The sequence below is a fragment of the Lagopus muta genome, chromosome 1 (genome assembly GCF_023343835.1).
Source record: "Lagopus muta isolate bLagMut1 chromosome 1, bLagMut1 primary, whole genome shotgun sequence".
Classification (NCBI taxonomy): Eukaryota; Metazoa; Chordata; class Aves; order Galliformes; family Phasianidae; genus Lagopus; species Lagopus muta.
The window spans coordinates 3,070,177-3,142,265 of NC_064433.1; positions in this window are offsets into that span (position 1 = coordinate 3,070,177).

Below are 72,089 nucleotides of genomic sequence, written 5' to 3' on the forward strand. Positions count from 1 at the left end.
CGGGCTTTTCTCATTTAAACAATAAACACCACAGTTTAAGTTTGTTCCAATGTATCTTGGGGTTTTATACCACCCTCATTTTATCTTCATGCTTTATACTTGCATGTCTGTGTTTCTCACTCTGTATTCACATTTTGTACTTTGAGGTATTAAATAGCATCTCACTCTTAGTTAAGCTACTGCTGCAGCTCCAGGGTAGGCTGTTTGGGTTCAGAAACAAGGCTCCAGGCTTTCTGAAAGATTTTAGTTTTTCTTCTCAATGATACATCACTCTCTGACCTGAATTCACCAACAATCTCACTAGGAAAAGGGCTCAGTATAACTGAAAAGGAGGAGGTTTTTGAGATAGGAAGATGAAATATGGAGTTAAAGACGGAATGGGGGGCAGCAGTTGTGTTTATGTCATGGAGACCTGAAGCTGTCCCAGCTTCCAATGGAAGGAGCTCTTCTCTACCCATTCACTGAGATTGAGGCAGAACACATAGCAGCCAGGACAGCCCTTTTATTAGTTTCCCAGACTGGCCCTCTCGTCTTGTTGAGTGAACCATATCTCCAGATCCCGGATCAATCAGACATCCATTTCGGGCTGGACCATGCTCTGAGCATCCTGACCGAGCTGTAGGTGTCCCTGTTCATTGCATTGGTCTACATGACCCTTCCAACTCAAACAGTTCCATAATTCTATGATCAAGAGAGTCTAACATACTTTACTTGTTCAAGCCCAGTCTTGTAGGTATTTAAGCGCTAGTTTTGTCCTTAGCATTTCAAAAGGGACTATGTAGTCAGGGCTGTCCAGTCTGTTACCTAGTTTTATGTGGTCTCCATGAAGATTTAAAAACAAAACAAAACAAACAAACAAACAAACAAAACCAACCAGAACAAGAAAAACAAAAAACAATGCATAATTTTGGCAAAGAAATGGACTTGTTCTGTTTATTGAGGTGCTTAACAATCTTTACTCTTTCTGTGTTGGAGCGTTATCTTTGACCATACCCCATCTTGGCTGGCTTCCTAGTGTTATTATTTGAGATAATGTTTATGATTGAGTTCAGCAAGTCGTACATTTCCTTATCTTTTCACATGTCTATGAACAGCAATATTTGGAGTCAGTCCAACAGAATCCCAGGATAATTTGTCAGAGGCAGGCCAGTAGGATAATATGAAAAGAGAAAAGATTATGGCAATGGGAGCAATATGCAATGTCTTCCATAGTGTTTCCAGTACAGATGAATGGCAGCCCAGACTGATCAGAAGTACTGAAGATCTTTACCATCTGTAAAGTGCTTTGAGATCCTGAGTTAAAGAAATAGGAGATGAGCAAAGCAACTTCCTCAATAAACTCCTTAGCCATGGTAATTCTACACGGTCATCATTCACAGGAAGAATGCTTTATTTAGGAGGGAATAATCACATCTTGCTGCCAAAACATGAAATCCAATTATGCTGTGAACTAAAGGCTGTTTTAAAGGTTTTATCGTTTTCCAGCTTTATCCTCATCAGCTGCAAAAGGAGGTTTCTTTCCTTCTTTCCTTCACTTTTGGAAGGGCTTGGTCCCTTCTTTTCCCCTTTCCATCTTCCCCATGAGCCAATTTTCAGTTTTCTGTAACCCAGTTAACATTTGTTTTAACTTCTCCCTCAACACCTTCAGTATTTCCCCCTAAAATCATGACAACTCTATTAGGTCTACTCTGATTTTATTTTTTTTTTCATAACTATGACATGCAAAACCATGGGAATAACAACAAAAAAGGGTTTTCTTCCTGCTTCCTCCTTGAACAGGCTCCATATATGACTATGGGTCGAGTACTTTTGAAAAACCCTGCTGTAGGGAATCACTTTCTTGGAGCAGTCAGACACGGTGCTTCTTCTTCCCTTTTCCCTTTCCATTTTCCCTTCCATTTTTTCTATTTTCCTTCCCTCTTGAACAATAGATAGCATAGCTTCCTAACTGCAAAAGTAGAAAGAGCATTTGTGGTTCCTCTGTTCCTGTGATATTAAAATGGAAGGATAAAACTCAGCAAGATTCAAGATCTGAAGGTAGAAGTACTGGGATGTCTTCCTGTTGCTGCCAGAGATTTTTCATATGAGCAGAGGTTTTCAGACCATGGAAATATGTTAATCAGGAGAGGCTTCCCAAAAGAGAGAGCTGGGATGAAGGTAGGATTCTGCAAAAGTCTGCTACCCAAAAGAAGCTTGGTCTGTAAGCCTTTCTAAGCAAATCCTACCTCACCCTCCAGTTTGTCCTTGCACTGTAGTGCCTTAAAAAGCCACTGTTGGAGGCTGTGTCATTGCCGCATAAATAAGTGTTGAGTCAATAGTTAATTGGTGAGCACTCTTCCTTCTCTTCATGACTTGATCAACAGTGACATTTTCAATAAGGCTGAGGCTTGGATCAGGAGTGTAAATTAATGATATAATGCCATCCGGTTGTCTGCTAAGTTGTGCTAGACACAGGAAGATGGGAAGGCCAATTTCTGCCTGACCAGTCTGCCCTGTGTCTGGACAAGTGAACCAGAAATATGGACACAACTTTTGACTGATAGCTTAAAAGCCACACAGAAGTAATTGAAGCCCTCCAAATTTATGTTATGTCCCATTCCTTGATCTCCTTCAACTTCCACAAAGTGCTTCTCCCTTATCCCATGTCCCACATGTCAGTTATAGGCATTAATAGGAGATCCTGGTATAGGTGGATTGGGATACACAGACATGCATCATATGAATTCTGTTCCTTGCAGTTTTCATTTATTTTTCCATTGAGTAAAATAAAAAAACTTCTGAAATGTAAACTTACTTTAGAAGCCAGTGTTCAAATATCTTAGGGATGATGTAGATCTCTTTTACCTTGAGAAATAGAGACCCCCTGCTTCCTTTGTTTCTGTGGCTCTCACATTCCTAGTCTGAATCTCCTGACAGTTGGAAACTGCGAGATGAATGAGCTCCAAGCCTTTCCTCCCTGAATCCTAATTCATTAGTTAATGTCTGAAAAGCACTTCAGAGTTCAAGTGTGCTAAGTGCTATTATTATTAGAGACCACTCATATGCATGATGATTGAGAAAGATAATTGTTACCTTTCATTCATTTATTCCCTTCATTACAGAATGGTAACTGGCTTCCCTCAGATGCAGAAATCATGGAATCGTTTGAGTTGGAAAGGACCCTTAAAGGTCATCTACTCCAACTTCCCTGCAATGAACCTGGACACCTACAGCTCAATCAGGTTGTTCAGAGCCCTGTCCAGCCTGACCTTGAATGTCTCCAAAGACGGGGCTTCCACCACATCTCTGAGCAACCTATTCCAGTGCCAGAAAGGAAAAGTTGAGTTTGGTGTTGACAGAGGAAGAGGAGGACGAAGTCCTAGCCTATTACAATAAGAATGGAGTTAAAGCAAGATAAAGGGTTCCATCTGCCAATGATGCAGCAGAAGCAGATGCAACACAGCTTCTACTGTATACACTTCTGGGCCAGTTCTGTTGCTTTTCCAGGAAAAAGAAGAGATTACTCACTCATACCCTAGCACTCTATTCAGCTGCCTTCTCACAGGTATTGGCTGTTGGGTAAATCTTTACAGGCCATGAGAAGAGCTCAGCTCGCATGGGAACATCTAAACAGTGAACATCAAATTCCTTGAATCTGAGTTGAATTTCTCTTCCATAGCACAGGTAACTCCATCAGTGCAAGATACCACAGGTTGATGTTACAACACTAAGTCAGGATTTTCACCCTCAAGGCTGACAGCTAAAATCAGAGTAGATGCCCAAAGTCTTCAGGATCTACATCCATTCAGAACTTGAATGGATGAGACCTTAGGGAACCAGATCTAACTGGCATCACATTGAGTATGCACATGGGACTGGACTAGAGAGGTCTTTTAAATCCTTAATTATTCTGTGATTCCAAGACTGTGAAGACAAATTGGACTTCTGGGTATCCACCTCTTTCCTGTAAAGGAACTGTAAAGGCAGACAAGGGAGTGACAAATTCAGATGGGGGCATCTGCACCACAGACTCTGAAGATCAGTAGGTTCAACACCATGCCACTAGCACTGCATAAATAAAGGAAGGGTCCAAGTCCCATTTAGCACATCAGAGAACAAGTCTATCTGCTCAGAATTTGTTGTACCTGTATTTCATTTGACTCAGCATCATGGACTTCTTCACCCCATACACAATGTTCACGGAAACGAAGCAAAAGAAAGTGACCTAAACAGGAGCCCTAATGTTCTTTGCATTGATTCCCAATCAGTGGGAAGCAAGAACCATAGCAATATACATACCTTCCTGCAAAGTATATGTAGATTTGTCTCGAGACCACAAAAGTAGCTTTGAAACAGTCATCCCTGAGACACACCAGACCACACAGCCACACACAAATACCAGTGTTTAAACACAGAGTGAAAGAGCAGGTCTTTTCCTCTGGAGCCCTGTAATTGCTCTTACCCTTTATGCCCAACAGCAGTTTCTGCTTTCCACCTTTCCAGCTCCACTTCCCCTTTGATAACTTCCCCATGTCATCACTTGCTTGCCTGCCTTTCTCATGGAAACAAGAAGCAAAATCGAAAAGGTTCTTCATCTCCCATTGATCATGCTTGCCCAGGTTCTTTCACTTTGGGTTAATGAAGCCCAGAGATGCTCATTTTGCACAGCTGTCCTCTCAGAATGACTATCAGTTATACAGACCAAAGATATTACTCTCACAAAAAAAAAATTAAAAAAATTGCTTGACTGCTATTGCTCTATTTTCCCATTTTTATTGAGTTGGGGTTGCATTAACATTAATGAGATGTTAAAGGAGAAAAAAAAAGAAAAAAAGGAAAGTGAAATAATAAAAAAAAAAGGTTTTCCTAAGCAAATAATAACTATTCAGTCACTATTCAGAGAAAAATTATGGCTCTGTTACATTTGAATCTTTCCAATATATTTTGCTCTCGCTAAATTATGTGCAAATGATGGAAGTCCATATGTATATATGAATGCACATTGCCAAACTGAAAAGCTTTCTTAACCTGAAAATGATTTCTTCTTTCAGCGAGTCTACGGCTCGGTTCTTTCTCTTGTTCCATTTTTCTCTATGTAATGCCAATGAGGGGAAATTCCTCTTTCTTCCATGGACTGGCCTTAGCTGTCTGGGACAAATAAACTACTTAATGACTCATGGGATTGTCTACACAAACAACATATAATTTTCTGGTCTATATAGTAATAACAACAATAATAAAATCATGTCCCATTCTGTTGGGACTTCTGTTGGAACTGGAAAAGGTAGCACCAGCCAAGACCTAGTTTATCAGCCTCTGCAAAATTACAGTTACACACTTCAAGAATTGAGCAAAAGACAGATCAGGGAAGATGAAAGTAAGGAGGAAAAGGGAAAAAAAAAATAACTGTTAAAAAGTAACCGCATTAACAGGCTCAAGGCTTTCCCAGGGTTTCTCTACCACAAAGGTGTGTGGATCTTCCCAGCAGTTTTCTTCCAGGGACACAACAGAATACTGGTAGCAAACACTCGTAAGATCCAAGCTGGAAACTTCTAAGAACCTCCAGCACCCACATGAGATGCTGCTCCTCACCAGCCTCTGATCCCATGACCTACACTGGCACATTCTTGGCCCCGCTGAAAGAGCAGAAAAGCTTCCAGATATCAGGGCCCAACATCTCTCTGCTGTGTGGAGTGATACTGCACAGCATCCTTAGAAAGCCGGAGGAAATACTGCAAGTAAAGCACAAGGCCAGACCCCCTGTTTGGTCTGGGCTCCTTGGTGACAGCAGTACACAGGGAAACCATTCCATCTTCTAGTTGAACCCCACCAACTTTCATTCTCCTCACAAATGGAGCTCCACAAGACAACATGGCTTTGCCCATGCCTGTTGCTGGCTCTGTTTTAGCAGTCTGTAGGCAGTCACTCTGATCTAGGCAAGCTGTCTTTTATTTTCAGGCCACATGGCTATTTACCTGCTATCTTCTGTTCCTTTAAGTTCACCATACTGAAAAATATACAGTTCACATGAAGTGTCAAAAAGCACAGATGTAAACAGAAAACTCTACGTTGCTTTGACTTTCTTGATAAATGATAAAAGGGGAGTTATTTTTACGTTGTGGATGAACTCAATTTGTGCATCCTGGGGACCTGACAAAGTGTTGTGAGGGTGGGTAGCCAAAATTCTAATGCTCACCCTTCCCACTTCAGAAAAACAGACAGCTCTTGAACTAAAGGAACTCTGCTGAGACAGACAGATACATCTGTGCTTATTACTGTAAAAGCTAAGTTATTCAAAAATAAAAAACTATTTTATAAGGAACAACATGAGAAAGTCCAAGCTGGGATTTTTCATTCTCCCAAGGGGAAAAATAGAAATCTCATTGTAAAGACTGTCTTTGGGAAATCAGTTTGCACTTCTCTTGAGACAAGAGAAGTATTATTCAAGTTGATAACAGACTCAAACTTTATCCGTTCTGTGAAAATGGATGAGTAAACAACATTACCTTTGACTAGGGCTTGCTGTCTTTGTCTCTTTCATCAGTGGTTTCCAAGCGTATCTAAATCCAGATGATATGGCCTTAGCTAAGGAACACGTTGGTTGCTCATAGGAATATCACAGAATCATAGAATCATTAAGGTTGGAAAAGATGTCTAAGATCATCCAGTCCAAACATCATCCATTGCTACCGTGTCCACTAACCATGTCAGTGCCATATTTACATATTTCATGAACACCTCCAGGGACAGTGACTCCACCACCTCCCTGGGCAGCCTGTTCCAATGCCTCACCAATCTTTCTAAGAAGATATTTTTCCTAACATCCAACCTGAACCTCTCATGACACAACTTAAGGCCATTACCGCTCATCCTATATAATGCAGACCAGCTTGGTAGATATGCAGGGAATTTATCCCATGGACTTACAAAGGCCCTCACTGTCCAACCTCTCTCCACAGAGGCAGATATACAGTGTTGTTTCAGAAAAGCTAGGCTTCACAGTAATAGTGCCCTCACTTAGATTTCTTCAATCTCTGTGCCCCATTCTGAAACACAAATAATCATAAATCTGGGACATTGTGTGGAACTTGCAATGCCCTGGACCTGTTTGAAATCCTGCCTGAGAAAGTGATCTTAGTTAATCAAATCTGTGTTGTTATTATGAAATTCAGCCCCTAGTGCCAGCCTGGATCACAATCACAGATTTGTTTTGGACTGAGACTCAGTACTCCTCAGGAGACCTGGAATTTCCCTCCTTCCCTGCTGCAAATGAGGTCTAATGAAAACACTGTCCTATTCTAGCCAGGTTTATACAAATAAGCTTTTCTTTCTTTCTTTTCTCCAAAGCCTCCATTTGAAGTCCTTTGCCAGACCTGCTCCAGACCAGGCTATGGGTTAATTCTCAACTTCTTCATCTTTTAATAGACTTCTCAGTAAGTTCCACCTCTGCTTCAAAGCTTGCTTCAACATCCCTGAACCCTGGAGCTTTGCACAACTTTGAGTTTCCAAATAAAAGCCTAATGCTGATTCATTGTTTTACAACCCATTCAGAGTCTGACCTAAGCCCCAAAGCCTAAGATGCAAGGCAGTGTCAGGATTACTTCTGCATTTGGCAGGAAAAATACATCTGAAAAGAACAATTAACACTTTGTTAATGTGCCAAGAAACAGACTGGTCTGCGTGTTAGCCGAAGGCAACTGGTAACTGCTGTGTACCTTGATGTACGTGTGCTAGCGCAGGTCATTTCTGATAGAGCACACATATTCTTAGCCTTAAAGCACAATGGCAGATGAGAGGTCCTCCTCCATTAACAGGCAAGCAGAGGAAGCAGAAAGCTGTGGTTCAACAACAACCTGGCAGATAAAAATGCAAAGTGCAGCAACAAAAGTAGTAAAAATTAGTAACAGGAAAAGGGATAACAGACTTGATCTCAGCTCCAGAGGATAGCATCAAATGCCACCCCCCAGGGAGACTCAGGTCCCATTCAAGGGTCTGCTGCTTTTACCAGTCATTAACGTGAGTCCATCTGGGGCTGCAGACTGCCAGCAGTGCTTGGTGACGTTGCTGTCATGGACATGACATAATACCACATCCAAAAATGAAAGAATTTTTGCAGGCCTCTCCAATGTTCTGCATCCAGCCAGACATGTTTAAGGATGTCCAATACTTGGAGCAGATTCCCATCTACTGTCTGCAGATGCCTCTGTGCTCTGCTTCCCAAAGCCATGTATCCTCCACACACTGCTACATATTTAAATGTTAGCAGATATCCAACTCCTTGTTCCCCTTCTGCCTTCCTCTTGCCACAGGGAAAGTCACTGCTCCCCTCCTGTTCCATGACCATTCTCCCTGAGGGATGCACCAGCTACGTTCCTGGTTAGTTATGTGATGTTGATGGTTGAACTAGATGATCTTAGTGGTCTCTTTCAACCTTAATGATTCTGTGATACTAGATACAAACAGGGGACAATGTCACGATGACCATGATTGAGGTCCACAATAGGAAGTGCTGGTCTTTTTCATCTATCTTTTCACTTAAATTCAGGCCTTTCTGCAAAACTTTGGAGTTTAAGGAAGGCAGTGAAATTTTAGCAGCAAACATGCAGTTCCGCAAAATCCATTTGAGATGAAGCAGAAGTCTCTGCAGTAATAAAGATGGTCATGTGGATAGACAGACAGACAAATATGTAGATGGGCAGGTAGATGATAGGCAGTATATTACACATTAAAGCTGTAGACAATCTATCATTCATTCTATCTGCCATTTTTTCCTCCCTCTTTTTAAATTGCATGTATTGCTCCAGTGCAATTTATCACAATGTAAGAAATAATGATTTTTAAAAGATATTTTTTACTTTTTAAACATAGGTGTGAGGGCTCCTTGGTAACAAATGGATGAAGAAGTGAAAGCTTATTGGATTGTCACATGGGATACTTTATCCCAGGGCTCTGAATGAAGAATTAGACCGTGGAGATCTTATCTGACATTAGGTGTTTCAATTTTTCCAAGAACATTAAGGCATGTTGGATTCAGCACTGAATTCAACAATAAACAACAGCTCTGACCCTCCTTTCTTCCCCTTATGCCCCTTAGCATTTTAAGTCAGAGACATGTTATTAAGATTTATTTTACATTTTTATTATTACACTCACAAGAAAAGAGAGATCGTATTTGCATAATTCATTTTTATACAAACCTTTATGTATTACTTACAGCTGGTGATTCTCCCCCCTTTAATATATGTGTTTGTATGGCAGTAAAACAATGACATTTGAACAATACACAGAAAATGATTTACTTCAACCCTGAAGGTATTGCTGTATATTCATTAACCCCTGGGAATCATTTTGATTGAAATCCCTTTCGATAGGGCTCATCAAGATACTGAGGTTGTTGTACTTGCTGGCAAATACAGGGCAGTGGTTTAGCATCAGAATCTCTTGGGGTGATCACTGAATGAACATTTGGCCGTAGTGATATTTGGGGCATTTTTTACTGCTAAATGCAGTTGTCTGGACTGTAGTGCTGGGTGAAGGATGAAGACTCAGACATGCTGCCTGCAAGCATGAAAACACAGCCTGCCCTGTATGGGGCATAGCTAGGAGCATTGTGTGGGAAGATGCATCTCCTTGTCTCTTGCTAAAGCTAACGCAACCACCCGCATTTGGCTCACACAACTCCTCACTGCCCTGCTCAAACCATGGGCACATGCCCAGTGACACCAGTCATAGAATCACAGAACATTCCAAGTTGGAAAGGACCCATATGGATCATTGAGTCCAATTCCCGGCTTCACATAGGAGCATCCAACAAGACCATCTTCTTCACCTCACACTACTCCCCAGAGCCATTTAGAGCTGGCTGCGGAAGGCCACTTGGTTCTGTGGTAGCTCTCTTGGTCCTTTTCCAGGTAGATCCTCCCAACCCAGACATATACAGTCATTTACCCCAATCTATTCCTTTTCTCCATGTTTTCATACATCGTAATCAGTGATGGTGGTGGTGGTGAAGGTGGTTGTCATGGTAACTCCTTTTTCCCCTTCTCTTAATTCTGCAGGATTTCCTTCTATTAAATCAATTTTTGAATGTGTTTCCTCTTCTTGCTCTCCCTTTATAATAGCAGCTACCAGTAATATTTCAGGAATGTAAAATTTGCCAGATAAGAGCTTCTTTAGGTCACTCATGCTGAAATTATGCCTATTGCCAACAGTTACACCCTCTGTATGCCTTCAGAGTCAACATGAGAACTGTCACAGAAGAAGAATTTCCCAACCAAAAAAATTCCTCCTTCTTTCCTGGTTGAAGTTGTGATGTTTCTGCCTCACATGTTTGTACGCCACCCTAAAGAAACTTTAGCTGGCTTTTTTCACAAGTAATGAATACAGTTCACATCAATTTTCAGGAAAATGAACAGACACATATATATAGACCTTCCTCATAAGAAAGACCCTTAAAAGAGGGAAGATTTAGGTTGGATATCAGAGGGACATTCTTCACAGAGAGAGTGGTGAGGTGCTGGAACAGGCTGCCCAGAGAGGTTGTGGATGCCCCATCCATAGAGGTGTTCAAGGCCAGGTTGGCTGGGGCCCTGGGCATCTTGGTCTAGTATTAAATGTAGAAGTTGACAGCCCTGCCTGCGCTGGAGGGACTGGAGCTTGATGATCCTTGGGGTCTCTTCCAACCCAAGCCATTCTGTGATTCAATGACATGACTCTATGACCCTACCCAAAGAAGCATGCAAATGGTGTTACTAAATGATTCTAATAGGCAAATGTCAAGAGGATCTGGATTTAATTTTTCACTCCAATAAATTTTGTCTCCAATCTTTCTCCAGCTTGTTTGTCCTTATTAGAAACATGGGTAGTCATTTTCATGGTGTCACCTGAAGCTCCTAAAATGGGCAGAGATGTCTTCTGTGATATAAAATGTTAAGAGAACAGTGAAGCGTATGGACTACCTGCAGCCCAACATGTTGGATTTAACAGTGCTTCCATCAGGAAAGGTCCCCCAGCTGTTTTTCACAACTCTCCTGAAGTTAAAGCAAAGATCCATTCACTCAGATAGGGATCTATCTCACCTAACCTCTCCTACCAGAGTGCAAACATCACCCTCTGAGTCAGCAATAAACAATAAAGCTTTGTGAATTATGAAGTAAAAACTGCTGTATAGAAACATTCCCACCTCCTCTGGCATGCTTCTTGCCCTGCTAGCATCCCTTTTCATTCTAGGGCTGACAGCTCCAGAGAGATGTCCTCAGGGTGTGTATCTAATGTTATTCCCAGTGACATTAACCACAAGGCACCAACTTCTTGGTGTTTACTCTCTTGACCCCACAGATTGCTGCTATTCCTTTTACTCCATGCTGTACCCTACTTTAGAGGCTAAAAGGTGTCCCAGCCCTTCCTTCTGTTTTATTGTAGTTTCTTTCCCACTGAATCATGAGAGAATTTAGACTGCAGGTGACCCAATGTGCTTTTTGATAGGAACCAACATCACATATCAGGCCAAACAGAAAGTTCTCAAGCTGAATTGAGATTGAGGTATCTCAGGAGGAGAAAGTTTTTTCTTCAAAGTCTAATATTGATACTAATGTCAAAATAAGAGAATATCAACCCAATTTTTAAAGTTTTTTCTTAGCCCTGTAAGCTTGGCATACCTCTTACAGAGATGCTGAGAGCATTTTTTCTCTTGACATAAAAGAGAGAGTAGAATCCAGTGTTAGCTTCACTGATCTGTCATGAGAGCTCCTGGGAACCCTCATATTCCCCCAGCACACAGGACTGCATTTCAGACATGCTATTTTAGAAAATGAATCACACTGGAGTTTGATCCTACCTTGTTTCAGACCATGTTGAACTGTACCTTCATCTTTGATAGGAAAAAGAAAAGGCACTTAATCAATAGCCATGTGAGTGATAAGCACATAAAACAAGTGAGATTGGCCAGCTTGCATAATCATTAGCAAAACCATATGGGTATTGTATTATTCAGGAGGAAAGATGACCATGGTGGGGATGGATTTTATGAGGGTCAAGACTGCTTAAGGAGTATCCCCTTATCATTAATTATTTCATGTTGTCTCTTACCTGGAACCTTCAAAATAAATTATTAGGGTGATGGGAAAATCACAGGGAACTGCCTATGTTCTGAAGATGAAAAAGCAGGCTAATTTGGCTTCCAAAATCTCCTCTTTAGAGCACACAAACATGCAAAGTGAAGAGAGATTATGCAGTAAGACCTTCTTTTCTTTCTTCTCTTTCCCTCTTATTTTTTTCCTTTCTTCTTTTTCTTCTTCTTTTCTTTGTACCTTTTTTTTTCCCCCCTTCTCTCTTTCTTCTTCTTTTTCTTTCTTTTCTTTCAGCACTCAGGATTCATTTATGGCTCCAGCAGTGCTTTTTGTAGCAGTTACCACTCCCAAATGCACCTGCAACTGCTTATCACCTTTCTCTTGTTCCCTCTTCCTGTTGATCAGCTGAACTGCTCATGAAACTGCTCTGAACTCTGGACTGGACTAGCAAAAATGTATATTAGAAGTAATCTGACTCACTTGGGCTGTAGAACATTAGGGAGAAAGCTCTCAAGTAGCACATGCAACTAGCTTATGTAATGATGAACTCCATCTGAGACCTCGTTAAAAACAGCACTCTCATTAGACTTCTCAGAGATACACTTGTTTTATACAAAGAGGATTAAATAGTGCATATCTATTTAATCATGCCCCTTCTGTAGCAAACCTATGCTCTCCTTTCTAACTATTGGTGTTCAAAAACTTAAAGAACAAAATCATTCCAGAAATCATAGGGTGAGATGGGAATAATGAGACCCCTCCTGGTATTCTTTGATTCTGATGACTCTGCTCTTACAGGACACCACTGTTTTACCAGCACATACAGCCATACATCACAAAAAAGATGATGTTACAGAATTTAATGTGCACCAGGAAGTGTCAGACTACAGTTTTTACATCCTGGAGTGAGCAAAGGTTGTATGATAATGACAACACAGTAACCTCTCAAGCCTTGGCAGTTGAGCTAGATGCCATCCGAGGCCTTCAAAAAGCCAAGCAGGAGTTGCTTGTTGAATTGCTATTCTCGTGGTTACTCTCTCTGCATTTGGAAGTTTGTGGTGACAGAATTAATGTGGTTCTGAAGGTAATTTGAAAGCATCAAGAGAGGCAAATTATTGCATGAAAATGCAAATTGCACTTTATCGGGGCTGTTCCACAGCTGCTATGATTCATCATCATTTCTTCATCTGCTTTTTTTCTCCTCCAGGTGAGATCTCAATAAAAAAAAAAGGGGGGGTGAGAGTGGCAGAGCAGAGATTTATGGCTTCTTTTATTCAAATATAAGAGGCCCTTCAACAGGAAGGGAATATTAAACATTTAAAATTACCATCTATCATTCAGCCCTTATCTGATAGTGACCACAAATTCCTCTTGCATATAGCACAGGTTTCTATGCCTTGCTATTGTTCCCTGCTTCAGGGGAGGACAACCATCCTCTAACCATCACTCTGCAGCCATTTCCCCACACCAGATACACCATGACACTTTCTTCCAAAGTGACAACTCTCAGTACTGTCACACTTCCGTCTAAGCTGGAGCTACACAAAACTCAACTCAGCAGAAGACCTACAGAGTTGTTCTCTACATTTCTCCTGTGTAAACTCTCTCATTAATGGAAGTCATGCTGTTATGGGTTTACTCCATTCCAGCACCCACACTGTCCTGTGTGGTGGGGTATGCAATCTACAGGCATGCTCTTCTTTACATTCAGTGCATGGTTACTGATGATGGGGAAGGGAAGCAGGGACTGATTACTCAGTCTTCCAAAAGAAGGGGCAGGAGAGCATCAAGTGAATGCAGCAGATGGCAGATTCAGAATAATTGTATGGAGGTACATCTTCACACAGTGAAGTTCAGCTGTGAAACTCCCTGTCTTCAGATGATTACCGAAAATCTACATGGTTCAAAAGTGAGTTTAAGAAACCCATACAAGAAAAATCAGCCAGTTGCTATTAAATAGGGAAATACAATTTCTGACTAAGTAGTCCTCAAGACTTATACTGCCGGAAGCTAAGAAGTAGCCACTTCCATTGGCATTTTTGTGGCCTTACTCTTATTACTTATTCTATTATCTACTAGTCAGTTTTGGAGAAAGGCAACAATTCCATGTATTTCTTCTCTGATTGAGATGCTCTTGAATGCTTTGTGCTGCCCTCCCAATCCTTCATGTCAGTGAATGGGGAACAACTTTATTTCCAAATTATATTCTAGGAGAATAATGGAAAAAACATAGAAGTAAACATACACAAAGCAAGAACTTTAGAGAGATCCAGAGAACCTAACATTCACAGAATAGTATGCTGAAATGTATCTCTGTACCTGATAGAGAGCATTATGGACTGAAGACAAGAACCAGGAAGAAATAGACTCCAGCAGTTAAGATGATGCTTCTCTTATCTGCACAAAATTGGTTTTAATTACATTTTAATCAAGCCAGGAGCCCTCTAATGGAAGTGCAAGGAAGAGTCTAGAGTTATTCACTAGTGAATAGGATGAGAGAAAGGATGGTCTCTTGCATACTTTGAGCAGAACTGGCCAAAAATTACTCCTTATTCAGTTTCAACCATTCAGACCAGATACCTTCCAGACAGAAAACGAACTTTATGGGTGCTATTATTTTAGATCATTTTTCCACATATATATATATATATATATCCTGAGATAAAAGCATTCCAGACAGTACCAGCACCATCTTTCCAATTGACTCAGCAGTGACTCAGGAGATAACTGTGACACAGCTTCCCAGGTGCCACGTCTCAAGAAATCATGGTAGTGTGAATGTTTCCCACAGCAGATCTAGCCCTTCATTTCATCTCAAACGCAACGCATTGGGTTCATGCCTTGTCTCCACAACTGTCAGTGAGTGTTGTGTAAGTACAGAATAGAATTAATTGTTAAGTGCCACATTTATCCTGCTCAATAGGCCGTGCACTAAGCCTGTGAGAACATCATTTGTTTTGGAGCATGATGTATAAGTGTGGGCAAGAGTCCCTCCACTGTCTTGAACAAGACAATGTTTGCAGTATGTTAACTGCTGAAAATTATGCCAAACTTTTGCCTTTCTTATCTTTACAGTCAAACCAAGGAAACTGGGTGAAAGAAAAAAGCAAGCCTTTCACAAACTTCTGATGAGATGTCACTTAATATCACCTACATCACACATTAGGAACAGAAAGTACCATGCAACAGAAATGCTTTCAGGTTTGTTGGAGGAGGAAGGGAGCAACAGTGTAACAAAATCCTTCTGGAGTAATTATATTGGTGATAATAATGCTTAATTAGGTACAGTCCTCGAAAGCAAAGTCTGCTCTTAAGAAATGAAAACAGCATTTCCATGCAGATTATACAAGGAATGGCAATTCTATATAAAGATATACCATAGCACTATTAGAATTGTTCAGAGTGTTTCTGTAGGCAGGTGTTTGTGTTACTTTAATGGTTATTTTATAGTAACTACTGATATTAAGTACAAATAAACTGCATCATATCATACAGGTGTAGAGTATCAGCAAATAAATAACTTACATGCAGCTGATCTGTACTTCTTTTGGCAGTTGACACTGTAGATTACCTATGATATGCAGAAAGAAAACGACAGTTGGGTGTCAGTATCTTCAGAATGCAGTGCTGATGCTCTCCTGCACTGGGTACCATTCCAGCAGATAGAGCATGCCCAGATAGAAAAGCTTTGCCATTATCTCTGTCCTGCACTGTGTTTATCCATATCCAGCACCACTTAGGAACCACTCCAACAAGTGATCATCTTAACAGGGTCAGCACCTTCCCTCCCCTGGACCCTGTAACAAACTTAGCATCAGTTCCTAACTAATTGAATTGGAGCATGATCAACAGTCTAATTGAAGACTATCTCACATCCATTTCAAGATCATATTATTTCCCAGTGTGCTTTCTGAGCTTCTGTTCACAGATTTAGGAAAAGGCAACAACAACAAAAAAAAAAAAAAAAAAAGGGAAAAAAATGGGAAAAAGTAGCTTTACTTAACAGCTGCTATTTTGGTATCAAAAGGAGTCTGCATTGTTGATTAGAGCGAGAGATCATTATCCCTCTTAGGAGCCCGCTGAAGGTCGCTGTGTTAACCTTCAAATCACTCTGTAACTGGAGGCTGCTTTTTTTCTCCTGCTGAGCCACACTGGGAGAATAACAATAAATAAAACCAACACAAAGGAAGAAAGTCCAGGTCGGCTTCTGCTGAGTGGAGAAGCAGAAGGGTGGCAAGGTGGAATTAACTTCAGATGCTGTCGTGTATTGTTAATGTGTGGTCAAAGGAGAGAGCCAGGATGTAGGGAAATGGGAGAAAACTGATTAAAATGTTTTAATCACTGAATGCCCTGTCATAACCGATGGCACCAGGCAGGCACCCAGAGTTACTCTGTAGACAGATCAGAAACAGCACATCAGATTGCAGTAACTCATTAAGAACTAATATAGAGGGGTGGCATTGAACATTCCTCCAACAGGAAGGCGGTTACCGTGTGCTCAACAAACCACCCACAGCATGATAACTTGGGCCAAGAATTAAGGAGATTCTTCTCTAACACAGACTGGATGGTAATAGTGCTCTGTGTTTTTTTGCTGTTCTTTGTATAGAAGGTCTCAGGTTCCAGTGTAGAAAATTTTATAGAGATTTCTACTGTGTTATCAAGATCCAGGCTCACAGGTAGCTGGTGAAAATTTCGGCAAAGCTTTGTCTCTAGATACATGGTGCACAATGTTCTTTCCACTGATGTGCTTCTTTAGCCCACAGACTATGACCAAGAAGACCACAGGGTCCCAAGAAGAGACGTTACAAACCAGAAGGGCCTCTTGGTTGTTGTAGAAACCAGATGTTATATCTCTACCTTGGACACTTGGTCAACAGAGGTGACACCCACCAGGGAGGAAGTATTCTGGCTTCCATACTGCTCAGCCTGGCCTAGAAAAGCTCTCTAAGCTTTCTAAGAGAGAAGCAAGGAAGACTGAAATCTGTGAGAAAAGAGACAAAGATACCTATGTCCAAGTGCAATGTGAAAGGCCTCTCCATCTGTAGCTTCCTTCCAACCCATAACTATTCTGGCTGCTTTGGCTTCTTGGTTAATATTATGTGGAGAGAGATTCAAACTTTACATTTTCCTTTGCCTCTTCTATCCACTCCTTCTCATTTATTTCCCATGTGGCTTCTCACGTGCAATCCCCCTGTGCATGCATGTGATCAGTCCCGGCCCCATTCTAACACTGACCCACTCCATTGCCTCCTAGAAATGGCTCATTTCTGTGCAGGTCTGAAGGTCCTTTGCACAATCTACCTGTTGGAGTTCATTTTTCTTCCCTGCAGTGCCCATGCCCTTGCTTTGCTAATCTGCCTCGGACAACTTTTATTCTTAGTCAGTCAACACATCAATTTAGCATTCACCTTTTGTTGCATCTTAAATCCTTATAATCTCTGTCCTTGCCTCTAAGTGTTAAATAAATAGAGCTCACATTTTCTCTTTTGTTTCTCTGCCTGGTAAGGAGCAGGCTCTGAGATGACACCTCCCAGGCAAGAGATACAGATGTAAATGAATGGGACAAGTAATGTTCACAGGGACATCACCCCTGTCTGAAAATGAGGTGGAAAAAACATCCCTACAAATTAGGATAAGAAGCCATTCCTGTCTGTATCCTCACCCCAGCAAAGATCTGAAGGACTGCACTAAGAGAATGTCTTTGAGACAATACGTTTGCTGCAGAAACAAAAGCATTTGCTGTTGTTTCAGGTAAAGACACTTGGAAAGATCTGAAACAGGCAGAGCAAACTCAGTTACATTCTGCCAGATTTTAAAAAAGGAGGTCCATTTCCAAATGTACATGAATGCCATTTTCCTCTGTGGAAAATTCCTCTATCTGTAGGCTCCTGAAATTCACATGTGGGCCTGTGGGGATGTTACACAAAGAAAAATCCATTTGGGTTTTTTTAAAACAAGACACACTTCAACAAGATGTTTTCCTCAGAAAGAAGATCAGCCAAATATATTGACATCAGCAGCAGGTGTCATAGTGAAATTACACTTGCACAACCCTAATATGAGCAAGAAGTGTACCCAGGTAGAAGACAAACTCATTTGTTTACTATACCAATTTTTGTTTTGGTGATGGCAGCTAAAAATTAAATAGGGCTCAATAGGATGCTTTTTTTTTTTTTGCCACCGTAACAACACGTTACGTTTTCCCTTTCTGATCTTGCTGGAACTGAATGTGAAAAGGGAGGGCAGGGACTTGTTCTACACCTCTAGCAGTGTGTGTTGGAAGTACCCACTTGGCTTTACTAAAAAGTCAAGCCAAAAGGGAATAGTCTTAATTTGCTCCATGGGAGGTTCAGGTTGGATATTATGAACAATTTATTCTCAGAAAAGTGTTGGACATTGGCCAGGCTGCCCAGGGAAGTGGTGGAGTCACCATTCCTGGAGTTGTTCTATGAAAGGATAGATGTGCCACTGAAGGACGTGGCTAGTGGGCATGGTGAGGATGGGTTGGTGGTTGGACTGAATGATCTTAGCAGACTTTTCCAATCTCAGTGATTCTATGATTCTATGATCCTATGATCAAAGAGAAGATAGGTCTCTGGAGAAGATGACGTCCCAGCACATTGGGATGATGCCTTGGCCCAGCTCACTTCACTGTTGATTTTTTCTTCTTAATTCTGGGTTTCCACTGTGTGTAGGAGCTTGCAGCTCCTTTATTGACATCTGACTCCCATGAAATATCCCATTGGGAAACTGTTTCCTTCAACTGCCCATAATTGTGTCTACTGTGGACGATACCACCAGAGTTTTAGTCCTCAACTCTATGTCCCTGCTGCACAGAAAACCCTACAGGACTGGTAGCCAAGCCTTTCAGTCAACTGTTTCTCCAATCAACTTTCATTTATGAAACAAAAGGCAGTTTTGTGTCCTCACTATAGTCAGGCATAGGCAAACCTGGGGAAAGTCCATTAAACAAGACATGACTGCTTTAGCTGAAGACTTCTTTGTCTGATCTGTTTGGTCTTTACAGCCCTGTAGATTCTTTGAGGACAACTTCTCCAGCTTTCAATTCTCCTACACTGCAATAGTCAGATTTTTTGAAGAGCACTGAAATGAGAAGGGTGAGATATGAAAAACAGTATTAAGAGATTGAAAGGAAGCAAATTTATGTGCTCCTTCACCACTGATGCCTGAGGTCAATTTTTGCCATGTGGGGAATGCAGCACTTATCTCCACTGGCTGTTTTCTCTTGGAAGCACAAGTGTATGGCTCTGTTTGAAGCCAGGGATTGGTGAATATACCTCCTGGTTGTTCATCAGAGGTTTATAGTAGAATAAACCCAGTAGAAAAGCATTATATATATGCATATAATGCTTACATATGTATATATATGCATACATACAGATATTCACAATAAAGATTAATATTATTAATAAAAATAAATGACTAAAGATGTTACAGGTAACTGAACACAAGGACAAAAAAGAATCAAATCCTCCATCAGATAATGGATGTGGATGATGATCTCCCTAGGCCAAGGATTCAGAATACTATTCCCACCCAAAATGTGCTGGATTTCACCAGCAGAACTGCTACTCCACTTTCTCAGTTTCCCATGGAACTTCATGAATTGGGGGCATCACTGCTATTTTAGCCAGCATTGAAAATGACATAAACATCAAGCTAGCACTAAGATGCAGAAGAGAAGGATTTACTTTCTTTGTGGGGAACAGTTTTCCAAGGTCTGCAGAAAGTGAACAGAAGAACTTCACCCTCCCTCTGTATAGGAGAATTCTAGATGCTGAAATCTAAAACTCTGATTTTGGGTTTGGCTGCCACCCTCCTTCTGACAATACCCAATATCCATCCCTCACTCCAGACACTTTGAGTAGCCATGTTTCTCACACTGACTTGGAAACACGGGCTTTTACAATTAACCTGTCAGGAAGAGCAATGTATTATTCTCCAGCACTTGAGTCGTTTAAAAATCAGCAGATCTCAGTGATCTGCCTGGCATGTTAAGCTCTCAGTGTCAAGGAAGGACACGATGCTGGCTTCACTGCAGGCTGCAGAGCTGCTGCAGTAGCAGAGACCCAAGGTGGGAAGCAGAGGCCACATCTGTGAAAAAGAACTTAGAGTCAGGATGGGAGCTTTGCTATATTGTTATAAATCCACACAAATCTGTTGTGGGTAGAGATATAGCTTGGACAGCCATGTCCTAATAGATGTGGTCAAGGACATGCCAAATACTTTTAACTGGACCAGTTGATTCAGTGAGCCTTATGGGTCCCTTGCGACTCAGGACAGTCTTACTGTGGTGGTGGGGACAATACTCCTTTCTGACTCATAGAAATCCGTGTTGTGACCAATGTTACCGAAACAAAGGGATATTCTCCTCACCAATCCTGCTAGTTTTTGACCGTGTATTGTCAAAGCATACAGTCAAAGTCCTAGCATAATGAATTCAGGAGCTGGTCTGGAATTTTTAGATGTATCTATGGTATTCATCAACCAACACCACTGCCAGTCTGATGCCATGGTTGTGTTGATGGAGAAAAGCCCCTCACTTCATCCATGATTATTTTTCTTCTGCCATCTTTCCCTTTACAACCCAAGCCCCAGTATCAGTCATTCTCTGGCCAGAATACTGGATTACAGCTCAGTATTTCTTGGAAGAAAGCACACAACTGAGATCTGTGCTTTAAAGCACATGTGATTGCCTGGGGACTGGAGAAGGGTAAATGGGTTTTCTTGTGGGCTCCTCCTGTGCTCCTGGGGAGTTGATGTGTTTTTTTTTTTTTGCCTGTCTTCAATCACAGAACAAGAGCTAAGTGTTATTGATCTGAGATGTAGAGGGAATATTTCTGAGCAATTCACCCTGGCATTATTCCATCACTTAACTGGTATTTATTATTCAAGGCTGGCAAAGGGTTCCTGGCAGCATGCCCTGGCCAGACAGCAAAGTGGTGACGAAGGAGCTGAGTGAGTCAAGGGCAAATGAAGAGAAGAAAGAAACTGCAAAGTAGATTTTCCCTTCTCAAATTAACTTAGGTGGTTCCCAAAGCCTCTGTCTGCAAAGATGTCCTTCTGTGCATTAAAAACCCAAAGGAAGATGCACACAGAGAGCATGGCAGATGGTCAGCTTTAAACGAATATTTTTCCTGAAAGTTAAGGTTAAAAATGCAGAAAAACAGGACAAGAACAAGGCTTCACCCATGGAAAAAGCATGAAGGGTGCATGTGGTGGAGCAAAATGGCAGCTGTTTCACTTGCAGAGCAAAAAGGGGCTGTCCCTCAAAGCTGAAGGATTTAAAAGTGGTCATGACAGCATCCAGTCATTGGGTTTCTTTCCATCATTCCAACAGGTCTGTCTTGCCTTATGATTAATCGAAAGCTGTAAAGCCTTGTTGATAGACCTATCCGGGCCCTTCTGAAGGTTCCCATCAAAACCATCCTTTATTTCTTGGTAGCAAGAGGCAAGCTAATTTGATATGATCCGATGCAACAAATCCTCTTGAAAGCTCATTGGAGAAACAGCACAGCAGATGCAAAGCTTCTGCAAAAAAGGCCAGGATGTAACTGAGACTGAAGGAGGACAGGAAATCTTAGTGATCACTGATGTTCATGTCAAGAAAAAAAGTACAAGGAAAACTCAGCTCAAATGGCTCCATTTTGAGACCACAGCCTACTCCTATCTAATAGCCTTCCAAGAGCACAGCAGTGATTCAGGGCACTGTCAGGGCTCATTGCCTGGTAGCTTGGGGATACAGGCTGTAATCTTGCAAGGATCAATCCGATAATAAAAAAAAAGTAGCATCTACAGTAGTGTTCACTCACAATTTACTGTCCTCAAGCCAGTTTTGCAGTGATGCTTTTATCACCCATCTGCTAATAAATTGTACTAGTTTTGTAGCTTGATCATGGAAAGCAAGGAGAAAGTTGCAGTAGGATGGGGAAAGGGGAAGGGGATGATAAAAAGGCCATGGAAGAAAGCTGAATGGTGAGAGGCAGAGGAGAAGCAGGGAGGGTCACACAGATGGTTGGAGGGTGAAGATTAATGGAAGAAGGAAAGCCAAGAGGCTGCAAACCCCAGCTCCCTGATACCATGCCATTGGGTAAATCACTCTGTCATCCAGTTGCATCCTACCTGTTGTTTGCTTTAGGGACTCCTCTAGACAAGAACATTCCTCCCTGTGCATATGGAGGACACTTCACACAACTCCAAGATTTGGAGAAGACAGCAGTGAATTATGCAATACCGAGCAGCCTGAATGGGGAGTGCTAAGGGGCTTGTAAGAAAGGTCAGAGTCATTCCTGAGGTACAGGAGTTAAATCTCAGCTTTTAGAATCATAGAATGGCTTGGATTGGAAGGGACCTCAAGGATCATCAAACTCCAACCTCCTGCCACAGGCAGGGCTCCAACCTCCATATCTAATATTAGACCAGGCTACCCAGGGCCCCATCCAACCTGGCCTTGAACACCTCTTACCCCTGACACTGCAGAAGGGTTGTTTTCAAAGCAGACAGCTCAAGTTCTCAGTGGAGTTGTGGGAATGTCCATAAAAATCAGATTCTGAAGAGACAGCAGGCTGGGCAGAACCTTTGAGAACTGAGCACATGGCACCTATTTTTCCTGGACTAGGCTGCAGACTTGTCTGGGGCTTTCCAAGCAATAATTCTGCTTGTATAAAAGCTCTTGTCATATTTGCACTAGAATCGTACTGGTAGAAAGGAAAACAAAAACAAAACATCTGAGTTAGATTAACAGCACTGTGTGCTCATCTGCAATTAATTCTCCTGTTATTGATGTCTAGATTCATAGTTGGGACAGTGGGCTGAAGGACTGGTATACACGTAAGGTTTTCCTCTAGCTAGAAATTAAACCTATTCCAAGTGGGATATTAATACAAATGTTAGTAAACAAATAATATGCTGTTCCAGCTCTCTTTCAGATAAACAGCCACAAGGTTAGTCCAGGTCTCACAGATTTTACAAGAGCTCCCACATACTGAAGGTTCACATCTGAGCCCTTTTGTTCTCTCTTTCAATATGCTTCAGTCCTTCCCTTAATAACAGTAGGAAAACCTGGAAAAAAAATCTCCCTGCTTGGCTACTGCCTCATAAATGGCCTTTGATTTCCTCTGCTCACTGGACTAACATCATAGAATCATCTGTCATAGAATAGATTAGGTTGGAGGGGACCTTACAGGTCAAGGGCAAGGGGAAATGGTTTGAAGTCGAAGGAGGGAAGATTTAGGTTGGATGTCAGGAGGAAATTCTTTACGGAGAGAGTGGAGAGGTGCTGGAACAGGCTGCCCAGAGAGGTTGTGGATGCCCCGTCCATCCCTGGAGGTGTTCAAGGCCAGACTGGATGGGGCCCTGGGCAGCCTGGTCTGGTATTAAACGTGGGGGTTGGTGGCCCTGTGTGAGGCAGGGCGGTTGGAGATTCCTGATCCTTGAGGTCCCTCCCAACCCTGGCCATTCTGTGATTCTGTCATCCAGTTTTAACCTCCTCATTGTGGGCAGGTTTGCCAACCTCAAGATCAGGCAGCTCAGGATCACATCCGACCTGGCCTTGAAAGCCTCCAGAGATGGAGCACCCAGAACCTCTCTGGGCAACTTGTGACAGTGCCTCACCACCCTCTAGGGATTGCCTCAACCCATGTGTGACACCCCACGCCTGGTGTTATTGAACTTCATTAGGTTCTCATTTTGAGCATCTCTGGATGGTGTCTCTCCCTTCTATTGTACCAACTGCACCATACAGCTTGGTGTTATCAGCAAACTTGCTGAGGGTACACTGAATACCACAGCATATGTTGTTGATAAAGATGTTGAAGAGCACTGGTCTCAAGATGGATTCCTGGGGGATACCACTCATGATTGGTCTCCACCTGGACACAGAACCATTGACAACAACCCTCTGCCTATGACCATCCAACCAATTCTTTATCTAGCTAATAGTCCAGCCCTCAAATCCATATCTCTCCAATTTAATACCTCAGGTTTTAGAATGAATTCATTGCAAATGTTGATTTCAAAGTGCCCCATAAGAAACTGTCCAATAGTTTCTAAATATTGTATATGTATATGTGCATAGATACTCATATACACCCTCTTACGTATTATAAAATTTAAAATAAATTTTAAAATAAAATAACACAAAGCTCTATTCAGGATGCTGAACTCTTAGTCTGTTACATGGAGGTTACACCAGCAGAAGATCTGCTCTTCTACAGTCAAGGTCTTCCTAATACTTCATGCATTTGTTCTTTGGATACAAAGTGTAGAGAATAAGGCTGGGAAAGACAAAGAGAAAACAAAGATAGTGATGCATGCCCATCCCCAGGAGCTGCAAAAGCATCTTTTCCAATGGATTACACTGCATTGCTATGTTCCACACCAGCACAGCTGCCTTTCAGGAAGCAATGACTGTGGAAATGAAGTGATCAGTGTGACTTGATAATTAAGATGGCAGCTAATATGAGCACGGTATGTTTGGGCTGAAAGCAGATATGTTTTAATTATTAGTGTCCAATTAAATATTGAGTAAGTTCCATTATTGTAGGGGGATTTTGTGTCTCCCAGGGACCACCATAAGAGTTAATTAGCAAGCTTGCAATTGTAGACAAGATGAGCCTACACCCTCTTCTGTGCTGCTACAGATCCCTATGCAAGAATGTGGGTATTTTCCACCCTGTGAGCCTGAAATGGGATTTGTATGTGTTCTTTGAACTATCAAACATCAATCTACAAGGGCTGCTCCAAAAGTAATGTCTCCTATTGTATTATGTTGGCCCATGACATCAGAGGCAGATGTTGGCAGTATGGCAATAGAAGGTGAACCTTCCTGCCAACATTCCATTGCATTTAGTTGCTGTGTGATGGTTGCAGAGGGGCAGCCTGACTAAATGATGTCTGACATGGAAATGCATATGAAGCAAAGGGATAAAATCAAATTCCTTTATGTAAAAAATAAATAAATAAATAAATAAAATTGCACCCATTGACATTCACTGACTCTTGCTGAATGTTTATGGAGACTATATACTGCATGTGAGCACAGTGAGGTGGTGGGTGTGAGTCTCAGTCTCAGCTAAGGTAACAGTGACAAGGTGCCACCTCTGGTGGTGCACATTTTTATAAGCATGGCATGTAGGCTCTTGTTCATCACTGGAGAAATTGTATAGATAAGGGTGTTGACTATGCTGAAAAATAGTTTTCTGCAGCTGAGATCTTTTTCTATCAAACAGTATTGTTTTGCTCTTTGTATCTGTTGTAGTTACCATGGAAATAAATAGGAGGCATTACTTAACCCTGTCAATGCAAGCTGTGCCATAATAGTAGCCAGGGTGCAGGTGGGCAGTTCTTGGATATTGTATCTGTGAATGAGACCTATCAGCATAGGTCAGTATTTGGCAGCGTGATGCAGAGCTGCAAGAATAGCCAAATAGAGTTGCTGACCATTTAGGACCTAGTGCACCAGCCCAGACTTTTGGTCTGAGCATTTAGGGATAGACTAAATGTCCACTGTCAGAGGGAAGGCGAACAACACAGCAATCCCCTCTCATTTGACAGGGGAGAGGATGGCGTGACCTCAGCTAGCAATCAATATACATGTGACATCCATCAGGTTGATGCGAAAGTGAGCTACAAATGGAGTGCTTGTCATTAAGAGAAGATACATGGAAGAGACAGGGATGGGAAAATAGTCCATGGGGGACTATTCTTGAGGCAGCCTCATCTAGCAAATAGGATTATTGGTAATGATGAGATAATTCACTAAGAAGTCATGTCGGATTTAAGTGACCCTCCTAGACAACAAGGGAAGGCTAGGGAAGAGAGGGGTGAAAGGTCTCAGATGGGTCGTGGTCTTCATTTGCTGGCCAGCACAATCTGTGCAATGAGAAACTTGGGTGTGAAAAATGGTGATTACATGCTTTTGGAGTTATCTCCTTCCTCTTAAAAGAGTCTGTAAGTTTTACAAACATTTCAGACTGAAGCAAAATTTACCTCCATCAGATCGTTTGTGTGTATCTGTAAGCCTCCTGCTATGCCACAGCCCATCTGTAATGCATTCATCCTCTAAGAAGAATCCATCTCAAGGGAACCAACACGAAACACAGCCAAACCCCATAGGCAATGTTGGTAGGAAACAGATATAAAACCAAATAAAACCACGGTCACTGCAACCAGACAGCCTCTCCAATGCACTGCCTTCAGGAACTCACATGAAGGAAACACACCAGTAAGACCCACCATGCTCAAATCCCCATTGGAAAAGTTTTGTTCACAACTGTCCTGACTTAATCCTAAAATCAGTCCAGGCAGTATTGGGTATATTACTTTCTAATTTTTTACAGGCAAACAAAAAATGTCCTTTGACCTTGAAAACTGAAAAAGGAAATGAATCTCTGTTTTAGTTAAAAACAAAGCTGAAAACAGTCTGAACTGTGGGGTTGTCACTGAAGTCACTAAAGTGCCCAACATTTAGGGCTGTGAGATGGATACAAAACTGGGAATGACAAAGCAGTCAGATCTCGATTCGCATCAGCAGAAACCTTTGATGATAGCTTTTTCAAGTGTTTTTGGAGCCCTCTGAAAGAAAGATGATAACAATTAGATTAATAACACTAATTATTAATGATGGCTATTACTGTGAGGTTTCTCTCACATCAGAAAGATGAAGTGATGCATGAGCCTGCTGCAACGCAGCTGCCTGGTTGCCAGAGTCTGATTCTGCTCTCAGTTGTGTAAGTTCGTGTTAGGGGAATTTATTGCAGCTAAAAATTGGGTGGTGAGAAGCAAATGATGTGAGACAGATTACCATCACCTTGGAAAGATGTGTCATGATTAAGCAATATCTGTTGCTGTTTTCTCTATATTTTGCAGATATAGCCATTTCTTGGCTCCCTAGTTTTCTCAGTGTTGCCTAACACACACACACCAAAAAGATCCTCTATATCCCATAATAACATTAAAACCAGTGAATCATAGAATATCCCGAATTGGAAGGGACGCATAAGGAACATTGAGTCCAACTCCTGGCACCACACAGGACCAACCAAAATCCAAACCCCATGGCTGAGAGCTCCAGCAGCTCGGGGCCATGCCCATTGCCCTGGGCAGGCTGTTCCATGCCCACTGCCCTACAGTGCAGAACCTTCTCCTGATATTTAACCTGATCCTCCTCTGGAGTAAAACCAGGCAACTCATCCTAAATTCCTGCGCCCACCTCTTCCCTGGTAATTTATTCATAGGGAGATTTCTCATGCTGATTTTATTCTTCTTCTCCATCACATCAGTTGTTCTAGGAACAGAGATTGTCTTTCAGAGGAAGATAACAAATTGGTCCCATTTAAAAATTCTTCTCCATCCATGACCAGCACAATTTGAAGTGCTATTAATTTGAATGGTGGCTTGCCCAGTGAAAAAGATGCAAACCAAAGATTTGGCTTTTTTTGTTTGTGTGTGTTGGCCTTCTTTACTGATGCTATTTGTGTTTTCATTTGTTTTGAATAATATACAGACATTCAGAATAACTGCATCTATCAGGTGAGGGCAGCTCACCAGCTGCCACTGCTTATTGATTTGTTTATCTTCATTTACTTTCTCAGAAAAAAAAAAAAGAGGGAACACAGTTTGTATCCTTCCTGTGACCAGAGTCAAGCAGCAGGGATTCTAGACATGTACATCTTGATTGAGAAAAAGACCTTGAAGAACCTGAAAGGGTCAGCTTTTGAACACCAGGTGACCATATTGTTTCAGCTGCAAAACTACAGCCAGAATTGAAATGCTGGGGATGTGTCACAGTGCTGCAGCCAACAGAGAAGTGGAACAAGTCAACTGGTTTTCATTACAAAATGTGATGGGTCTGACCTTCACCCTGCGATGCCTGTGATGGGACAGAGTGGATAAGGGGCTTGATGCTTTTTAAGATCATATGAAAAAAACCACTGTTATTATCCTCCAGTGTAAAACCTAAGAGTAATGACTATAATGAGGAGAAGTAAGTTTATTAAAGTTCAGGAACAACAATGGGACTCTGACTCACAAATCATAGAATCATAGAATCATTAAGGTGGGAAAGCCCGCTAAGAACATCAAGTCCAACCATCAGCTTATGCCTGTGATCACTTCAGAGAACTGGAACTCTAACATTCATATTATTCAATTTATCTCTGTTGGCTATGCCTGGAGGCACAATACAAACATAATAAACAAACTATCAGACTGAGCCAAAGTGACCATTCTTGTGTTATTCTGGAAAGTCCATATTACTTGATAACACCTACCCTGAAATGAGTGTGGCTATTCCCATTTTTGGAGAAACAGCCCTTACTTCCTTGATCAAGGCACCTGAATTTAGGTGTCCACTTACAAATGTCTCTATGGCAGTCAAATGCATTTGTCATTTGAGATGACCAGAAAAACCTCACTTGCATTCAGATTCTGTTTCTGAAATGCTCACATCACCAATGGATCCTGTGTCATATCTTCTGGTCCCAGGGGGAGGAACTGGGAATGTAGGGAGCCTCAAATTTCATAAAGTTCATATGCATAGGAAAATTCTGTATAGTCAGTGGAGTAGGTAAGGGTTTCCCTTGATAACGAAGGTAACACTTCAGTATGTATTGGTATCAGGAACCCAAAAGATATTTCTGGCCTTGGGCATGAGTGAAATTGTTCAGCAAGAACTTCTGTAGGGTTGGAATCACCTGTCCTACTTTAGGGTGGAATTTGTCCCTAGTTTTGCGTTTGATTGTATGCGCAGAGGAATCTACAAATCTCTATAGTTTTCCCTTCTCTGGAAATTTTCCTTCCCCACTCTTTCATTGGGATCCAGAAATTTCCTCTTTTTTTGTCACTGGCATTTTAACACGTACCTACATGCTTCCATTCTCTGGGCCTGTGGTTACCAGAGTAGCACAGCTCACATTCATCCAACTAAATGCCATTACTGCATGGAGTGTTTGGTCTCATATCTATGGAGAATCCTTGACCCATTCCAACCCCACAAGGCTTGGGAATAGTCCTAGAGAGTCAAACCCCAAAATGATGCCAAGCCTTGCTTCACCCTAAGTCAAGTCTGGTTTGCTCCCTAAATGAGATCACCCCTTGCTCCTTATCTGTATTTCTATCTCCAGAAGTAAATCTAAAGTAAGCGCGGCAGTATTATGAAAATGAGATCTAATGGTGGAGAGGATCCTCCTGAGCAACTGCAATTTGCTGTAGATGTCCATGATTAGACTCTCAGAAGAACTGTTTAAGGGAAGTTGAGGCACGTTGGAATGAGAAAAAAATAAACTGCATATTTTTAACATGACTTACTAAATCATTTCTATGCGTACATATGTATCTATTTGTATTTACTTGCCTAACATTAAAAAATTTCTTCTTTGACTCTGAGCAGTCCTGCAGAGTAAATGTTGTAAGGAAGAGTTGAGACAAGTTTGGAGACGATTGGCAAACAAATGAAGGACACAAGAAAAATCTCAGAAGGAGAGTCTGTGAAATGAGTTTATACTGACAGGGGAATGAGTATTTCCCATTCGTTCCACCATAAGAAAAGATTTGGCTGGAGTTTTCATCCGAGGTTCCAGCATGGCTCAACCTAAGGGTGCCCAAAGAGCCCAATCCTAAGCAAACATTTCTGCAAAAAATTTCAACTGCTGGTTTCTGCTGAAACTACAGAAGGAGTCCCTGCTGGAGGGAGAAATTCTCCCAGAAGTCACGAGGAGACCAGGCAGCATTAGGAAACCAAGCCAGTTCCCATCAATCATGATGATTGATACTGTCATTGAAGAGGGGAGGGAGCAATCAGTAATGGCTCAAAGAGCAGGAACAAATCAACCCGTCGGTGGGACAGCGGCTGTTTGTGCACATTAACACTGGCTGGAGCAAAGCAAGGAGCCATTAATTGACTTTTAGCTTTAACTGTAGCACTGGTGTCCTTTAGATATCAATTAACCACCAGTAATAAGTAACTAATTGTGTAAGATGGCTTTTCAAGTGAGATGTGAGACAGAGACTCAACCATTCTGAGGGCATTAAGGGAACTTCTGCATTTTTCACAAGAGTAGGGAATGAGGAGAGGAGTGTTCTCTGGCCCTTTTCCAGCATCCCACTTTACACTGCATCCCATGTCCACGCTGGATTATTTTTACAGTAGATGTAACTTTCTTACAGCTTTCCTCTTGTGCTTTTGTCTGCCTGAGGGTATACAGAGTTGTTTTATTGTAATTATATTTAAAGGGCATGGCAGAAGTACCTCAGAAGGACACATTATAGGACTGAATGCAAGCACTGTTTTTTCAAAATAGGATTTGAGAAATGAAGATTGCACCTTCTTCCACGAGCTGCAGCCGTGAGAGAAATTTCTACATAGAACAGTTCCTCCTCCAAGGATGTCCCAAGATCTAACCAAGCCCAGGTAACTAACTTGGGCATGAGCTTTCTCTGAAGGAAGGGCATGGTTACGTCTATGCTGTCAATCTCAACTGTCAAACATTAATTACATAGAAGCATCCACTGTTTCAGGATCATAGAGATCCCTGTATATGTAATCTGATGTTTAATATTTACTAGGGACATAATACTGCCTTTCCATTGGAAAGAAACTGAAAGGTGCATCCATTGCCTTTTTTTCTCTTTCATACATTCAAATCTATAGGAATATTATATCTTTGAGACACATGCATCCTGTTGAACATATTTGACAGAAATGGGGACAGAAACAGCCAGAAATATGAATCCCTGCACTACATTGGTTTTGCTTAAATAATCAGGCTAAAAATACACTATGCAAAAAGCTAAGAGTTTCAGAAAAATCACACTGCTTCAGGAACTCCGAAGTCTTGCTCTGTCCCTAGCAGAGCCATGAACATCTATCACCTTTCCAGAACTAATTTTAAACCCCTGGTTAATTTTGTTTACTCTTCCCTACTTCCCATTCACTTCTCTCTTGAGACAAACATCTTACTTCTTCCATTCTCTATTCCTGCCACAATTGTTTCCAATTTTTGACTTGGTTGGCTTGACCCACACAGATGCTGAGTGGATGTTTGAATGGGATTCTGTCTCAAATGTCTCTAATCCCAAAAGCACGAAGATCTGGCACTGGATATGTTTCAGCTCCAGCCTTAATATTGCACTTTCCTGTTCTTTCCAGTCTCTTCTGTCATTGTGGTCCAACTGTCCATGGATCCCACATTCTGATAAATATATATATATTTATGGGACCTAATTTATTCACTTTTTCCCTCAAAAGAGTAAGGTTTCAAAAGATCATAAACAGCAGTGAGGATGCAAGGGAAGGAAAATCATCACCACCCACAGTTTCTGAGGGTGGACATGTGTGGTCACCAAGGCAGAGGTTCGTCAGGAGCTATTGCACCCTCTGAAAGATATCTCATAAATGACAACAGTGATCCAGAATCTGTTTCTCTGCAAATTCTTCTCACTTTCTCCTCCCCATTCTTCTGGATGAACTAACCGCCTTTGTACAGTCATTAATCTAAATATCATCTGAAATATGTAGCATATGAAATGGGACAGTATTTGACAGCAATCCCATGGGCAGCTTCTTCCCCTTCCCTCTGTCTTTTTTTCCCTCCATCTCAAGAGAAAAATGCAGATCTTTTCTCTGGCTTACTGCATTATCAGTGAAAAGTTCAAACCATTCACATGATGAAGTGATGTTTAGGAGCAGCAGAAGATTCCACACTGGTCCAATCTAAATCATCAGTTGTAGGATGGGGAAGACAGGCTTGCAGAGAGCTAAGATCTTATATTTTGATTTCTTGCCATGTGACCATTGCATTGTTGCATGGTTGACATCATTCATTGCCAATATTTTCTGAAGGTTTTCCCTCTGCTACCTTAACTTATTGGACAAAGAGTCATACACATTTTCCTCTTCTCATCATGAAGGAGTTGCACTGCCAAGGAGAAGAGCCAGTGGGATACTGGGGTCAGAGGTTTGTGTTCTTACAAATCCTCAGACAGGCAGAGAGAAGGCAGACACAAGATAAAACTGTCCTGGCCGAGATGGAGAGAGAACAAAAGAAATCATGCAGTGCTGACCCAGTAAATTGAGGAGAGTTGTCAAGAGGAACTAATGGCTAGAGAAGGATTTCAAGGTCTGAGAATGTTTTTTCCATGTGCCCGGAAAGTACAAGCTGAATGGTGATCCTGGTAGAACTGACAGACACTTGTGGAATTCTGCTCACAAACCCAGTGGTGAAATTGGTTCTGAGTTTGAAATCAGAGTATCCTGAAGATAGAAACCTTACACACTTCCCAATAGCTGCCTCCACACCCTGCCTATGACATATTCAACTCACGACTCACAATATCTTCCATCCACATCAAGAACACAGATGTATGCACAAAGCCTCCAGATATTGCACCTTCACAGTGGATGAATTAAAAACCAATCACTGTAATATTTGATGTATTTTCCCATTGCAAAAAGATAGCCATAAAATGAGACTATAGTCATGATCAAGACTTTTGATTGTATGTCACTCTACTCAGCTCACCTAAAAATTACTGCAATCCAGTCTTGCCTCTTCTGCTTCAGTGCCTTCTTAATGCTTTGATAGCAGATTGGAAGCAGAGAGCAACACAGATCAGGACAAATGACACCAACACTCAACTGCTCAACTGATAAGAAAATTACTCAGGATGTCACCAGAGGAAAAATGACTTGTGTGTTTGAGGACTCTTCCAACACAGGGGAAAGGAGAAAGGGAAAACTACTTGCATAGAAATTATTGTCTTCACAGTTTTCAGCCTTCATAGTTACCCAAAACTTCACACCTGTAGTATGCAAGAACAAACTGATCCTAACAACTATGAACATGTGGGAATTTCTACTAAATTCTGCTTTGACATGATGCAGGAGGCTTGTTTTGCTGTCTTCAAATGCAGAGGATGAAGCACCAGGAACCCATGGAACTGTATGTCATGCAGTCTTTGGCAGGACCTTGCTATGATGCCTTAGGAAAAGCACAAGATCTGGCTGTCTCAGTTTCCTTTGTGCAAAACAGAAATAAGATAGGCGTCAATATCGTGGCATGTTGATAAAAAAAAAATAAATAAATAAAAAACAAACAACATGGATAGGTTTCTTTTTTTTTAGTGACTTTCAGCTCAACAATCTAAATACACAATGCACAGCGCCAGACATCGCAGGTAAGCAATACCTTCTATCAGCAGGAGCACATCTCCCTCTAAAGACTGTCTAACCTCCAACAGTTAGGACTTGCACTCTCCAAATGCTTCGACAGCTTAAAGAGCAGGAATTGGACTTTGCGTGCAGCAGTCTCAAGATGATGTCACTGAAGATACACTGCGAACATCCTAACACTGCTCTTCCCTGTGCTGCAGCAGTGAAAGACACCATGGAGACATTTTGCAAGTACATAAATGGCATATCCCACTGATGGGCAGAACACTAGCAATCTGGAGCTCTCCAGAGTAAGCAGTAGCAGTCATTGCCAGTAGAACAAGTGGATGCTGAATTTCATGGCTAGTTCATCCAAACACATTTACTAAACTGGTTTTGCTGTGGAATGGAGAAATACATATTGTACTTAAAAGGACAATGAATCTGGGGTTAGATGTAGCTCACAGAATTAGATTTTCCTCTTATCCAATGACTCTCTGAATGTTTGGTTGGAAGATATCTATAACTGTGGGAAGCTTGTAGCCTGAGCACCTAAGGTAGACAAAGAAATCTGGAAGTGCACTGGTTTGTCAAATAGAAAATGAGGCACCAGAGGGAAAAAGACCAAGTCAGCAGACTTTTACAGATAAAATTCAACTTGATACCCCTGAGATACACACATAGTTCTGAGCTACAATACTGGACCTACTGTAAATCCACACACCTATGGTGAGGCATATGGGGATGCTCTAGAACAACTCAAATAAATGTCTGGCTTGGGCCAATTGCATCGTGCCCTTTCCTTACACTGACTTACAGGAGAGGTTGAGAGGTTGTTTGAATTGTCCTTCACATTTTGTATGGTATCTGATTATTACATCCATACCCAGAACAAAACACAGCTCACTAACCTTTTGAGCTGTGTCCAGTCTCAAAGGGCTACCTCTGTATTCGGGAATTGGAGGAGTTATCCTCACTCCATTTGCTAGTTTAGGTAATTCATCTTTCAAATTGTTCTTGCTAGTCAGAGCAATCCCAAAGGATCTGAGGCTGATTTCAAGGAATCAATCTGCACAGAGCTCACGAAAGCTCAATCAAAGCTAAAGGTGATGTACTATGAGTAGCTATCAATGCATCTTCCCACAATGTGGCTTTGTAATAGCAAACTGCAGTTCACAGCAGTTAAAGTTTCTTAAGTTGAGCACTTTTTATGAACATGATATTAAAATGGCTTCTCAGACTCTGGCTAGGACAAAGAAACACAACAGATCAGCTTAATTTATAGATTAAGATATTCATTTGCTGAAGTCCACAGATGCTAGAGGATGACTCGGTTGCCTAATATTGTGTGAGGTGCCACCTGAGATGCTCCGGGACATCTGAGATGGAACTAACAAATATATAAATGTCTCAGAGATGCCTTGTCAAGGCCTTGTCTAGGCCTCTCCTTTACAAGTAGAGATCTGTCTCCTTGAAGACCAGCATTGGGAGACTAGCTGATGGCCTTTGAACATCTGCAGTGGTTCTGAACATCTATGTTTAGCCATCTGAGTTGAGACCACAATGTCTGAATGTAGAGTTGAATGCATCTATGGTGTCAGGACAGCTGTCAGGACTTCAAGATCCCATTTAGCTCCATACTACATCCTTGTCTCTAAATTGGAGAGATACAGATTTGAGGGCTGGACTATTAATGGGATAAAGATGAGTCCAGGGGAAGGCCACGAAGATAATCAGAGGGCTGGTGCACCTCTTTATGAAAATAGGTTGAGAAAGTTGGGCTTGTTAACTTGGAGAAGAAAAGGCTCTGGGGAGACTTCACTGCAGCTTTTCAGTACTTGAAAGGAGCTTGCAGGCAGGAGGGGGATCAACTTTTTACACAATCTGATAGTGATAGGACAAGAAGGAGTGGCTTTAAACTAAACTAAGATAGATTTAGGTTAGAAGCCTGGAAGAAAGTTTTTACAGCGTGGTGAGGCACTGGCACAGGCTGCCCAGAGAAGTTCTGGGTGCCCCATTCCTGGAGGCATTCAAGGCCAAGTTGAATGTGATTCTGGGCAGCCTGATCAAGTGGACAGCAAACCTGCCCACAGCAGAGAGGTTGGAACTGGATGATCCTTAAGGTCCCCTCCAAACTAAGCCTTTCTATGATTAATACCACTATGCTTGTGAGAGATCTGTGCTCAAATCTGGGATCTGGTGATGAATTGTCTCCTGCTCCAGAGATGCTGATCTGGCCCTTTTCCTTACTCGTTTCCTCAGTGCAAAACTTCTCCTAACCAAGAGGACAACTGGAGGCAGGGGGTTGCTCTGTTGCTGTGAGACATCCACGTTAAGGGCCCTCCTGGGCCAGGACAGCAGCTTACATCTGCAGTTATCTCACATCTTAGTGAGTTCTTTGATGTCTAGTGTAGAAAACATTTCCTTTTTCTCACAACCCTCTCTGGGAAGCATTTTATAGACTCCACTTTTATCCTTATAAAGAATAAAACTCTATTTTATGTTGAATTGTTTTCTTGCACAGATGAATTCTTAATTTCTTCTTGATGTTCAAGATCGTCGCTAGAATCTGTGTTAGGATGGGCCATGAGAACTAATGGAGGACAATAAGCTGTATCAGAGCAATTGGAAACTGAGAAGAAAATTGGAAGACATTTTTACTTTCAGAAGAGGTAAATGAGATCCCAGACCTGGAGACATGTATCAAGATGAAGATCTTCTGGGGTCCTCCACACTGCACTTGGTCCCTGATTTAGTCAAAAGTCATCCCCTATGTCTCTGACCACAGCACAAACAGTAGTCTTCATCTCCCAGTGTCGTGGCCAATGCACCTCTGCAAATGAGCACAAGCACAGTAAATCAGAAATTGTATCTACTGCATTTGCTCCCCTGAAGTTACAGCTATGAGATCTCTGCCAGTGACTGAATGAAAAAGGCCAGTTATTTACCCATCCCAGACCTTGTCTGAAGAGCCTGCAAGGCAATCCTTGTTTCCTTGTTACTAAGAGCTGGTTATGCTGCTATACGCTTTAAGGTATAAGAAACTTCCAGCATTCAAAGTCACATTTCCAGCATGATCCAGACAGAGAAGGAAACAGTGAGGACAGTGCAGGTCAGAAAGCATACAGCCTTGAACCCTAGAGGCCTCTAGAGCATTGCTGAAGAACAGGACAGGCAAAAACAGAGAGGAAGGTTTCACAGTTCTGAAGTTTCTCCCTAAACAAGGACTAAAATAACAACGAAAAAAGTAACATAGAAGGAGAGTGTTAAGGGGATAAGCAGCAGCAAGAAGGATCACAAAAATAATACACTATAAAGAAGCAGCGAGCAGAGTTGCCCAGGTACAGCTGTCTGAGCTGGGGTTAGTGCTTTAGGGTGCTTGGAATATCTACCTCACACACCGGCATGCACATATATAAACACATCCCTATAAGCAGTGATAGTGTTTTGTAATTAAAGGTGCCCCACAGCAAGTCTGTGTTCAACTGAATAATACTATAATCTTTACAAATCCCTTTGCTTCCTTGAAAAGATGCAGCTAAGTCAAAGGCAGAGGCACAGGAAAAAAATCAGAGCACCAAAGGCACTCAGGATGCAATAAAACAGAGGATTAGATCTACATTACTTTCATTACATTATATTGTATTTTTATTATTAGGTCCACAGTTATCATTTAATCTTATAGCTGCTGTGTCTGATAGAGTGGAACAAAAACAAATGGAATTCATCCTCCCCTACACACACCAGGGAATTGGAGATTAAGGAAAGATTAACATCATGTGTAAATGAATGAAAAATGCAAATTGCTAAAAAAAAAAAAAAAAAAGGAAAGAAAAGGAGGTGTGTTGGGACTGGGGAACACTGGAAAAGCCACCCTGGTGTGAGGCTAGCTCTCCTTTATCTCTGCCTGCTTTCATTTTGTAGGAAAGGAGAACTACACCCGGGACCTAGTCCTCACCTTCCCCTGAGTATTTAGGACTGAGCTGAAGGCACAAATTTCATTTGCATTGCAGCTGCAAGGCACCACCATAGAGAAAATTTATCCATCTCCTTTCTTCCAAGTCCAAGTTACAGTAGGATAGGTCAACCTCCTTTCTTAGCCTGAAAGGCTTAAATCTCCCTTTTCCCACTCTGTCACAACCTTGGTGCAGGGGAAGGCACAGAGCTCAGTGATGACTTTGGAAGAGCAATCACCATGCAGCAGCTCAGCTGCTCCATCATCCTACTCCCAGAGCTCAACACCTACAGTCTTGCCGATATTCATACCTTTGCAGGATAAATTTATGGAGAAATGGCTGACACAATCCAGGTATTTCTTGGCTGCAATCCTATTTACCGAGAGCGTTCACAAAGAATTTACAAGGCTAAAGAGGGATTTATAGGGAATTTACTCTAAAACGGTGATCCTGAAAATCCCCACTCATCCTGAACTACACAGGCACCATTTTTCCCCTTAAAACTCTACCTACAGTCACGTACATAAAATCCTCAGTCATGGCACAACTCCTGCCCAGAAATCCCCATGCTCTGTAGGTTACCTACCCTGAGTTTCTCCTTATTCATCAGCAGTCTTGAAATGGTTTAACGTGCCATTTTAGGATGCAACAAAGGAAGGCATAAATGATTTTAGGTAAAAGTAGAATAGGAAAATGATCTGAGCACTAAAGGAAAGAAGGAGAAGTCCTGCAGTCCAGGAAATATGATTGTGACTATAACTAGCAGAACATCACAAGCAGGGTCTTAGGACAGCACTGGGTTGTCATATCCAAAGCTGTCCTTGCAATCACAGAAGTTCAATGGACAAGGGCATGATACCTGAGCTCAGCATGGCTGTGACTTGTAACCCTCTTCCTGATTCAGCTTTGAGAGCCCTGGAGCCCAGAAGGACATTGTCAGAAAGAGAATCATAATATAGAGAGCGGGACGCTTCCCCAGTATTGTGTTATTAATTGCATTTTTTTTACAAATTAGATAATTTGGATGATTAGAGTGCTATAGTGTTAATTAGGCTAGCAATAAACTCTGTGTCTTTGTCACTGCATATATGTAATTTCTTCCCTTTAGGTACCAAATAGAACAATGTTTTCTGTTCCTCTATGCACCCACAGCTCAGGATCCCACCTGCTTTATCTGCCCTCTTCTAGGTCTCTATCCCACCTTCAGCTGTCCCAGAGTTAATCTAAATTAACCTCCTCAGACAAAATCACTGGAGAAAGATTCTTCCAAGTTCATTAAGGGAGAGAAGTGAACTACATTGCATGTCTGCTGTGACTGCAGAAGGAGTTGAGGAATTTAATTCCTAGATATCAAAATTGAAGTAACAGAGTGTGTTGTTTGCCTGGATTTAAGTCCACACAGCTCCTCCCTGTTGACTAAGCTGCTGCTTTGAGCAGTGCACGGTGTTGCTCTCAGTTATTGCACTATAAAAGGGCTTAATTGCTCTTTTCACCTCATTTGAAATTAGGATGATGGCCATTCCTTCTGTGTCCCTACAAATGTTCCTCTCACTGTCTTGCTTGGTATTGGACACTGACTCTTTTTGGAGCAGCAGTGGTATAGCTGGCTCCAGCTGTTCATGCATGGAAGCACAACCAAATTGAGTTTTTAATTTTATTGAGATTTCTCTATGCAGTGTTTCTCCAAGGCCAAGAGATCGCTCTCACTTTTGGACTGGATCACCTTTAAGGGTCCCTTCCAACTCAAACAACTGTATGACTCTGTGATTCTTTGATTCTCACCCTGAATTGTCCCTTAGGCTTGTCTGAGCAGCACACTCCTGGTTTCTCTGTTTTTCTATGCTTCTGAATAACATCTGGAGTTGCTGTAACAGCGAAGTCCAGATCTATTTTAAATGGCACCTTTTCTTTTCTCCTTCCATAAGCTGTGCAATGACAGTGCTATATATTACACACACACAGCAGCTTTCCTGTACGTATTACTGCAGTCAGAAATGATGAAGCAAGGAACACGAATCTGTAAAGCAGGGAGGTAAGCAGCTGTTCCTGAGCTGAATTAATCCATGCCAGTGGGTCACTGAATTATCACAGGGTAAGGGTTAGGGTGTCTGAAGAGCCCAGAAGTTACTTTGCCTGAATGTTCCTACTAGGTGCAGATCTGTTCCTTACCCTGTGATCTATCATTTTTCTATTAAACAGAAAAATCCCAACCCTTAAGCCTTCCAAAGGCCCAGGAGGAAACCAAAAACAATTTCAGCAATTTGTATGACTGGCCATATCTCATGAATAACAGAAAGCCTTAAGTGACCCTACAGAAGTCAGCCTGCAGCTGGAAAATCAGTCATGTCTCTCACTTTGTGCTGCGAGTATTTATTATCTGCCTTTCAGCAGTGCCCCAGGTTGCATGCAGGATCTGAAATCCACCAGGCTTGTTGAAGCACACCCAGATACTGAGATGGGCTCACTAATATGGCAAACATTGCCATCTAACTTATAAAACAGCTAGCAGAGAATTAAAAGCATGAAAGAAGGACAAAATTCAGCCAGGCAAGGTGAAATAGTATCTTCAGTTCTCTAGTAAGCAGAAAAGTAGAAAACTTTGGAGCAATCAGTCACTACTCGGGATAAAGAAGAACGTGTGAAGTTTTAGCTCACTTAAAGTCATTTAAAAGTTCACTAAGGGTCTGGTCAAAACCCCACTGAAATCAGCAAGAGCCTTTCGAGTGGTTTCTTTCCCCAGATGAGTTGTGTTCCAAAATAAGAGACTGCAAGTTTCAACTACAGAGACTTGCAAATCAGTGGGCATCAAAGTTTGAAAGCCCTCAGAACGCGCCTCCCTCCAGCAATTACTTGTCTGCCAGCTTTTGTAGTAGAGGGAAATATAAGTCACCTGGTCTTTTGTTTGCAAACACATTTCTGTGTGTGACATTGTGAAGATGTGTGAATACAAAAAGCAGCAGCCCAGAGCTGTACTAATGGGCATTGCTTCCTGGGGAGTGCAAAATCCTGCAGAGCTGGAGGATGCTCACAGAGCTCCCCTGGGGTTAGGAGGAGCTGGGAGCTCAGTGCACAAGCTGACACCCACCAGATCACCATGACTGAGCTGGGCAGCATCCACACCACCCCTCCTCCCCATCTCCCCATCCTTCCAGCCTTTGCATTACTGCTCGCACCTTTCGTCTGACCCTTGCTTTTGCCTGAGATGATTCTGGTCACTGAACCAAACCAAAGAGCCATGTATGTAGATGTATCTCTGTATGTCTCAGGGAGATTTTTGCCCTTGCAATGAATGAAAACAGCATAGGAGCGTAGAATCATAGGGTGGCTTAGATTGGAAGAGACCTTTAAGATCAAGCTCCAGTCCTCCTGCCGTGCATAGTTGCCACCCACCTGAACAAGCTGTTCAGGGCCCCATCCAACCTGATCTTAAACACCTCCAGAGAGGGGACAGCCACATGGCAACAGGCAGATGAAGTCAAGATTCAACTGCAGTTGAATAGGGGAAAGTGGGACCCATGCTTTCTGGTGCATGAAGGAGGCATCCAAATGCCAGGATCTAGAGTTTATGAAAAGATGGTAGAGAAGAAGTGCAGTAGGATGTGTCCTAGAGATAACTGAAACATTCAGGCATTCCATATAGTGGAAAGAAGGCTGCAAGTTTAATGCAAAAATAAAGGAAAAGCCCAAACACACAGAGAGAAAAACAAAATGATTGAATATAGAAAACAAGACAGAATGAAGAAAAATTAGTAGACAAACAAAAGCAAGAGAAAGGAAACATACAGCTTGTATTACACAGAAGGTCAAAAGTGGACTGTGTTTTCAGAAATTTTTGGTTGGAAATGTCTTTCTTCTTGTTTCACATATATATGTATATTGTATTTACAGGTTAACTGTGATCAAATAGATGAAATAATGAATTATGAAAACTATGTAGAAGAAAGTGCCAGAAGACAGAAGATCATCTCCAAGAGGACAGAGGCAAGAGGAAGAATCTGACCCACCAGGACCTCACAGAATTATCTTGAATGCTTAAGGAAGTGTCTCTGAGTAGCTAAGCCATTTCATTTAATAATTCAGGAATGTCAGTTGAGTTCCCAGAGGACAGGAAAGCAATGAGCATTACATAGAAAGAAGTAGAAAAACAGAAGACTGATCAGCCTAATCTCAATGCCCAGGAAGATTTTGGAACTAATTACTAAACCACTAGGTGTTTAAGAGATGAAAACAGGTGATTTTTGAGATGCAGTTCTTCCCATCTCACTGAGACAATGACGATCTGCAGAAAGAGTGCAGGCTGCCCAGCAACTCCATATATGCATGCAGCAAGATAAAATAAGGACCCTCCAAGGGACAGAATGCTCTCTTGTAATTCCACAGTGAGAGCAAATGGGATTGATGGCACCTATCAAGCCAAACATGGAGTGTTCTGGGTAACCTCAGTGCTGGAGAGCCACTGACGATCCAAGTAGGGCATACATGGTTGACTGCAGCATGTAAATGATATCAGCAAAGAGAAAAAATGTTTTGTTAGCCAACCTTGAGCAACTCACACACAGCCATAACAATCCAGCCAGTGAGGATAGGTGTAATTCCTCTTGGCTTGAGATGTGTTAAATCGTGCCAGGGGAGCTTCTAATTGGATATTAGGAAATATAGGATATCAGGTTCAGATTGGATATTAGGAACAAATTCTTCTCAGAAAAAGGGGTGAGGGATTGGAGCAGGTTGCCCAGGGAGGTGGTGGAGTTACTATCACAGCAGGTTTTCAAAAAACATGGAGATGTGGCACTGAGGAATATGGCTTAGTGGGCATGATGTGATGGGTTGATAGTTGGACTAGATGATCTTAGTGGTCTTTTCCAAACTTAACAATCCTATGATTCTATATATCACAGTTAACCACCTTGGTTTAATTACCAGAAAGACAATCCTTGCCCAAAAGAACTAGGATTTATAGTAGTCTCCATTGTCAATGAAAGGATAACAGGGCAACCAGCTTGGCTATTTCTGCCCACACTTCATCATCTAAATCCCATCAGGAGTGTGGCTCTGCTTCCCTCACAGTTTAAAAGGTCCATGTAATCTCTGAGAGTGCTAGCAATAGTTGTTAGCAACTGCTGATAACCCAGACATGTATAATTTTCTCCAAACAACACTAAGGTTGGTTTGTTTTCCCTCGTATAGGACTCTTTAATCTTTTCTTTTTGACCTTAAAAGACCTGCTAGTGCTAGCCCATGAAATCAGCTTAACAACTTTTCCATTCTTTCACTTCTGGTTTATGAAAATAATTTCCCCATTGGTTCCACTTTTCTCCTTCATCTCTGCAATTTCGCATTTGTTGTTGTTCTTATTGGTTATTTCTCTCTCTCACTCCAGTCCCTAGCAGTTCCAGTTCCCTGCAGAGAAATTACAGATTGCGGTAATAATTAGTTTGTAGTGTTATCTGCTTCTGTCCCTCTAATAGCTATCAGAAAAAAAGCTGTCACTCAGCACTGACCGTCTCATATAATGAAAATAGTATGAAAATAACCTTCCCCAGTGCTGGCAGTATTTTTCTTGTTTTGTTTCCTTAATTGTGTTTGTTAATCGGAAAACACAATTAACTCTCCTGTTTTCATGTCTGCTGTTTCATTCTTTCCCCTGTAGTAAGAGTTTAAGATCATGCACGCTGTTCCTATTTACTTGGCTATTTTCTATCACTTTAACTGCTGAAGAAATCTATCAATCTGCAAGGAAGGGGAACCCCAAATTTTTGTTCATGTGCATTGTTTGTTTATTTTAATAGGTTACCTTGGTTTCATTCAGACTGTGATTTTACCCTATTTTGAAAACTGCACGGGATTGCACTGTTTTTGAAGTCAGCCCATGTGCTGACATGCACAAGAAGACCCCATGTCCTTGGAGTTTGGTCTCATTTCATTCCTCACTTCCCCAGGTGTCACCCAGCAAATGATGCTCAGTGCCTCAAACTCCTCAGCTGCATCACTGACACTGACGGGTTGCATGCTGCCTTCTCCTGCATTATTCAAAACAAGCTCCCACTATGATGATTTCTGAGTCTTGATCAGGATTTATAACTACACATTGAATTAAGTGGGAAGCAAAATGAAGACATTCAGAGTTTTCTGAGCTCAAAATATGTTCCTGTGAGCCTAAAATGTTCTTCTTGTGGATGCTGTTCAGTACAAGTTTTACCAAGCATCAGTCCAGTCAGGTGAGGTTACCATAGAATCATAGAATGGCCTGGGTTGAAAAGGATCTCAAAGATCATCTAGTTTCTAACCCCCTACTGTGGGCAGGTTAATGGAGAGCTGCCACAAAATGGTTCAAGTGCATGTGGTTTTCTGATGAAAATGGTGTCAGAAAAGGTGCTGTCTTCCCATGGAGTTGTTTCCTTGGCATCTAATTCCCTGGAATTACTCCAGGCAGGATTAAAGACCTCATCTGACTTCCAAAGGAGACAACTGGAGTTGCATATGGACAATGGCATTTAGTTTTACGATTACATCAGGAACATTTTGTTCTCTTTGCACACATAACAGAAATTAACCTACTGAGTAATTGACTGAGGAGGTTTCCCCTGCCATAGAATCAGAGGCACCAGTTGATCCTCTAAGTCTATGTTCTGGAAAAGCTTCAGCAAACAATATAATCATTGACAGGGGAGGGAAAAGTGGTGCACAAGCCAGGATTCCTTCTGTGTAATGACAGATGTCCAAATTAAGGGCATAGTTTCCTTTAGCTCATAGTCAGTGGAAGGTGATGTATATATGCAGAGAAGAATTCACAGCCAAAGTGGTGGGAGAGCACTTTGAGGCTGCTCACAAAGTCCTTGCTTGAACTTCACACAAACAGAGATTGATGCTTGGAAAACACTGGGGACATTCAGGAATGGGCCCATGGGAATTTCTTATTGCAAAGTAGCTAGGCTGCACAGCTTGGCTGTCAAATGGGAGACTTATTTCAGGAAACTACTTAGGATCACCAACTGAAACATCAAGAAAGATTGCTTTAAATTCAAAGTGATTGCAATCAGCTAACAGGTGAATTATTATTCTATGCCACAATTATCCTCTTGGTTGCTGCTACAACCCCAGCCGACTTTAAAAGTCAACATCAGCTTGTCCTGGTGCAAAACCTCACGTCAAAGAGAAAAGTAGAAGAGCAGGAAAACTGAGGTGAAGAAGAAAGTAAGAACAAATTTAATAGGAACAGGACAGATATAAGTATGAAACTGCTTAGACAGGGCTATTAGAGTAATAGGTTTTGTGCATGAAGTATAGGACACAGTGCTTCAGAAAGATGTTTGAGTAATGTCATCGTTTATAATATGAATGTCTGCAAGACATGCATGCATCAGCTATAGATACAGTCCTCCCAAAAAGAATGTGTAGTTGGAGAGTTCAACAGAAGGACACAGAAGTGTGCAGAGGCCTAGAATGTAGAATCATAGAATCATAGAGACAGAATCATAGAAAGGCCTAGATTGGAAGAGACCTTAAAGATCATCCAATTCCAGCTCCCCTGCCACAGTCAGGTTTGCCACCCACCAGATCTGGCCACCCACAGCCCCATTCAACTTGACCTCGAAGGCCTCTAAGAGATCCTTCTGTGAAAGTCAGTGCTGCTTAACATAAAGGATATGATACTGAGAGGCGATTTGGTAAGTCTTCAGATAGGCAAAAAGATATTTGGGATACACACACCAAGATCTCACATGTTGCCTGCATATTGAAAATACAGTTGAGAGCAACTGCACAAATCCAAAGCCAGCAACACACTAAGAAGAAATATTTTTTTCATTTTATCAAAGGTGAAAGTAAGGAAAGAAGCACAAGTACAAAGAAGCAGTCTAAAATATGTTGGCAGAAAAATAAAGTAGCTGGGAAATCGGGAATGCAGACCTTACACTCTGATACCCACTTTTGCATAACATGTCTTCCAATATGCTTTTCCTTTTGGTCTGCTGCATATTGCCACTCTGTGACAATATTCTCAGTTTCTGTTGAAAGCCTTCCTAACTCACCTTCTCTGCTCATTCTTTTCTACCATCATAGTCTCAGGTCAAAGATAACATCCCGGAAATAAGCTTCAGGTTGTAATTACAATATATATTGCTTTATAAATTCGATTGTTTAGCAAGGCAGTCCACAGCCAACATTCATGGGAAGAGGAGGAAAGGAATCAGATTAGAAATCAGGTGGAACAAAGGAGGCCTGGAATGAAAACACAATGGAAAAACTTATGATCGAGAAAGTAATAGAAAAATACAACACATGGTCATTTAAATACTAAGGTCAAATTCAATCTGGAATGTTCTTATCCGATTGTGGAAATTGAAGAGTTGAATTTGGTTTGATACCGAAACAAAAACACAAAGTTCAGAGGATTTAGATACACAATTATCCGGCAGAAAATAAGTGGCAAGTCTTTTTCTCCATCAACTTTAACCTGGAGATCACAGTAGCCTGGGGTATCAGCCAGAGGAGGTGGTCTTTGGTTTGGGTTGTTGTTGCTGTTTCTTTTGCTGTTGTTGTTGTTATTTGTGCATGTGTTTGATCTGGGTTTTGGGAGCTGTGATGAGATCATCGATGCTGAATGGACTGCTGTATTCACTCAGTAGTTCAGCAGGATGGGTCAAGCTGAGACAGACCTTACAGTTACTTGACCAGTTTTCATCTCTTAATGAGGAAGCACAAATTTATATTAAAGATAACATGAACACCCTTGCAGTCAGTGTGGGTCTGTGATAGCTGAATGTTGGCAATCAGCTTGGTAAATTTTTTCAAAAAGGTTGTGAACAGAACTGTGTCCACTGGCAGATGCCCAGTCCTTTCCAACCCAAGACATTCTATGATTCTGTGATTCTACGATTCTGTGATTCTATGATTCTGTGATTCTGTGGTTCTACGATTCTATGCTGTCTAAACCTGAAGGCATTGGAAAACAGTGAAAACTTGCCAAAACTTCCATTCAGTGTCTGGTTGAAAGGAGATGCAGTTTGTGGTAGTTCTACCCTTCGTGACAACATTAATTTTGACACAGGTAGAAAATGACATCTACAAGTTTATCACTTCCATCTTCTTCCTGTATTGCAGCTTTCACCATTTCTTTTGAGCACGGCATAACAGCGTCTTAGATTTGGGGCACTGGTGATCATCTTACATCAATATACCTAGCAAAGATTAAATGATTCTCAGCTCCTACTTAAGGACCTACAGAAGAGACTTTGGTCCTGCTCATATTTTGATTTTCTTTGCCCCAGGGGCACACTGCTGGCTTGTTTTCAGCTTGGGATCCAGTAACTCCCTCGATATTTTTCTTCAAACTGCTATCCAGGCAGTCATCCTCAGTTTGTGCTGATTTATGAAGTCTTTTTCCCTAAAATAATAATAATAATAATAATACACCTCTTCATTTGCTTTTACTTCTAATGACATATGCTGTTGAGCTATTCACCAAGATATTACAAGAGAAGCTGTGTTGGGACTGACTGGAGAGTGGGATTATTACTCTCCATCTCTGTAGCTGCCCACAGCAGAAACGTGATGGAGTTGCCACGGACAGCATGGCCTACACAGTAAAGCAGATCCTGTTCTTATAAGAACAGTAGATTGCACAGTACCTGCAGTCCTTCTGAAACCTGTATGTTCTCAGAGAAAAGAGATTGTAAAACTTTCGACAGTGAGTTGCAGAAACTTTATTTAATCTCAGAAGGATCAGATCGGCAGCCTAAGAATAGACCAAGATTACAGCTCACACACTGAAACAAAACATTTATTTCCAGATAGGTTGTTGCAGAAATCAAACTTTTTTTTTTTGCCTAGGGATGCTACAAAGAACTAGCAAATAGGCTGTAAAGACAGATTGCTTCAAGCACTTTTGGAGACATTGCAGCTTCTTCTCTGAAGTACCGCATTTAAGCCTCCCCCAGGAATGACCTATGGTAAGGGAGAGTCTAAAGGAGATGACATGGAACTGATTTTAAATTTTCTCTTCGGGGTTTACAACTCAAACATAGCAGCATTAGGAGGAGAATTTTCATCTTCCAGATGCAGAAAAAGTCTCTCACTTAACACTAATCATGTGTGGATTTGCATGCAAGCCTTTTTGTGAACTTGTGTATCACAATCACACAGTGGTGACCTAGCCAGCAGGTGTGGATAACTCTGCTCTGTGGCAGATGGCATTGAAACCTTCCAGTCCCATAGCAGAAGCCAGAATCTTGGAGTCAACAGCAGATCTTTCCTGGGGAACTGCAGAGTTGTACTTCTTTCTACAAATCTCTCAGATCAAAAATCAGAGCGAAGTGATTCTCACTTCTAATCTGCTCCAGCACATATCAGCAACCCTTTGCATTGTACACAAGTGACCCAGATACAAACAAGGTGCTTGCAAAGGCTGAGAGAATATACTCACCTAGTTCATCCACAGCACAAAGGAAGGGAGAAATCATCTGTTACATCAGCTCATGCATTTGGAAGAAATGGGTGAGCTTCAGGTCACGCAAGCACTACATCTGATTTTCCCAAGCTTTTAAAAAGATCAGACATGGACTAGGTCTCCTGTGTTAAGAGCAAAGCCTTCTCCATTTCAGCATTGGGAGATTCTGCTCCTTTTGCTTCCATCAGCTGAGGGAGGAGAACAAAGCAACAGAGCAAACAAGGAGAAGAAGAAAAGCTCTTTTGTCTTGGATATCAACATGCCTTCAGAAGCAGAAAAGGCAGCAGGATGTTTGGACTGAAGCTAAGGGCTGTTGAGCATTGATGGTATTAAATACTTTTTTCTCCAATCTGTTCCTGAAATCCTGTTGACCATCTCATGACATCATAGTGGCAGCTGGCAGTAACAGATCTTCTTCCATTAGAAGAGAACAAGACCTAAGATGAAGATAGCTCAGATTTATAGCTTAACACTGCCACTTCAAGGCAAAAACTTTGAGCTTTGGTTACAGTCTGCTAACAGTACAGAGAGAAACTGTGTATAATCACACTACTCTGAGGGTCTAGTACAATCTGTGAGTTCTGTGTCTCAGTTTTTCCCATTATTTAATGTCATTTCCCATATTTTAATGTCATGGTGTCATTTTCTCCAAACCAGTGCCTTCAAGGCTTCACTGTTGCGGAGATGCTCAGCCCTAGGTCAGCTGTGAAGTAAATAGCTGAGCAGGATTCGTAGTCTTGCCTGAATCAGGTGGAAACATTTCCTCCTCTTAATCCTCTCTGACTTTTCTCTCTCCTTATCAAAAATATTATGTCCTGTATTGTGTTGATGCATGTCAAATAAGTCACCCATATGCAGCACACAAGCTCCAGAGCTCCCCAGGGCTTGTAGGCAGCATCTACCTATAACACAGCACTGCCCTTCAGACAGCATGTTCTCCTCCGGGCTCTTCCCCAGCTCTCACATCACACTCTTCCATGGTCTGTTGTTACAGATGTATACAGCCAGATTAGAGTAATGGAATATGTCTATTGCTTATGCTCAAACATGCTAGTTTTTTTTAACAGCACCCAGATGCCACCTGATGTACACATTTTTTCTTGAACACCTGCCTATAAATCTCCTCCCCAAAAAACAAACACTGTATGACTGCCAATTGAAAGTAAATTCAGTTTCAGAAAGAAGGAAGACATCTGCATATGATGTTGCTCTATTATTACAATTAGGCAAATGAGGTTTTCAAGCAAACTTGAAATAAATTTGGGGAAAATTGTGCCAGCATTAGAATAAACATAATAAAAAGCCACTAGCAGGTTTACTGCAGCAAAGCAAGTTCATTTAGTGCTTTAATGGGATAGGAATGGTTAATCAAGGCACTGCTGTCCATAGGCATTTGCAAGGCAAAAAGCCCCTTTATAAAGCTGGATTGGGTTGGGGAACATGACAAACTTTTTGATGTCTTCACGATTCTTCAAGAAAGTCAGCCCAGATGGCATCCAGGCTGAATTCCTTGTTTGATGGAGAAAAGGTGATGGTGAGCTCAGCTCTTCAGGTAGCTTGAGGAAAGTGCTGCAGGAGGAACTGTTGGAGCCAGCACATAAAGAGCACTAGGACATGTTGGGAAATGAATCAAGCTGAAGCAGGGCTTCAGGTATTTACAGGAACCGGTGTGGAATTGTCCCTGAAGGGCTGGAATCTTGAAAACATTGGTAAGATTATAAAGAAACAGCATCCCCCAGCCAAAAATTATGCCTGCACACGCATAGGCACGCAGTGAGAAATTCTAAATTAAACCCAGAGACAAACTCCATATGTTTAACAGATCTCTGCATAAATGACTATAAAACCCCAGAAATGCTATTAGGAAACCCTTTCAAATTTTGTTAGAAATAGGCTCCCTGCAGTAACATTTGTGATTTCCCCTTTCTGGAGGCTGTCTTGCAGTACAGACAGTCAAAATAACCTGCATCTCCAGGGTGGCAGCGAAGACACCAGGGAGTTTCTGCAGAGTTGCCCAGCATGGCTTCAGTTTGGGTTTTAAACTAAAGGAAGGGAGATTTAGGTTAGATGTTAGGAAAAGACTCTTTACGCAGTTGGTGGTGAGGTACCAGAGCAAGCTGCCCAGAGAAGCCGTGGATGCCCCATCCCTCTAAGTGCTCAAGGCCAGGTTGGATGGGGATCTGAAATCCTGATCTGACGGGCGGCAACCCAACCCAAGGGACTGAAACTAGATGATCTTTAAGGTCCCTTCCAACCCAAACCATTCTATGATCCTTGTGGGACTCTTACAACAGGGATACTCTACGATTCTTTGAAGTAATTGAAATAACTCACTCCTCTGACAGCAGCAACTGCATGGCTCTGCTGACAGTGAGCACAGCCTCTTTATGTATGTCCATATTCAGACCATGCTAAGTGGTGTAGCTGTAGCTGGCAGTGGAGTGATTCAAATCAAAGCTACCTCAGCATGTCTTCTTCCACAGCACTTGAAGAGTGGTGAGCAGAACTACTGCCTTTGTGTGCCCAAAAAAGACCTGTCCTTTGCTGCATTTTCTATCCACATCCCATAAAATGTTTCTAAGTGGAGCTATTGTTTTGGATATAAGAAACTGTCTGGCCTGGGATCAATCAAATTTTGGTTTTGTTTTGTATAACTCAAAGCAGTATGGTACTGAGGCTTTTCTTCTGTGTAGTTATCATAACACTACATGTGTAAATCCTAAAATACCATTTTCCTCTTTCCTGCATTGGCATATCCACCAGCCCTGCTCACCATCACATGCACAGTGAGCAGCTGCCACACAGCTCCCATCTGTCCTGTGCTGTGGACAGGGAATGCATCACTCAGTGGCATTCAAGGCATGCAAGGCCAGGCTGGATGGGGCTTTGAGCAACCTCAACGTCTGGTGGCAGGTGCTCCTGCCTATAGCAGAGGGGTTGGAACGAGATGATATTAAAAGTCCCTTCCAACCCAAACCATTCCATGATTCCAAGGTGCCAAGGTTCTAAGGTGCCAAGGGCCCACATGCTCACCTCCCTTATTAATAGGTGAACCTCATGAGGTTTAACAAGATCAAGTGTAGAGACCAGCACCTGGCTCAGAATAACCGTATGCATCAGTAAAGTGGCCGATACAGTAATGCTGGGAGATCCCACACACATTTGTTGGCTTCATTCTTCTCTGCCTGTTTCAGTGCCTCACCACCTGCTGAATAAAGACATTTTGTTCTTACATCTAATCTCCTTCTCCTCTCTTTTAGTTTAAAACTGTTCTCTCTTGTCCTATCAGTATCAGGCCATGTAAAATGTTACTTTCCATCCTGTTTATAAACTCCCTTTCAGTACTGGAAGGCTGCAGTGAGGTCTCCATGGAGCCTTCTCCAAGCTGATCAAGCCCATCTCTCTCAGCCTTTTCTCCTAGGAAAGGTTTTACAGTCCTCTGAGCATCTCTTCTTGACCTCTTCTGGACCCACTCCAACAGCTCCACATCTTTTTGTGCTGGGCACCCCAGATCTGGATGCAGCACTCCAAACACTCAGACACAGCATTGGAGCCACCTTAGGCCAAAGGCATTCCCAAAAGTTGGCACAGACCCAGTGGCTATGACTGGAGGACAAGATGGCTCAGTCACATTACTGTTGTGATGGCTGGCTTCAGGATCAGAGGATTGGCCTTGGCTTGCTGTTTTTTTTTCTGGCTCACTCTCACAGTGCATTTGACAGACCCATAGCTACTCATTAGTTGCCACACTTGGAAAAAGGCTCACAAGAAGCTGCAGTTTTTCCATTTACTCTGCAGCCTGGTATTTACAGAGGTTTTCTGAGAGGTAGATGTAATGTCTCTGAAGGCTTCCCAGGAGAGCTCCTAGCTAGCTGATCTATGGCAAGGCCACAACACAGACCTTTTGCTACCTCTAGCTACCCATGCTGAATCCTTAAGCAGACAAAAAAATCATAGCACATTGAATTCTTTAGCCTAAGGATATAGGAGTTCTATTTTCCTGCAGTTTGCTCATGTGAGAGTGAAACTGTGACCTGAGGAATAGCAGCAGCTTCCCAGCTAACAGGATTTTGTCACAACCTTAAAAAGGGAAGAAGAAAAAAATTGGATTGCTCATCATTTGGAGAAAGGGAGAAAGAAAACTCCCATCATTTTGACAAAGTCATGTGACAAAGGCCCCTGAAAAATATTTGCAAAGTTGCAGCTAGCAAACCTTCTGAGTGAGGAAGCCATAGCAACCCATGCCGGAGACCAAAGGGCATGATCAATGTTTGCAATTAAAATCTCTTTTGTTTTGTGCCATTCACATACAGCAACCCTTGCATTTTGGTCAACAGAGCGTACTCCATGCAATATTCAGCTCAGGCTTTGTTCTGTGCCCTGTTCACTCTCTTAAGGCAGGAAACAAGAGACAGCCGAGCCAGCAAACTGAATTCTGCTTGCTATTATGTGCTGCCACAAGAGCAAACACAAAGTTCCCCCACCTTTATTTTTTAATTCCCCACAATGCAGCCCTCGACATGAAATTAGCAGTATATACCTCAATTGTATTTTCAGAGTCATAACAATGTGAGCACACAGAGAGAACAATGCACCGTCCTTTATTAAAGAAAAAAAGTAATTAAAATCTCAACAGAAATGATACTTGGGTTGAAAAAAAGAAAAGAGGAAAAAAAAAAAAAGAAAAGACATGAAGAGCTTCTGCTTATTTTTATTTCCCATATAGCCTGCTGTAACATCTTTCCTTAATAACAGGTTGGTGTGATATAAAAGCAAGCAGACGTTATATTTTCTATCAGCGTATCTGTAAAAGTCACAGCAAAACTGTACCAAGCACAGCTTCTCAGCTTGTTGCAAGCTTCCCCTGGTTAATTTTACAATGTAGGAACCATAATCACAATCATGTGCCCTTCCTTTCCCACATCCCACGGGGAAGGAAGGACCTTCAGCACTGCAGAACAGCCCTCTGTCATTTGAACCATGGTAGAAATGCAAAGCTATTACCACCTAGCAAATACATCATCTTCCTTAAAAAGAGTAAAAAGGAAGGAGAGTCTGGGGAATTAGGGACAAATCAGCTTGACTTCAGTGCTCAGAAAATTCTTGGAACAAATAGCCAAGCAATCTGTCTCTTTGCACCTTGAATATAACAAGGGGATAAGTAGCATCAGGCCTCAATTTCCCAGGAGCAAATCACATCCAACCAACTTAATTTCCTCCTATGACAGTGTAATGATCCTTATGGGTCAGGGGAGCAGCAGCAGATGTAAGGCAGCTTAACCCCAGCAAGGCTCCTGACATGTTCACACCACATCCTCTCCACCAGTAAATACCTTAGCTACTTGATCACGCTAAGCTGGCAATTGATCTGACTGAAAGCCAACCAAATTACTTGAGTTTAGCTAGTGAAGGTCCATTTGGGGATCAGTCTCCACCAAATTTCTTCTCACTGTGTCAAATATTGCAAAAAAAATAAGCTGCCAAGGCAGAGCAGAAAGGGAAAGATGGCGAATTAGAGACAGTGAAGTTAGAGGCCTGACTGGGCTCTGAAGCAGGGCTAGAATTGGCACCATTTCAAACCAGTGGTCAGAAGCACTGCCCATACATAGTTCATCCCCCAGAGTGCTGGTGCTGAGCTGCAGATGCTCAGGGGAGACTTAAAACATAAAAAAGAAGTCCCCCAAACCATCTTAATATCTGTTCCTGTGCCAGCGGGCCTTCTTGTTGAAGCTATTGGATGGATCTGCAGGCACCAGGTAGGTCAAACATAACAGAGAAGTGCTCAGGAGCTTGCAGATGCATCCTGCTGGTTATAGTTCCATGGTGCAAAGCAAGGGTACTGATCTGGGTTTGCTGCTAAGTGGAAAAAGCAGGAAGACTCAAATCACTGACTAAAAACGCGTTACAGACTTCTGCAAGCTTCTCCAACCCTGTGCATCGGCCATGGCACTGATGGAGAAAAATCCCCACTCAACTGAAAAAGTAAGAATAAAAATCACATCTGGCTTTGAGACACATTTAAAAATAAAATTTGAACACCTGGACAATGAGATTGAAGTAAAATAACAACTCCTTTCCCTCCTTCACTCATACTGGGAGCTACTGATGGCTTGAATACCTTGTCTTAATTTTCTCCATGACTAATCTATTTGGTTTTTACTTAAGGAACCCTCAATGGTTTAATGAGACAGCTGTTGCCTTCTATTTCTCCCCCAATCCCCCCAGCTGAGAAATTAAATTTAAAAGCACTGCTTTAAATAGGTCTGACACTGTCTCATCTCCACTTCAGTTGCTCTGGGAGTATCTCACCCATAAGTGCAGGTGTCAGGTCAATCAGAATTCAACCAGCTTTTTGGGTCTCTCTGAGTTAGAAGGTGGTGAGAAAATAGGGATGTGAAACTTCTGTATTCTCCCTCTGTATGATATGGTTTGAGTTGTTTAGTTTAGGGGCTTTGTGTTGGTTTTGGGTTGTTTTGTTGTTGTTGATATGTTGGTCAATTTTTTTTTTTCGCTTGGTTTGTGGGTTTTTTTATGTGTGTATGTTTGTTTTTAGTGGGTAGATAAATTTCTGCTGATATTTTGAAATAGGTTATGGAATAGTGGAGTGTGAGCTTGCCATAGGTTTCATGGAGAACACGTCATTTGTTGAATGGGATTTCAAGTACAAATATCACAAACCAAACTTCATCTTGGTGAGACTAGAGGACAGACCCTACCATAGTGCAATGGTTTTAGAGATCTCTTCTGCATCAATCTCCGTATTACCCCAGAAGCCTGGTGCTAAAACCCACATTGCCTGTGGGTTGTTTCTAAGCCAACAGGAAGCATTCACATTTCTTATAAGGTCAAATTCCCTGCGATGCGCCTTCCTTATATGTAAAGCCAGTATGTAAGTACTGGCATCTCTGCTGGGATGATGCCAGTGAAAAAGCTCATGGATTTTTGAGTACTACCCAATAAATTCTGGAGAAGGAAGCACATATAAAAGAAAGGCTTTGCTTTGGGAAAGACTCCATTCCTGATCCTGTCACCCATATGGCCTTTGGTAGGCTATTTCCCAGCTCCTGGCCTCTCTCTCCTTCGCTGGACTAGGAGACAGTGGCAACAGAGCCACTGTAATTCTTACTAGAGAATGAAACTCATCTGTGAATCCAGGGGTGAAGGAATGAGACTTGAGAGTCTGATAAAAGTGCAAGGCATTGATTAGGAGTCATGAAATTGCCTCTTCTTAATTACCCCATGCTATTGTGGGCTGAAGGTCTGTGCTTTGCTGTTGTTTCAGAAGGCCTCCACAATGGAATCTGCTGGATGCGAGTGGAGATGTGTGTTCTCATGGCCATTGTAAAGAGCATGCAAAAGATATCCTTGCCCTGTAGTTTTTGAGAGTTGGTCTCAGGAAAGTAATCCAGTCAAATGTGTCTTGGCAATCTCTCCCCTAATGACTCTGAAATTAGTAGCTTCAGTCAGAAAATGATTGGCATTTTAATGCAACTTGGGGGAAAAATATTCCTCTGCTTATTGCTTCTATGCTCTGATTAGGAGAAAATCACACAAAGAGTAACAGTTTCTACAGTCTTTACCTTTTACATGAGTGATGTTTTACACTCTCACCCTGACTCCCCATTTCATTCTGCTCACCTCTCTTCCCCATGCGTTTCTCTCCTTTTTCTCACTTATTTTTAACTCCCTTTGATCTCTCTGCACAGTATCTTCTGGCCTCTTTAGCTCACTTTCGGCTTAAGCCAAATCAGCTCCATTGAAAGAAATCTTACTTGAAGAATACAGAGCATAGGGGAATTACACTGTCAGAGTCTGTCCCTCAGCTTTTTGAGGGGCTGAGTGGAGAGTTTTTGGATGAGAATGCCAGGCAGAAGAGCACCCATGACTAATTGCTATCACTGGGTTTGCTGAGGGTGTGAAATCAAGTGTCAAGCTTGTCTCATGATAGTGAAGAATCTGCCTTAAAATGAGGAACGCAGGAGGTGGAGGAGGTTCTCTTTAGGACTGAGACAATTGTAGCATTCTCAAGCTGGTCTTACTCATTTGTTTTCTATATAAACTTTACATCCATTCACATCCCACACTCGTATCCTTACACCAAGAAGTTCAGAACTTCCTCTGTAGAACACAGCGTACATTGAAGAGGTAAAAAAAGGCATTGTTGCCACTTTCCTACAATGTGGGCTGAAGGTCCACAATGAGCTTATTCCCATTTGCTCTCACTCTTGCAGGATCCTTCAGATAAAGCATGTTCTCTCCTTTATTTCTTTGTGATGTATGTCTGGTACAAGGTCACAGCTTATGTGCACCCCAGGCCCTCCCAGTAACTCCAGCAACACCAGAGGCAGCTTCACAACATCCTAGGGAGATGAACAGCCAACTGTCCCAAAATAATAGGACAAAGCAAAACAAAAAAATGACTTCTCAGTGACTGTACTGACCTCATAGCAAACTATGTTGTGTCAAGGAGGGATTTGGAGGGTTACTTCTGTAGAGACCCCAGCTCTACTCAGTATCCCACACTGCAGTCATCCAGATCACTGCAGACATGATTTACTTGAAAGGTCATCATGTCCTCAGGAGGACACAGGAGAGCTTTCAGGGAAGAGTAACAAGAAGGATTAACTTCCTGATAAATCTCTTCTGTAAATAAAGGCTATGAAATTATACTTTGGTAAATTAGAAAAAGGGAGGAAAAAAGACACAAACAAGAGGATGTACGTAAAATGAGGAAGGTCAGCTAAGAACTTCTCTGACTCATTCCACAAGAATGAGACAGATATTTCAGGCAAAGGAAACCTACTGTTATCCAGCGTTTAGTTAGACCGAGGGACTCATTTTCAAGATGTCAATGAGATCAGGACTTCAGCCAGACCAAAAGACGGCTTGAACATTTGTAAGGATAACCAGAACATCTGAAGTTAACAACTAACTTTAAAAAAACACTCTCAAGAGGGTTCTAACACGCTACATCTCAGACTTTAAATTAATCTCTTAGGTATTGTGAGGATACCTCATTATGGTGGCACAAATTAATTTCCCTCTTGGTCTTGTAGCACGAGGACACTTTTCTTTGAAACTTCTGCCAATGACCACAGCCAGGAGTAGTGTCCTGAATTAAACAGTCCAAGTTACTCAGTACTGAGAGAATTCCTGTGTGAGTTGGAGAAGATACCCTTATACTATGTACATCTGATGGTCTAGCTAAAATGCAAATGAAGAAAAAGAAGGAAAATGTCTTATGGCTCTTATGCTTTTTTTTGCTAGCACAGATGGTGTTCGTGCCTAGGTTACCAGTGTAACAAACACTTGAATCTTGGGTAGGCGTGCAAAGAAGAATCTGTGCACCTTGACCTGCAAGTAACCTACCATTTCACCTTGGTGACTCTGTAGTCCAAAGGTGTTCGGTGCTTGGGAGCCCTGACTAAGACCTTCTATCTATAAAGCATTGCCAACCGTCTTTGCCTGTATTCTCTATCTTTGTTACCAGTCCCAGTGCTCTCCTTTCACTTTCTGAGTTTTATGGCTTTAGATGGAGCATTACCTGGTGTGGGCTCTGTGGATAAATCAGATCTGATAAATCAGTCAGTATGTCATTACATTAAACAGAGGGATTTTACAGTTCAGGAATTTGAAGGCCGATGGCTCTCATTGTGAAAATCTGAACTGTTGTAAAGAATACAGCTGCATTGTTTTGCTCTGTTAATCAATTAACTTCTCCAGATCTGGAGTGTATCTTTTACCTTGTGACCAGGGTGACAACTCATATCCCCAAAACAATGGGGAGTATTTATCTATGACATCTCTTCCTCGGAATAGCAGGTTGGGAATGGGCCATGGGCTGAAATTTGCTAGTGTTCCTCAGGTGATTCGGAATGGCAAACAATGCCCTATGATGAGAATGGCCAGTGGTGAGACTGATCTATGCTCAAAGACCTCTTACTCCAGCAAGCCCTGGGACTTCATCTCCCATGTTTCCTCTGCACTCTGTTGTCCAAATATCATCATGATGTGTAGTCTCTGAGAGCTGTGCTGCACCAAGAATTTGTAACAGAGAAGTCCTGAAGCCCAGAGTTTTGGTTAGCTGATGGGAATATTTAGCTATATTCCCGTTATGGGAAAATGAAAATGTCCTTTGTATCAGGGTAACTAATCCTTCTTAGGCTGTAAAGCAGTCGATTCTACTTTCTTGTCAAATTCCAATCTGACATGCTGATAACAAAGAAATACAGGAAGAATCATGGGGAGGAAATCAGGAAGAAAGCAGTGCCTTTTCAATGGAGGGGGAGAAGGGGAAGGGGGGAAGAGAGAAAGAGAGTGGACAGGCTTTAAAATGAAATTGAATATTAGCAGGCAGAAAATAAAACGGAGAAAGGCTGTGCTGAAAGAGATACAGGCTGGAGATGGAGAGAGACAAAGAATGACAGAGAATCAGTTTAAGCATGAAAGAATAGAAAGAAAAAGAATAATAATGCTGGCTTGTAAGGCTGAGATCAGATTATAGTTTCCTCCAGTGAATTAATTCTCTTGTAATGTAGTGTGGTGGGCTTTACAGAGCTGGTGTGATTTCCCCATTGGGTGGCACTGGGACATTAAGCTGAGGCAGTGTGTGTATGTTTCATTATAACTCTGCTTACGTGTACGCTAAATCTCTCGGAAAGCATCTAGGCATAAGACATGTGCTTTATCTTCTTGCGTGGAGCAAGGCATTAAATATATCTGGGGTTTGGAGGGAGCTGCATAATGAAATGGGTGCGTGCATGTGTTTGTTAGGGTGTGACATTAAATCTCACTGTGTGTTTATGTCAGCCAGTAAATCGCGGCATGCAGAGTCCCCTGAAAACCCCAGAGGTTCTCCCCAGGGAGGGGCTGGTGTGAAATCATTTGCAACTGCAGGTCTGAAGGACTCATGAGGCTGTTGGAACATTCCCTACCAGGTTGGATGTCCCATTGCCAGGATGAAGGAGTGGACCGGAGATCAGAGGGATGGAATGGGAGATCACCTTTTTTTTTTCCTTCACCCAGTGGACTGAACAGGGGTAGAGATGTGAGAGTACTGGGGAATCTGATTTACATCCTCTCCCTCAAAGCTGTAGGAAGCCTGGATGGAATCAAGATCCTTCTCTTCTTGATCATACAGAGCCAACAAAGTCCAGCTTTTTTGGTTCTGGTTTCTAAAGCTCTCAGTCAGAGCAGACTGAGAGGCCGTTGAAGCCCAACTCTTCTTTTCCTTCCTCTCTCGTGCCAAATCTCACTTTCTACCTCATGGTCAGAGATGTAGTTAAGCAAGGCTGTTGACACCCACCTTGAGATGATCAGTACTTGTCTTTGTTAATAGATTCCCTCTTATGTGGGTTCCCACACCATCTCCAAATGGAATTTGTGTACATCCAAAAGCAAGAAGTGAAGGACAGCCACGAAACTAAATGTCACATGAAAGTGAGGATGCTCAAAAATCCTCTTCAGGGAGAACAAGAGTATAATTTAGGATGCAACAGAGATGGCTGGGAAGACAGATAATGGAAGCTATGAAATCTTGAGGAAGGAAAAGATGAGTGGAGAATGGTTGCTCACGGACTTTTCCAGTAGTAGCAGAGATGGTGTAATCAGTCTGTGGAATTTTTTGCTTCAGGATATAAGCTGATGCTTCAAGTTAATAAGAGCTCAGGTAAGAGCAGAGAAGTTCAAAGGAAAAACCCAGTAAGTGTTGTTAAATTCACAGAGAAGACATCTAGTCCTAGAAGTCTCCATGTCTCAAAAGACTGGAAGAAGGGAGAATACTAGGGATGAAACATGAGTCCTTGCCTTGTTCTTATGCATAATGCATATGCCCACAGACACTTCTGGAAATAGTGAGTTAGGAGGAGCAAATTGTGCAGCTGTTCTGGGCTATCTCTGATAGAGACTAAATATTGTCCATTTACTCTGTGCAATGTCATGCACTTTGGATACAGTCACATAGACTATGACTACCTGTAGGCTAGGGTTGCCTACAGATCTGTACTCCCCTCCTGGTTTGAGGAGGCAGGATCTCACCTGCCCAAGCACACCTGGGATATGCAAGAGGCATAACATGGTCAGAGAGCATGGAAAAACCTGCACAAAATTGATACAACTGTAGAGGCTGATGCTGCTAACAACCCCTGGGACATCTGACAAGTTAGTCGTAGCTTGAAGACTGGGCAAATGATGTTAGCACCATTTTATACTGGAGTAAAATTTGTGTCTTTGCCATAGAAACACAATGAGTGGACAGTAAAGAAAAGATTGGATTTTGCAATATTTTGTGTGTGCCTTCTTCTTTTTTCTTTTTTCTTTTTTTCTTTCTTTTTTGGCCCCTCTTGGTCTTTCCTATATTCAGAGCACGAAGCAATCTCAAGCGTGCTTTAGATAAGAGCAGACCCATCCATACCTTTGTGACACTGTGCTGTGATACAGCCACTTGCCCAATCCAACTATCTCCAGCAACTCTGCAGGACAGAGTGCCTGAGAAATTTATTGTTTTCTGCAACAGTGAAGGGATAATTAACCCTGTTATTTGTGGTTATGTGGAGTGCTTTGTTCCCCCTGCCTGAGTGCTCTAGATTTTGGTATCACTCCTTTTCGGCCATTTCTTCTTGGATCCCTCTACCTGCTAGGAAACAAGGTGATAAATTACTTTCTACTAACCACTCTCTGCATTACTGCAGCACCTCATGAGGAAGTTATCACTGGGGGAGCTGCAGATGATGCTGAACTTCAATTAGGCCCCACTGGCAAATTAGTTCTGCAGGGTGACATTTTCCAATCATGCAACATTAACATCCTCCCTAATTATGAAAATGTAAAGCTAACTTCTGTTTCATAATAAATTAGTCTTGTTCTCTTCGAAAACAGATGAGCGTGCACACAGTGTAGTTTCAATTGAGTCTTCTCTTCCTGTTCTGCTGATGCTCAGAAGCAGTCACAACCATGACACAGAGTAACCTCTCGTTCCTCTAAAGGTCAGGTGTGGTGAGAGTCTGTAACAGTGGGAAAGGAAATCACCAAGAAAGGTCAAAAAGATATTGAGGGAATAGGGCTTTGTTAGCCTTCTTAGGATGGTGGGCACTAGCCATCATTCTTCAAGGACGAAGGAAAATGAGCAGGAGGAAACATTCCCTTCTCTCCTTCCTCCAGCGATCTTTTCCAGCTCTGGTTTAATCATCCCACATGTACAATCCTGAGTTAGATATTGAAGCTGTACTATGAAGTACTTGAAAAAGTATCCAGTGTGTTTATGCAGCAGTGCATAGAAGACATACACAAAATGAGATGACAAGAAGAGGAAAATCTGAGTATTATGTAGACCAAAGTTTCTTATCCAAGTTTATGTAAACATCACAAGTTCTCAAGATCAAAACAAGCAAACAAAAATCAGTGATTTTTTGTACAGTCAGAAGAATAAGAAGAAAAGTCTCTCCTGGAGCCTGTCCCCTATGTCTCCTTATTTAAGAGATACAACTCAGAGATGCCATGTTATAGCTCATCACTGGCCCTTGACAGATAAGTTGTGCAACTCTGCTGTGCATTTCATAGAGAGCAGTAGACATTACATGTTGAAAGCAAGCATCGTGCCTCCTTTGTGCCTCTGTTAGAGGGAGCTCTCAGCCACAAATTCACCCATTCGACCCTCCCAAGCTATTCCATGTCACTGAAAATAAGAAGACCTCTTCAAATACCTTGGCAACAGATGAGTTTTCATGCTGGCTTAGCCTCTATTGTTTTAACCAGGAGGTTAAAGCAAAATTAAGAATGCCTGAAAAACGACGTACCTAATTATAGCATCTCTGTATCAGGAGTAATGGGGGGTAAGCTGCAAAGAGTGGCTGACAAGCAGCTAAGTAATAAACTAACAAGCAGGATGGCTGGAGTCCGTCACAGCACTAATGAAGTTCAGGATAAGACACCTGCATATTTCAAAGAACAAGGTGTGTGCCACTCAAATGCCCAGACGTGACATTTAAAGGCAGATCATAAACAGAATGCAATCATTGCTAAGGACTGAAGTTTTGGCGTGCAAAGGGTATATACAGAGGTAAGAGAATTAAAAGCAATTAAATAGCTCAAGGTAGAGAAAGCTTTGGGTCACTTTTAGGAGTTGGAGAAACAGTAGCAGATAGAATGTCAGGAATAGAGTGAGGGAGAAGTCAAGCGCTCTAAGCAGCATCTCCGTTATGTACGTGATATTTTCCAAAAAGGACAAACTGCAATGAGCTTGCAATGTATGGAAAAGGGGAAGAGCTGAAGAAAGCAAAGGGGATTTACAGTGCACTTTTCTACAGAGTAACTTAATTCACCATGAACACACTGCAGGAACATTTAAATAGGACAAGGGAAAGCACTGTGTAAGCAAGCTCACTGCAAAGCCCAGGGAGCACATGATGGAAAGTACAAACAGAGCTACACAGGTAGAGGTCTTCAAGCAGCAGCTCCCCTGTTTCCAGCCATACCTTACATTTGAAGGCTCATTTATTTCTGGAAAAGAAAGAAAATTAAGTTAATTTGGTTCAGTCATCAACTCAAAGTCCAGCCTTTACTTTAGGAGCCCATGATGTCAAGTGGAAATGTCCTTCCAAAGTTGTGTAGCATGAGTACTGGGAAAATCCTGTGATCCTACTGGTTTTCCAGAACAACACAAGTCCAAGTTGTAAACTATTCCCACCACAACCACAGCCTTCAGAATTCCTTCTGGATCCCTTCTTCAAAGGGATAAGCAAAATCCTATCAATAGTACAACAATGCAATAATAAGGTAAGAAATGGTAGTGAAGGGAGGGTAGGATTTGTTCTCCTCAGATGAAGGATGCTTCCTTTTGCCTGTTATTTTCCCATGTTCTGAAATAATCCAGTTTTTATCTGCCATGGCCTTTTTTTGCCAATCAATTCAATTGCAGCAGCAAGCCGACAAGCATTTTGAATAATGAGTTTGTTTTCGGGGTCGAAGGGTTTTGCTTGCTTATCCTGGCTTTGGAGAGAGCTGCCTTTGTATTAGCAATGCCAAAAGGGAGTCCAAGCTGCAAAACACACTAGGAAGGATCAATACTTTAAATGCATTAACACTAGTGAGCTGCAAATGAAGTTAGCAACTGCTGAGCATCACTGATTTCACAGTAAGTCTCAGTTCAGTTGGTTAATTTCTCTGAAGGATCAATGCCACAGCTGATGGTTACTGAAGTTTCTTCCTTCACCAAACATAAGGGGGGCGGAGGGTTTGAAATGAACTCTACAGGAGATCGCAAACCAACTCGACCGTGTAAATAAGAGAAGCATGGGTGTGTAATTCTCCTAATCTGTCAAGACTAGCACAGCAAAGGCATGAATCATAAAAGCCGAACTAAACCAGCTTCAAATTTTGGATCTAAATTTCACAGTTCCTCTTGTTGTGTGGGGTCAATCAAAACAGGCAGATCCAACCTTGCCTTAGCTTTCAAGGAAATTGGACTTGAAAGCCATAACTGCTACCCAAGTAGAATGCAAGCTTTGTATAAAGTGAGCAAGTCTTTCAATATAAGCTCTTTAATGGTATACAGCTTCTTAAGCAGACACACAGGAATCCTGTGGAGTGCTGTCTTCATAAACACTGGTCTTTTTTTTTTGGTTCGATTGTTGCTTTTTTTAATGGGGTTGAAGTCAAGTCACCCTTATCAAAGCAAGCTATCTGTAGATAGATCACATACCTGTGGCTCCAAGCAAGAGAGAAAGGGAATATGTGGTTGGAAGAATGCAGGCAATGCTCTAAGAGGAGATGGAGGAAGGTGTGCTGGGAGAAGGAGGGAGAGATCCAAGAGCTGAAGAGAAGGAGATAATGATGCATGAAGTGGAGAAATTCTGCCTGGAAAGACAGCGACTTGTGGAAACATCAGGGAAAACAGAATAAAAGATTTCAACCCAGGCTAAAGATACTGTATGGATGTTAGCAAAATGAACCCACCAGCTGGAACTCAAAGAACCCAGAAATAAAATGTGATGAATTGCATTCTCAACTATGCAATAATTAAGCTAGCCTGGACTTCTAAAAGAGGTTCCAACTCCTGTATTCCCAATTCTACTATGAGAACTCCATTATAACTGTATTTCCTAAGGACCTCAGACTTCTAAAGGACAGGAATCCCTAGCACAAGATTCCATTTGAATTAAGGCCCTAATTTCACAAGTCTACAACTCCCTTTTCTCTCATGTTAGGTACCTGAAGAACTTACCTTTTCCACTTAGCTTTCAGGTGTAAACAGAAGGAAGCACACCTAGGAAAGGAGCAATGAAAATGTCCAATGTAGACAAGGAATCACGTTGTAGGGGTTGGAAGGGATCTCTGGAGATTATCAAGTCCACACAGATAGGAGAACTTGACATTATTCTGATTTTTTAAATTATTTTTTTTTCTACCACAACTTCAAACAGACAAGATTCCCAACTCTGCCTGGACGGGATTACTGTGCCAACCTTCATATCGCTTCCCTGTCACAGGATACTTTTTTGCTTCTTTCTCATTGATGATTTCCATCTCCAAAAGTCATAAGTTATAGGGCCAATTCCTTCCAAAAAAATAGATAGATATGTAGGTCTGAATAACAATTGAGCTTTCCAAGTTTTGACCTGCTGGAAATGGCATTTCCAGGCCTTTCCCCTTTTTGTCAGAAACATACTGACTTCCTCATTCAAACAGAAGACAGAAGAGTAATCTTGTGATTCTTGTAGAGGTGGTGGATCTTTAAATAGAGCTGCTTTATGTGCTTGAAAATTCTTGACTAAAACAAAAAAGGAAAAATATATACACTTTTTCATGCATATTTTCACACACACACACAAAAAAATATAATCATCCTGTATTTTGGCATAGGTGGCCTTAGCTTAGAAAAATGTATAATGAGACTTGTGATAAAATTGGAGAGCTGTCAACACTGTGCTTTCCTGCTATACATTAAAAATCACTCCAAAAGGAGAAAGGACTAAGGGTGTTTTCACGTGTAAACAGAACAGGTGGGGAATTTGCAAATTGTTGACAACGTTTTCAAATTTTGACCAAAAACAAACAAACAGCCACCAACAACGAGAACAAAACATTGAATATTCAGAACACTGAGAACATTGTGCCCCAGAAAGCTTACATTTCCCCTCTCATTTTTAACTCTGAAAACAAGAGCTGATGTGCTAGTTTGTTCTTCTCATATACTGATATTAGAAGATTTTCAATTTAAAAGGGAGAAAGCACTGTAACTATCATCAGCAATGATGGTACTGAACCCAAATTTTATTCAGCCATCAGCATGGCTAACAGCATCATAGCTAACACGTCCACTCCTGGCTCAGATGTATCCCAATGTGTACAGGAGAACAAAGAGGGAACCCTTCAGGGAAATTTTCCCTTGAGGGAATATGGCCCAAAATGCTTAGAATAATAAAATAAAGAATACTTACTGGTCAAGGAGAAGTCAAGGGATCTGATGACATAAATGCTGTAACTGCCAAGCCTCCGGTCCATCCACCACACCAGGTTACTTTGCCAATTACATCTTTTTGCAAGACACTGTTGGCTGGGTATTTTCATCTACATGACATGAAGGCTTTGGAGTTGATGCTCATGAAACAGTTTTCCAAGGGAATAAAATTCTTCCTAAAGCTCATTAGCTGAAAATTGTCTGGCACTCTGAGAACAGAGACTGTGTCAGGTTTTCTAATCTCTTTTCTGGATAGCCTCGCTCCCCACAGAGATGCACAAGGCTTTGAAGAAACTTGGAGGTTCAGGCCTCCATGCTGGTGCCTTCTGGAAACAACAGGCACAGATTATTTTGTGAGGACACACTTCCTTTCATCAGTTTGGGGTTTAGCACCTGGATGCCTCACTGAGTGCCTTCTTTTCACTCTATTCTACAGCTGATGCGGAGGGATGTAAATAAATAGGTTTGCTCTAGCAAGAATTGGAATAAAAAATCATGCAGGTGGTTGGAAGATAAGCAGGGTTTGAAAGGCTTTTTTTGGGCAGCTCAACACTTGCTTAACCAGCTCTTCAACCAGAATTTCTCTTCAAGAAAAGATCCATCTATTGTTTTTCGGAAGGAAACCAGGTAGTCTTAATTTCTCAGCCAGGCTGAGGCAAAGAAGACGAAATGTATTTTTTCTTCATCACTGGAACAATGCTAGTTCAAAAACCTTTTTGAAATGACAGAGATGATAGTAGTTCTGCCTCCTTTGTTCTTCACATCTTTACCCTTCTTTAAGTTCTTCGACACATGTGCTTCATCTTCCCTCTGAACAAGATAGAGTTTTGCATCAACCCAGACTGACCAATGCTGGAAAGTCATTCTTCACTCCTTGTTTCCCAGGCCATCAGCAGATGAGCTGATAAACATCTATTTTCTGTTCCATGACACTTCCACACTCCCACCAGAGCCTCCCTCCAGCTTGGTTTAAATTAAACACCTGCCGAAATGAAGAATTGCCACAAAGTTAGGTGATTTGGCTATTGCAGATCTTCATGTCATGAATTTTCAGCACATATGGGATGGCCCTTTCTTGACTTTCCTGTCAAGAACAGCATTCCTGTTCCTGAGCTGGGGGGTTCTTGACATGCAATGTATTAATGCTGACAAGTAAAACCACCTGATTTTACCTAGGATCATTGCCTGTCAAAGAAACTAAATAGACCTCTTTAGCAACTGAATGGCCTTATATTTCAAATGTATTGATCTAGGGAAGCTGAAGTGTGATTTTAGCCATATTTCTGCTTGCAAAAATCTTTGATGCCATGAAAATTATTCAGCAGACTTGCTGTGATTTACAGTATGCAGCCATTAGCAGACTTTAGTGTTAAACATGATTTGTTCTAAGTTTCTGGAAATAGCACGTGTGGCCTCGATTCTATTTCTGTTAATGTAAACAGGAGAAATTCTGCTCATTGTTTAACATTTTTCTTCATAAGAAGGACTAGATTCAGGCTTCCAACAATAGCTACATGTCATCCAGGATGGGCTTACAAATGCTGTTTCAGTGCACTGGGAGATGGAGTCTGCACCCCTCTGTAGGCAGTCTTGGCTCACCAAGGTTGTTACACCAAGCAGAACAATTCTTAGCATACAAAGAGCAGAAAGAATATAAATTTGCATTCCTTATCCAGCTCCTGGCATTGAATAAAAATAAACAAATACAAAAACAAACAAACAAAAAAAAAAAAACAACCAACAAAAAGCTATGACACAATACATTGGATATTCTGTCCCATATATGCGATGAATTACCTACAAATTGACTTCTTTGATCCCATTTAAGGAGAGCCTCATACAGTCCAACATTCCCAAATTCACATCATTTTCACTACCAGGTAATGTTGAACAAGGGAATGCATCAACCCGACAGCCCATAAGGGCAGGAGATGGGAAGTAAGTGGTTTGGGCCCTACTGTCTGGTTATCACTTGGATTATCAAGTTGCTAGATAATGCATGAGAAGTTTTGGTATTACATGATCTCAAAAAGGAACTAAGAGGGAGTAAAAACCTTATTTCATGAAACTTTGACTCCATTTGCTTTACTTGGATTTTTTTGCTTCATTCCTGCTGTGGCAACGTGCTGCAGGAGTTCAGATGGACTGAGAAAGCTTAGCAAAGGTTGGGCAAATCTGCCCTCCAGGATGGACTCTGCTCTCTGCAAAGCAGAGGGAACAAGAAGAAGGTATAAAAATTGACAAGTTCCACAGAAACCTTCTGGACTGGTGCCTCCAGTGGCCTCAGTAAGCAGGGCCATGCAATGGGGTGGCAGCACCTTTATGAAAAGCAGTAGCTCCTTCGCCGCTTTTTTGTAGAGGAGCAATAGCATTGACCTTCCTTTGGAAAAAAGCACAGAGGGATTTAAGGACTGAAGTGCTGCTTCAGCACTGTTATTTTTATTCAGGAGTGCATCAAAGGAAGGAGGTATACATATATATATACTTTTATCTTTTTATTTTATCTTTATATTTACTGTTGTTAATCCAAGACCACAGAGGGAATACTGAACTGTTCAGCTGTAAAACAACACATGCAGTATCTCTGGCTTTATCTCACCTGACAGTGTTTTTGATTTGAATGAGAACTTGCCAAGAAGTGGGTTAATTAATTAAGCAATACCCAGCAGATTTGACTTACATTTTCAGGATGGTGCAATGTTTCTTACCCCTCTTTAAAAGAAGAGGAGATCTTTAAATGTATTTATGGAAATGAGCTGCTCAGTTGAATATCTTCTATGAGTCCTGGCCATTTTCACTTGGACATTTCCCATTTCTGCCTTTTCTTCCTGGGGACAGGGACAGAAGCTGAGGCACTGAGACATCACAGGAGAGGTTGTTGCCTTCAAATTTCCAGCCCTGTTTTGCTGATTCAAAGATATGGTTATTTTGTTTGAATAATTAGCTGCAGCTTTTATCTCAACTGAGCCTTCAGGCACCCCACATTCCTTCCCATTGCTGGCTCCTGTGCTTATACTACAGAGACATGGGATTTATTTTTCCTTATATGAATTCAGATCAGATTGTCAGCATTTTTCCTGAGCTGACCAGGGCTCAGCATGGTTTTGCTTCCTCTCTAGAGCTAGATGGATCAGTAAAGCATCACATGTGCAAACTGCTCAGGCTAAACATGCAAAGTCCCTTCTGCAGAGACTGGGGCAGAAAGCCACTCCTTTAACTTAAAGCTGCTTTCTCCTCCTCTTCTTACGTGATATCCACAGCCTGGGTTTCTCTTAAAACATTTAACTGGGGGAAGCCATTTGTTTCCCTTGATCTGTTTACAGACAGACGAGAATATTTTGAAAACCAGAGGAAGCAGCACATTTTTGCCCTGCAGCAGTTATGGCATGCTGTGCATTAGAGAGAGATTGATAACTTCATAGCACAACCCTCTCAGCCCATCTCTGAAACACTGAACAGCCGCTCTCTCCGCCTGCATAACAAGGGAAGATTTGCAAAGCTAAAGCCATCAAAGCTATGCTTCTGGACATAGCTGGCATTCTCTCATTTGTAGGAGGATGGAAGAAATAAACCATAGAGATGGACTGGAGAAGGTTAAAACGACAGCAAGAACTGGGGCTGTTCAGGCTGGAGAAGAGCCAGGGTGACCTGAGAGTGGCCTTTTTTCCCTAATGGGGGCTATGAGAAAGAGGAGAACAAGCTGTTTAGCAGGGTCTGTTGTGATAGGACTAAGGGGAAATGCTTTCAAACATAAAGAGAGATTTATATTGGATATAAGAAAAAAGCTTTTACGGTAAAGGTGATGAGGCGCTGGAGCAGGTTGCCCATAAAGGTGGTGGATGTTACATTTATGGAAATGTTCAAGGCCAGGCTGGAAGGGCTCTGAGCAATGTGATCTAGCTGTGTTGTCCACGTTCATTGCAGGGGAGTTGGGCTGGATCTCCTTTAAAGGTGCCTTTCAACTCAAATGATTCTATAAAGAGAGTTTTGTGGAGCTCTTGGTAACACTTAGGGTGTCTATTAGGAGTATATCTTAATGCATTCAAACAGTACTGAAAGCTCAGGTCCTATCTGAGCACAGGGTCCTTCTAGCTAGAAGCAAGAATTATCCTTCAGCTTCAAGTCATTGCAATATTTCAGTTCTCAAGCTAGAGGAGCAGCAATTTGGTTGCAGGTTTTGAGCCATAAAGCAATCTCTCCTCTCCTCTCCTCTCCTCTCCTCTCCTCTCCTCTCCTCTCCTCTCCTCTCCTCTCCTCTCCTCTCCTCTCCTCTCCCTTTTCTCAAAGCAGGTCAACAGACACAAACAGGATTGTTTAATTTGGAGAATAGGAGGCTTGGGGAAGACCTTATCACTCTCTATAAAGCAACATGAAAAGAGGTTGTAGTGAGGTGAGGCTCATGAGTAACAGCAATAGGATGAGAGGGAATGGCCTTGTGTCAGGGGAGGTTCAGGCTGGATATTAGGAAAAATTTATTCTCAGAAAGAGTGGTGATGCATTGGAACAGGCTGCCTGGGAAGGTGGTGGAGCCATCATTCCTGGAGATGTTCAAGAAACACAAAGAGGTAGCACTGAGGTACTTGGTTAGTGGGCATGGTGGTGACTGAATGGTGTTTGGATTAGATAATAAATTTATGACTGAGGAGAAAGTTAGAGGGATCTGCATGCACAGTTGATAATTCCAACTCATTCTATGGGACCTGTTTTCAGAGCATCTCCAGGTCAGGCTTTGTGTACCACATCTCCAATGCTGCAGTGTTACCAAGGAGAGGAGAGGGAAGAGAGAGAAATTGGAGAGAGAAACACTGTTACCAGAGCTGGCATTTTAATATTGAAAGGTTGTGAAATCTAATAAGAGCTACAAGGGAGGTTGATGTATTTTTTCCTCATGCTACGATGAAATTGGGATTCAATAAGTAAATGTGACAGAATATGCAATTTCCCATAGATTTTGTGCAGCAGGCCACTTCCTGCGTAATAACCTTAAACCAGTATTTTTTTTTCTGTACCCCAGCTAAGATCTTTTGCCTCCCATCTTATCTGAATAATAGTTCACCCCCATGAACTGCAGCCTGCCACTTTAGCTGCAGCTTATCACTGCCTGATGGTACACGGAGTAATTTTTTTCCCCCCTTCTTCTCCATAACAGACATCTTCCTGCTTCTTCCTGCAAGAAATAAGCTTGAGTTGTGATACATGGGAGAGGACTAATTTTAGTTGGCCTTAATCTCCATGATGATGCTCAACTGTATAGGGCCTTTAAAATTTGTTTCACTATGATTGCTCAAAGACACCTTTCCCTTTGAAGTCCATATTAATGGTGTTGAATGTGTTGAAAAATAGTGTTTTGTAGCTGAGAATTTTCTCTATCAAATAGTATTACTGGACTCTTTGTATCTGTTGTAGTTTCCATGGAAATAAATAGGAAACATTACTTTTGGAGCAACCCACGTATTTTATGGTTCTTTGCATAGTTATGCTTTAAAACTACCAGTGTGAAGAGTGAACTGGAGGTGTGTACAGATGAGAAGCACAGGGACATAATCACAAGTGTTCAAATGCCAACACTTTCACCCATTACTGCCTGTCAGCGGAGAACCAGTAATGAACTCTCCCTATAATCCTTCTCTTCCTCAGTTTTGAGCGTGAGCTTCTCCCATGAGCTGTCCACATGCCCTTAACTCCCCCTTGCCACAAACATAATGTTCTCACTTAACCTACCAACTGAGCTTTAATTTTACATGTGCCAGAGCCAGGATCTGAGCCATGCTACCTCAGATTGCTGCCCACTCCTAATCACCTGAAGCAGTGAAGTTTAAAAGGATTATTAATCAATAAACAATTTTGCTTTAAGCAAACACATTTTCTTGTGCAGCTGAGGGGAGGTAGAAGCAAACAGGCATGCAGTCCCAGCAGTTCAGGTTAACTTCTTCAGCTCCCCAGCACTTGGCATGCTTGGCATGGCCCCATCGTGCTCCCTTGTGCACTATAACTCTTCTGCCTGCCAACTACAGCACATCCAGAATCAAATCAAGGGACATCCAGGGTAGCTAAAAACTTTCTCCTTCCCTCTCTGTACCCTTCAGGTACAGGACTAGCATAATGGGGAACGAATTTCCCATCACTATCACATTTGAGAGCTGCAGTAATAAAATGTGCATAATGACAGCCTCCTTCCTTTCTCACCATCAAAAGACTCAGTCTTTGTTATTGCAGACAGTTTGATTTTGTCTTATTGCTTTCAAGCTGAGTATATGATGATTTTATTGGTGTGCAATGTTATTCAGCCTGCCTTGGGGATGCAGAGGTTCAGATGAAGGCACTGGTGAGACAGGTGAATGGCATTTTTCAGCTGTCCTCCGGCTGCGCTCAATTAAAAAAGAAAAGCCACAAAACAAGTTAGCTAATATGAAGCACAAAAGGAAACCCTACACAATTACAGTAAGCCATAATGCTCACCCCAAGATGAGAGGAGTCAGACCCTGATCTGGCACCACAAGCAATAGGGCTTCTGTCCCCATTATGCTTGGCTTGAATATCAGCCCCAGGTTTGAATGTCTAAATTTAACGGCCCATCTGATTCAGTGGAACTTACTGTCATTGCCAGTTAACTTGAGTTGATACCAAGATAACAGCTTATGAACAGTTTCTGTGTGGTTCTAATCACTGGTATTGATTTCAATAAGGCATGGGCTGGATCCTTGACACTCTAATTCTGAAATCGATGGAACTGGGACAATTTACTCCACCCAAATGCTGGGGAGATCAGGTACATGCCTTTAACAATAAACCAGCGATTGAAATTGTTTGTGTAGATCTTTAAGAAGACCTGGCAGGCAAAGCAGAGTTCCTGCAGATGTAGATAACATGCTAACCAAATGAAAATTCAAACATCCTGAGTAAAGAGGGGAGGGGAAGGAACTCTCTCAGATTCTCACTCAAAGCACTGCCTGCTGCATTTATTGAAAGGCATCAAAAGCAATGAGCACAGTCTGATCCTGGGAGAAGCAGG